The sequence below is a fragment of the Capsicum annuum genome, chromosome 11 (assembly GCF_002878395.1).
Source record: "Capsicum annuum cultivar UCD-10X-F1 chromosome 11, UCD10Xv1.1, whole genome shotgun sequence".
Lineage (NCBI taxonomy): Eukaryota > Viridiplantae > Streptophyta > Magnoliopsida > Solanales > Solanaceae > Capsicum > Capsicum annuum.
The window spans coordinates 228,726,813-228,798,901 of NC_061121.1; the positions used below are offsets into that span (position 1 = coordinate 228,726,813).

Sequence of the window (72,089 nt, forward strand, 5' to 3'; positions counted from 1 at the left end):
GAGAGTCGTACCCCTAGGCGTGGCTTGTTTTAATTATTAAGTCAAGGGTAGTTTGGAAATTTCTTACTCCTAAAACCTTATGTCCTCACATCATATAAACCTATATGGCATTCCATAACACTTATTAAAATATTGAAACACATCAAATACTCTCTCAAACACTCTCTTGAAGATTAGAGGCTAGGGTTTTTTCATTTGTTCTTCAAAGGGATCAAAGGTCAAGATTTCTTCCGTGAATCATCTTATATAATGCATGTAAAATTTCCCTAATTGTTATTTCAAATTAAAGGCATGTGTATTGTGTTTTAAACATTGGTTTATAAATCATGAATGGTGGATTTCAAAATATTGTTGAGGGTCTTGATGCATATGATTTGGTCTTGGTTTAAACTATGTTTTTACTTATTTTTTTGGTAATGGTTTGCACATGTGGTTATTGGTTGTCTATAGTTTAACAAATGGGTCTTGATTAACCTTAATTATGGTGGTTTATGCATTAGTTTTGGTCTTGGTAAAGGTATTCCCTCCACATGTTTGATAAAATGCCTCAAAGAAAGTTTTTACTCTATAGTTGAACTTTCATTGGAACTCCTGCCTGGTTTGGTTTGGTAATGAAACACTAAATTGTTTCGGATGGTTTTAAATAGTTTAAATGGTTTGAAAAGGCTAAAGGCTAAATGGTTATGCGTGTGGGGAACATGAAAGTCTCCCAAGTAGTTTAATATAGTATATAGAAGAGCACTTAAAAGTCCCCTTAACCTAAATAGTTTGGCTATACATATTACTTATAAGTAAGGGGTGGTATAATGATACAACTAATATTGGCCCTGGTTAATAAAATGGTAAATGGATTGGTTGGTCATTTGGAAATAGTTTTAATTAGGCATTAATGGCGTGGAGTGTAGCAAAGTCATGGAAGGTGGCTGTACCGGGGGGACCAAAACTGGAAACTCGTATTTGCTGATATGAGGATTGGTCTTATTGAACCATGTGCATGATGTCACACTATTGGGGAAAGTACTAGTCGTCCTATGGGATACTAGCCTGGTCGTGCGGCTACACACATTACGACCCTTTCAACAGGGAGAGCTGAACCAATATAGCCCATGGGTGGCTTAGGACGGTAAAGCTACACACCCTAGGGAAATGTTTTAAAGGCATGCTAAACCCGGTCCCCTTTCCCGACATGGTTATATATATATATGTATGGTTGTGTGTATTGGTTGGTTTTACTTGGTTTTCACTGGTTGACATTGTTTTATCCTTATCTTGAGTACATGCTAGCATTCACCCACTAACCCATTTACTGGCGGTTGTATACCCACACTGTGCAGGAATCGACCATTCTACTCCTCTTGCTTAGTAATCAAATTCGGGTACAATCGATGTTGGATTGAAGTGGTGGGATTCCATAGTTTGGAAGGAATCTATTTTATGTCATGGCTTATTTTCCATATGCCTTGTCTTTCATAGACTTTATTTCTTTTTCACTATGGTCGGGGGCATGTCCCGACTAGGTACTCTTTGGTTGATCTAGAGGATTTGTATGGACAACCGTGGATTGGGTATATATTGTCTTGTTTATGTCATATACCTTTACATACATTGGATTACTATTAATATAAATAGTTTTGGTTTATGTCTTTCACATTGGTTTGGTTGGTTAATGTTTGGTTAGACTTGGTTGGATTGGTCTCGGTATAGACTTATTCCAAAGTCACCACATGGTTAAACATGCTATTTTGTTATATGTTCAGACTTCAGTTGACTCAAGCTATGCGTTTTGTGGAAGTGTTGGGCGATAAGGGATAGTCCTCGATCTCGGTTGGACTTAGGATGCCTATTACGACAACTCCCTGGTTTGGCTTGTGTCAAGTTGGTATTAGAGTTTTAGGTTTTAGTGTCATGGGGCTTCCATAAAGCCGTATCGAGTAGAGTCTTGCTTATAGGTGTGTCGTGCACCACACTTATAATCGGAAGGCTACGAGGCATTTAGGAATGTTTCACTTTCTTAGTTATTCTACTTTCGGGGTATGGAATCTAAGGTCTTAAACTCTTCTCTGAATCTTATTTGGTCACTTTTTGGATCATGTCTTCTCAATGATCTATTGTTTGTGGAAACTCACTAGTCCCACTAGAGGACAATATGGATGGATCTAGTCCAACTCATGGGGCACGGAACTGGTCAAGGGTCGCAACTTCTGGTTTTCTCCATGGAGTCCCATGATTCCCCAATAACCCTATCTCGAAAGGTGGCATTCATCTCAGTTACCTCAAGGGGAGGTTATTTATGTCGAGTTTCGACATTATATTAATCTATTGACCTAAATAGTGATAACTCTGTCACGCCAGTCCAGTCTTATTGGTACGGGAAGAAATGAGGTGAGGTTGGAAATAGGCAAGGTAAGGAGTCATGGTTTCCTGGTTAAACGGGAGTGTCCCATAAGGATTGCTGCTTAGGAAAATAGGCTATTGGTTATTATTTCTCTATCTCTTGCACTAGGCGTGCTACTTCTGTCTCCGATACTAATATATTGGAAACTTCTTTCATTATGGTGTGTGTGATTTATTTGGTTCAGGGTCCTCTATCTTGTGAGACCTAATTCGTAGTTGTGTAGTTTGTTTTTGGTCCCAAGGTTGTTTTGAACTCTTTTCTTCTTCTAATTCTGCCCCGGTAGGTGACTCTACGATTGTCAAAAGTATCTATGTGAGTGTGAAACATCTTTTGGTAATAAAGGTGATACGGAACAAACAAGGGAACACCAAAATTAGTCCAAAAAATAGTCCATAAAATAGAAGAAATCCGTTAACCCTTTTGGAGACCAAGTCTCAGCTTCCTAAGAACACAATAACAAGAAGATAACAAGGTGTTTATTACACCAAATCAGAGAACAACAAACCTGATTAACAACATAAGATGATAAACTAGAATACACAAGATTCGGATTTAACAATAACAACAAGAACACAAGATTACAACACAAACACTAAACAAGATTACAAGAAGGTAAAATGATAGATAGATAGACCACATGAAGGTATAATATTAAGAACCCAATAATGGACACTCTTGGACCCTTAACACTACATACAACAATAAATCTATCTCTTACATGACACGATATTGAATTCCACCTCTCTAGCATCAACGTTTCCAAGCAAGCAACAACAAAAGAGAATCCACTCTATTATTGTATCCTAGTTTCGGTAGTCACTCTTCTCACTAGAGAGAGAGATTGTTATAAGTCTTACAAGACTCCCAAATATCATCAAAAACTAAACTAAAAACCCTACAATGTTCTTTTTATAGCTATAACAAAATATAAGTTAAAATGACCAAAAGGCCCTTCAAAGAGTGGGCACCTATCTAGTATAATTTATGGTCTAATTTGGGTGCATTTTGGGCCTCTTTTACACTTCAATTGGACGTGCCAAGGCTCGGGTCCAACACGCACTCTCCTAAGTCCATATCCATGATTATTCCCGTACCAAAAGGGGTTTTGATAGAAATTATTTGACTCGTATATGGTGGATTTCAATGTTATTCAAGGGATGGATTTGGTTGCACTTGTTATTTTCACTATTAGATTATCGAAATTGTTAGGCTCCATGATGAGATGGTCATGGAATGAGAGGAGGGCTTTGTTCCATAATTATTAAGGAAAAGGTTATATTATGTCCTAAAACTTGGAGATTGGTATCTAAAAAGGGGTGTCTTTACTAGTTGGCTTGGGTTAAAGATTCTAACTGATAAGGTCTTTCTTTGAGTTTGGTTTCAGTGGTGAACGAATCCCTTAAAGCTATCTTGACGAACCTGATGGTGTCTTTATAATGGGAAGGTTGGTTTGGGATTGGTCTTGTTTCAGACACTTGTCCAATTTCTATTCTTTCTTTATAAAATAGTTCTGGTAAGATCTTAAGGAGAAATTAAGGGATCTCTTATATAAAGGATTCGTCAGTCTTGATGATTCTCTGTGAAATGTTTTATTCTTGTATGCATAGGGGGAATATTTCCCTGGATATGCATAGGTTGTCGTTGGGTGACTAAGGAATTTAGGGTGTCCTTCTATTGGGAGAGATTTTAGAGGTGTATTCCATTTTATATGTGGTACTTTGATAATAGTACATGGTGTTTGGAAGATACTAGGCTTGAACCTTGATGTTTAATTTGGATAAAGAAAACATGTTAGCTCAGGGATAGCAATGCAGGAATTGTGAAGGTAAAATAGTGGGTTAGGGGTTAAGTCATGGGATGGGATAGAACATAGAACTTGCATGTGTCTTTGTTCCTATACTTGTACCTTATTGGTGGCATGGAACTAATTTCTAAATTCATGGTTTTGAATATGGATTTTGGCATAATTGAGGATTTTGACATGATTACTCATTTAATTGATTTTCCATGGGTTATGATGCATTATTCATGCTTTATTAATGTTTATGAACAATGTGGGAATGCATGGGAATGGTAAATAAATTTTGGGGTACTATGGATCTCCCAATTACTTGGTTTTAGTCTTAAAAATTGTATGTCCTCAAATTATATGTGAAAATTGCCACTAAATATAATTTTGTCACATGGTTTGGCTATTCTTAAATATTTGCACTGAATAAATGGTTAAAGGAACATGAGTTGGTTTTGGTTAGATTCAAATGATTTTAAAAAGGCCTTGGTGGCCATGGTTTGATTTTGAAATAGTTTTGGCTTAATTGGAAACCTTGGAGTCAGTTTGGTCTAATGGGTTTTGCATGTCTATATTGGGCTCTAGGTTGTACTTGGTTTAATAATATTTTAGGTGTGGGAGAACCAAGCGTCCCTTGAGTATGTCTTCGGTGATACCCACTAGAATAGAGTGTTGTGCTTATAGGTGAAATGGGATGAAGGCCTGTGGTTAATCTAAAAATTTTCTTCTAGTGATGGGCTTCAAGGGAAGGTCAGGTTGCATATTCTAGATCCTTTTCTATCTCGGTTAAGAGAGTACCCTACTAGTGAGGCATGCATTCTTATAGCGCTTATGCTTAAGGTTCTCATTTCGTATTTGCCTTGTTCTCCGGATATGAGTTTTGACTCTACATTGTATTATTTATGGTATAAGTTGTTGTGTTTCTTTCAGTGTCCATTTCCAAGGACTCCTTTTTGCTGTATGTTTTTTTGGGATGTTTCTTTATTATGGTCTAGGCGGTTGTTATGAAGTACTTCATGCCTTTAGTGTCGTGTCTTGTTCCGGGGTCTTGCCTTGGGAGGCATGGATAATTCTTGTACTTCGGTTGCTTCATGACTCTCCTTATGTTAGGATGGTAGTGGCTTGGAGAGAATGGTGATATTTTGTAAAGGGGAATATAGATGTCCCTAAGTGGGGGAGAGCCTAGAGTGGTTATTAGAGTTAAAGTATTAAAGAGAGGTAAGGTTGTTGTCACGATAAATGGTTAGGAAAGGAATAGGTGGTGAAAATTCGTTATGAAATATTAAATGGTGTTAGATATTTTGATGGATAGATCATACCGCGGGTATGTAAGCGGTATTCTTGAATGTGATGATTGGTAGATATACCCATAGTTATGTTGGGTACTTGAGATGTTTGGTAAGATATGGTTTTTGTAAATTGTCTTCATGGATTAGTAGTTGTATTGGTTTGGTTTTCAATTATAATCGTTGGGGATGGTTTGACCATGTATTTTACCCAGGGCTTCCATATAATGGCGATGGAAGTGGAGTAGCGCTTCGGGATAGATATGAGGAGTATAGCCTGGTGGCTTAAGTTAGCTCCTCGTAGCTTCGAATAGGCTTGAACATAGAAGTGGTGGTGGATAGTTAGACTAAAACTCTCATAGTGATGTGTCTCAATAAATTCTAAATCGATTCAAACTTGCTCTCTAGCATGAGTCCATTCATCCAGTAATCTATATTTTGTGAGGGTGTGGATGGTCCTTGGTTGGTTAGGTTCCTTTAGGTGATTTTAGTATCTCGAATTCCTTATTCTTTAAGAGGGTCCTGACGAGGATCATGTATTGGTAAAGTTTGTCGGTTACGAACGAAAGGTATGGCTTCGGTGAAGGTTCCATGGGGGAACTAAAAATTTGAGAAAGTTATTTGGGATGCGGAGGTGGACATGGAGTCCAGGATCTGCGTTGGTTTCTTGTTTTGGAAAATTCATGTTTAAGGTGTGTGTTCTTCAACATATCCTTGTTTTCTAGCTTGGATAAAGGTGAGGAATGTTTCCTCTTGCATCTTTGTTTCCTAACTTAGTTAGAGGTCGTCATGAAAGTGTTGGGGTGTAAATCGTGCTTGGGATATATGATGATCTTCTCATCTTGATTTGTGTTCTTGTCTTCTATTTTAGTTGGGGAAATGTTTGATGTATGTTAATGTGTTACCTCGTTCCCATTCTTACCCTTACCCTTCATTCGAGGATGAATGATCCTAGTGGGGAGACTGAAACACCCTAAGAATAGGACCCTTGCAAAATTTCTTAGGCTTTGGTCCTTTTTGGCTCGGTACGACTCAAGGGAGTCACTCGGTACCTCTTGGATATGAGTTGTGGGATATTATGAGTGTTCAATCATACCTTAGGCAGTATGGGAGGCTTGGATACTGCCCAAGATATGACTCATAAGGGTAAGAGTCATATAGGAGCATACGAGTGGTGCAAGGCAAGTCATAAGGTACATGTTTGAGTTGTCTTATGGAATCTGTCCATTATACGGATGGTGGGTATGATTGTGGGTGTCACTCTTATCCATTAGTTATGAGTGGGGAGGTGTGAGTCGTATATAAACTAGTAGGTAAGGTCTTTGAATGTCTTGGGTACAAGTTGGGGTACCACTTGTACCCTAGGATACGGATGGTAAGGGAAAGTCGTACCCTTGGGCGTGGCTTATTTAATTATTAAGTCAAGGGTAGTTTGGACATATCCTACTCCTAAAACCTTATTTCATCATGTCATATAACCCTATATGGCCTTTCATAACACTTATTAAAGGATTAAAATACATCACATACTCCCTCAAACACTCTTTTGAAGATTGGAGGCTAGGGTTTCTTCATGTATAATTGGTTTGGTTATTTGGAAACTGTTTTTAATTGGGGATTAATGGTAGAGTGGGTAGCAAAGTAGTGGAAGGTTGCGGTCCCTAGGGGACCAACTGGAAACTCGTATGTGTTGATATAAGGATTAGTCTTAGCGGACCGTGTGCATGATATCATACTATTGGGGGACATACTATTCATCCCATGGGATACTTACCTGGTCGTGTGGCTACACACACTAGGGACCTTTCAGCAGGGGGAGATAAACCCATATAGCCCGTAGGTGGTTTAGGCGGCAAAGCTACACAGCCCAGGTAAAGGTTTTAAAGACATGCTAAACCCGGTCCCCTTTCCTGACATGGTTATATATATATATATATGTATGGTTATGTGCATTGTTTGATTTTAATTGGTTTTCACTGGTTGGCATTATTTTATCCTTATCCTAAGTACATGCTTGCGTTCACCACTAACCTGTCTACTAGCCGTTGTATACCCACGCAATGCAGGAATCGACTATTCTATTCCTCTTGCTTACTGATCAGCTTATGGTACAGTCGATGTTGGATTCAAGTGGTGGGCTTCCATAGTTTGGAAGACATCTATTTCATGTCATGGTTTACTTTTCATATTTCTTGTCTTTCATAGACTTTGTTTTTTTTAGCTATGGTCGGGGACATATCCCAACTATGTACTCTTTGGTTGAACTAGAGGCTTTATATGGACAACTGTGGATTGGGTATGGTATGGATTGTTGATGTCATATACATTTACATACGTTGGATTACTATTAATATAAATAGTTTTGGTTTATGGCTTCCACATCGGTTTGGTTGGTTAACGGGTGGTTAGACGTGGTTGGGTTAGTCTCGGTATAAACTTATCCCAAATTCACCATATGGTTAAACATGCTATCTTATCATATGTTCGGACTTCAGCCGACTCAAGGTATGCATTTGGTGGAAGTGTTGGGTAATAGAGGATGGTCCCCGATCCCAGTTGGACTTGGGATGCTCATTACGACAAGGCCCTGGTTCGGTTCGTGTCAGAAAAAGACCTAATTACCTCTTGATATCAATGAACAATGAGCTGGACACACAACACGTAACGCACCGTGACCCCACATCAAAGTGGGAATAGCCTCGCGCCGCAACCCCCAGTCCCGGGAAACAGGCCTCATGCCGCAACTTCCAGTAAATTGGGAATGGCCCTCATGCTGCGGCCCTATTACAAGGGCTTGTTGTTTCAGCTACCCAAACACGCCTAAACCTTGTCCGAAAGTCTCAAAACTCTCCCGAGACATACTTTTAACCTCCCTAAACATGAACCAACTCGAAAACCAGTATTTCGAGGTTGAGAAGACCAAAATAAAAATCCGTAAAATTTAGGAGTCTTGATAATGGCTAAGTCCTCAACACTTAGTGAAATTTTCAAGTCTCGGATCCCTTAATCATGCAACTAAGAGATGAATTGATCTTGGAATATCTCGAGGTATTACAAGTTCATAGGTTCAGCTATAATTTCAATTGAGTCATTGTATTTTAAAATTAACTAAGATCAATTCGGACCAAATTAATATTTTCAAAACTTGTCATTCTTTTCTAAAATACAAATTAACCCTTGCAAATCATCTATTTGCAGTAGAAACATTTCATCATTTAAAATTTTGAGTTCTCACTCTTTCCTTTCTCTCTCGATAATACAAACAATAAATTCTCAACATATTGCTTAACCCTTCACAACAGATCGATTTTCTTCCCATTTTCGACCACATAGTTGTTATTTTCAACTTCTTTCTTGCTTGTATCCATCTTTTCTCCCTTGTCACATGTAATAAAGTTTGAGAAGAGTTCTGCATTTTTTTAAAAAAATTAGAGTTTTTTAGTTTATGATAAAAAAAAAACTTTTAGTTGTATTATCTTCGAGAATGGGTTAACAGTTTTGAGTTTTGATGCTAAAAAATGTAGGAAGAACTTGAGAAAATCCTAATTTTTGTCACAGTTTTCTGTTGAATGTCGTATTATTGTTGGATGGTGTTTTTGGTGTTGGTGGTGGCTGTTGGTGGTGTTTAGATTATTGGTGTTGGTGGTGTTGATGTTGGTCTTAGTGGTGTTGGTATTAGTGGTGGTGGTGGTGGAGTTGGTGGTATTGGTATTGATGGTGTTAGTGGTAGTGTTGGTATTGGTGGTGTTGGTGGCATTGGTATTGGTGTTGGTGGTGTCGCGACCCATTTTTCTCACAAAAAGCGGGATTTGACATGACCATTCTTTTTGAGATTGTTTGGAGGGTAAATTTGAAGAGTCGCCACCTAACGAATTAAGGTGCGTTAGGGCACCGATCTAGGTTAACTACAAACCTATTTTGTTATTTTGTCTTAGTTCACCAGAGATTCGGGTAACGGTTCAAATTACCTCAAAAGGAAGGTCTAACCTTTTGAGGTTCACAAAGGTGGTTCCCGGCTGAATTCGTAATTTACGTGGGGATTCTATGTGATCAAATAAAGGTCTCTTATTTCTAACTTAATTGTTTACTAAGTGATAAAGTAATTAATAAACAAACACATGTTATTTTATCAATTCTATGTGATCAAATAAAAGTCTCTTATTTCTAACTTAATTGTTTACTAAGTGATAAAGTAATTAATAAACAAACACATGTTATTTTATCATTTCTAATTATTAATCATCTAAGTGATAAAAAATAGTAAAAACATGTAAATAAGACAAGCCAGGAGAGAAGTGACATAATTTACAACCAAAGGGACTGCTTATGTAATAACTAACTACCCCAAATAAATAAGCATGTAAATTAAATAACAGAATAAAAAGAACTCGTCAAATCAAACAAAGAAATGTTTTTGGTCTCATTCCGATCAGAACTCCAACTTGTTTAATCATTATCTGACCCAATGGCCAAATTCTTAGACAAGTGACAATGTCTTTAGTCTTATCGTTAATATCTGTTAGAGATCATCACTTTCGAATGACTACCCGTCCCACCCCACCTAGGCTGGTGGTCAAATCTAGAGGCGTTCTAGGACAAGGAAAAAACTAACGTTTTAGAATACCTATCGTCCCACCTATCATTCAAGAGGCATTGAACTTTGCTATTTTGGACTTGTGGTCTAGACAAACTAAAACTATATTGCCTAGAACTCGAAACACGTAACAAGTAGGACATCACGTAGCACATAATTATCCCAAGTTAGCCTCTTGGTTAATTAAAGTTGATTAACGTGCTTTACATGCCAGACAAATAATAGCTTATTTTAGTGTCATTAACCTATAGGCATGATATCTAAGTGTTCAACAATTGTTTACTGAAAGTAACTGTCACAACATTTAAACAATGTGGTAAGAATTCATAAAAAGGCATGTAAAAGCAAATATGATAGAATAATAATGTTAATTTATCGTGTAAAAGATAGTTAAGCATGACGTCTAAGCGAGGTGCAATTATTATTGATGAGAAATAATTGTGCAATTATTTCAAACAATGTTAGCAAACAAACACGCCAAAATAAAATGCGTTGGGAAGTAATACCCATTAATTTGTTGCGAGACCAATGAACTAGTGTAGGAAATAAAAATATTGAGCATATAACATCATGCTGAAATTTATGTTAACATGCTAAGGAATGCAATGACGTACTTAATCTAGCATTTAACATGGTAACAATGCTTAAACTTAGTTTTAACATGCTGGAAAATATGCTAATGCGCAGAAATTTCATGCTAACATGCTGAAATTGCGTTAATATGTTGAAAAACACAATAACATACTTGATCTACAATTTAACATGCTGAAAATGCTTAAATTAATATTTAAATATGCTGATCATTAATTGTTTTATACAGAAATGAAGTTTTAACACGCTAGAATTTAGTTGCTTTATGCAGAAACACAATTTTAACATGCTGAAATTTGATTTTATCATGCTGCCAGTTATTAACATACTGAAATTCCAATATTATCATGTTGAAATGCTTTAACCTGTTTGAAAATACAATAACATACTTAATCTACTATTTAACATGCTGAAAAGGCTTAAACCTTACTATTTTGGCATGATGAAATATATTAATACGCTCGAGGATATTAACATTCTTAATAGTGATAATATGCTAAACCAAACATACACTGCAGAACTTTAACGTGGTAGGTTAACATACGAAAATGTGTTACCATGAAACATCAATGTTGGCATATCGAAAGTGCATTAATATGGTTAAACTCAAAGTAATACGTCAGGTATAAATTAGACCCTAAAAGAAAATTTTCTAATTTGATTAATAACCGTGGTTTAAGCATGCCCAATGATTCATATATTGATGAGTCCTAGGTTTTTTTGCCTAGGTGGTTTCACATAGCACGTATTGCATATAAAAACCTAAGTTGAGTTACCTATACTATTCACAGAGCACATAAATCCCCGTCCCCAAGCAGTCCCCAAATTATATTAATATAATAATCGTTCGTACAATAAATTACAGTCTAATAAGTAAATGAGACAAAGCGAAACTAAGCTATGAAAGGAATAAGTTGTCTTCCCAAGATCCTCGGCGACTCTCCATACCCTCAATATCACTTTACTGGTACCTGTAAATATAATCAGCATACCAAAGCGCACACGAAGAAAGCTAGATACCAATATATAATCTCAACCAATGAAACACATACAAGCATAGCAAACGAACACCGAATAATATCTTAATTGGCCCTTGTTGTCATGCTTTCTAATGTTTTTTGCTACACAAGCAGTTCTCACAGAAAGAGAGGAAATATTTATATCCAGCGGAGACTTACCGGTTGGTGACAATAAATAATAATAAAAGACAAAAAACCAAGCAATGCGAAATTCAAAAAATAAATTGCCACCAAAAGATTAAGATTGATGTTTCAAAGATAAATGCAGAAAATAAAAATAAAATTGTTTTCTCTGTTTAAAGATTTTGTAGAAGAAAGTATATGCTTTTCTCAAATAAGAGAATGGGGGGTTGTTTATATAGTAGAGGGGGCTATAACGTTAAAAGGAAAAAGGATATTCAATTTCAGGAATTAAGGGGGAAAATGAGTATATCAGGAATCAATTAGGGATGTAAAAGGACAAATTTACCATAAATGTAAAATATACCCAATTATTTACTAGTAAAATATAGAGCTATCAGATTATTTAGATTAGGCAGAATCACATCCCACCTTACCAAAAATATGTTACACAGCAAGTTAAGGCAAATTAGATATTCGAATATGCCAAAATAATTTAACAATTTCAATACTAAAATCACATTAATCAATGAATGAGGAAAAAATCAATCAAAATGTAGTTCACTATTAAGTCTTCATATCACACCGTTCAAAATTGAGGTGGCGAAAAGGTTGTAATTTTGTGCTGATGGGTGAGGTTAACTTCAACGTCGTCGATCATAAAACAGTCAAAAAAGGTTAAAAGTAATTCTTAATCATACAGACACGCACAGTAAAGATGGACCAAAATCTAAGGATTTAAAGCTTTTCGCAGCTATGCATTTGCAATAAAACATATCAAAACAGAGTTTCACAGATTGTTAGTTTCAAAATCTGATTTATTTAACAGAGAAAACAAACATGCCACTCAAAGTATTGAGAAAACAAACCATACAGAAGTTGTTGGTGGTCATCAGAAGCCTCCTCAGCTATTAAACTCCGGCGAGAGAATAGTGGAATGAAGAAAAAAAAATTCTGCTAGTCAGAGAGAGAGGGGTAAAGCAGCGTCGGCAACTGTGGCCGCTCCGCAGGCTGCTGTTTTTGAGGAGATGATGATGGCTATCTTTTTCGGATCTGGGCGGCAGTAAGAGATGGTTGTGATACTAAAAATTAACAAGATAATTTGTGCATTTTTTAAATCATGAACGTGACATGTCAATATTTGTTTGATGCGAGAAAAAAAATGTATAAAAATACTAACATTTAAAATTAATAATTTTAATAAAATGACAACCTAAAGGAGTATCGGGAGGTCAAAATTAGGTGTCAACAGGTGGTGACGGTATTGGTGTTGTTGGTGTTGGTATTGGTGTTGGAGGTGTTGGTATTAGTAGTGTTGGTGTTGGTATTGGTATTGGTGGTCCATCTGTTGCAACAGGTGGAACATCTGTTCTGAGATATTAAAATAGGTCTTCAAACAAATTTTCCATCTGTTGCAACAAATGCTTCAGTTGCTGGCATAAAATAAACCAGTAGCAAGACTGTTTTGATCTCTTCCAATAGGTTGTTCATCTATTGCAACAGGTTATGCATTTGTTGTAACAGATAATTCATCTGTTCTAATAAATGGGTTATCTGTTGGAATATTTTTTATAATGTGTTGTATAAATTGAATTTTGTCTTACCTTTTTTTTTTTAAAATTATGCAGACATCAATTGTAACGTATTTTTATTTTTCTCTTGTTTGTAGGTAAAAGATGTCGCCTAAAATAAAAGAAATTGAAAGTGGATCAACTTCTGACCACCTAATAAAAATGGCTAGAGTATAGATGGATTCGGAGGAGCTTCCTGAACAATCTGAGTCAGAGAAAAGTAAAGCAGAGGAAAGTTATGAAAATGATATTGAGGGAGGTAGAGAAGGGTCTGTAGACGGTGGTTAGGATAATAAAAGTGAGGAGGAAGAAGAAGAAGAAGTAAATAAGAAGAGGAGGAATTAGAAAGTGAAAAAAATAATGATGATCAACATGATAATAATGCATCACCAATGGGACGTGAATTAAGATCAAAATCCCAGCATGATCCTGTCAAAACTATTAGTATTGACAGGTGTCAAGTTGAGATGCCGATAGATAACCCTGTTGAATTAACTGGTGCTTTTGTATTTAAATTTCTGTTGGGGAAACCTTTTGATGATTTTAGGAATACTATGAAGAAGGAAAAACTAGAGAAATTTTTTAAGAAGAGCTACTTTAGACTCGTTCTTAAGCTGCCTGAAGACAACAATGTCCGTTTTTAAATGAGCATGGTACATGGTCTTCTCAAGCACAGGATAAATTACTTGGGGGATGATAAAGATTTGAAGGAGGGGGGCAAAAAGATTAATGAAATCTGGATCAACTACTGTGGCAAGCCGATTTGTTTTGGCATGAATGAGTTTGTCATTTTGACAAGCTTGAGATGTGATCGTCCCAAAGAACCTCTAATCAAGAAAACACCCATCAAAAATTCCAAGGTAAGCAGGACAACAAAACCACCACCATCAAATAAAGGCAAGACATTGTCCAAGCAACCACCCACCAAAACTAACAAACGCAAGAAAAAAATAGATGGGTTGTTAGACATTGCTGGACATGTCTACAAAGCCACGATATTGTTAGAAGATATCAAGGATAAAACCGTACCAAATAAGTACATGGAGAAATTGTGCTTAGTTTGGTTTGCCCATTCTATTATATTGGCAAGAGATGTCTACGAGGATTTTAAGAAATTCAACAATTATCCCTGGGATATGACAGCTACAAGTTGAATGTCAAATATTTATTGACAAATCTATCCCCAAAGACGATCTCCTTATATGGATTTCCTTGGGCTTTCATGATAAATCTAATCACTATTCATTTACGCCTGCATTAGTTTATTCTGAATAATTATTATGAATTTTTTGTTTACTTCTTCTTTATATTTTTAGGCTTGGGCATTTGAAGTCATTCCTCCCATCTAAAAATAGGTCAAGGATTACCCAGATGAGGTTTCCCATCCAAGGATCCTTAGGTGGTTGGCTGCAAAGAGCAACACAGGAATTAAGGAGGTTGATCTTTTTAACCCTCCGAATGATGCAGTAAGTCTTCTTTCAAGAAAAATAAATTGACTTAAAGAAAGATATTGAAACAGATGGTCCATCGATTGCAACAGATGGATATTGCAACAGATGAAACATCTATTGCAATTTATCTTAACAAATTACCCATCTGATGCAACAAAATATATGAGTCATTTTTTGCAATAGATTACCCATCTGTTTCTTTGGTTCTCTGAACCAGACTTAATAGATTACCCATCCACTGCAACTTATGCAACAAATGGGTAATCTGATGCAATAAGTGGTTAATTTTTTTCCACATATGAATCATCTGTTGCAACATAAATATCATCTGTTGCATAAGTTATCTGTGTTAACATGTTACCCAACTAACTGTAAATTATTATTTGATTTAAACGTATCTACCCTTTTTTTAGGTTGTGCATCCATGGATCGCAGCTAATGAGCAAGAGTTGGAGATGACTTCTTTTATTACTCTAGGTCTTATTGATATGATAGTAGACCTAACGGTGGAGTTAATAAAGAATGAATTGGCTGGAGCAACAACCATAAGAAGAGCAGTTAGGCAAGGTCAGCCTCATGTTGAGGCTCTTAATGACCAACCTGCTGCAACAGATCTAGGTGATGCTTCTGGGGGTGTTAGTGGTGGAGTTGTTGATGTTGGTGGTATCTACGCTGATGCTGATGCTGTTGCCATTCATGATGATGAGCATGTTGATACTCAAGAAAAAATAAATATGTTTGAAATCACTCCTTATAGTGGTCCCTCTCACCCCTCTTCACTCTCATGTTCTCATTGCAAATGTAAAGGGTGCATGGACAAACAGGATAAACTCTTTCAAAAAATAGACGCTCTCACTAATGTTGTCGAGGAATTGAAATCCAAGAAAGGTGTCATACCATTCAAGAAGGTGAGAGAGCCATACACTCCTAAAGTGGAGGTTGTTTTATCCATTTTTGGACTTCATTTGGCGAGAAAAATCGTTTTGACCTCTTAAAACTATTTCAAAAGATTTGAAATAATTTTAAAAAATTCACAGAGTCGCCACTTGATTTTTATAGAAAAAAATCAAGAAAAAAAAATTTAAGAGTTTCAAAAGTTCAAAAACAGAAATAAACCCTTAAAACTAGAGATAATGGGTAAGGGTTCAATTAACGCCCTAAGAAGGTTTTTAAGGCAATTAGGAGCGCCCGTTTAAAACGGTGTACCTAAAAAAACTAATTTGATTAATTAAAGTGGCTAATTTTGCAGAAGGTTAATCTTTCTAAACACTTGATTTTATACAAAATAATAAGATTTATTTAACATTTAAACATGACATTTATTTATTCAAAGGGGAAAATAAATTTATTTGAATTGGACTAAATTATAAATTATTTTATTCTTATTATTAATCGTTAAAAAAAAAAGTTGATTATATTAGAGATAATACCTTTGAAAAAATGTTAAGAGAGTGTTGACTTAAAAAAAAAAAAAAAAAAACCTTTATTAATTATGACAAGTTGAAATTTATAAGAAAATTTAGTTTCTTGAGTTTAAAAGGAGTTATTTTTAATTCAAATAGAATATTTAGTTATACTAAGTGAGAAAATCAGGAGTCGACTAAATCATGTGATAAAATAAAACGATAACGACTTAGGGGATTTATCTAGATTAACTAATTTAATATGTTAGTTAGCACAAATAAACAATACAAGTTACAAAAAATGGTGCAAGAATTAAAATTGGGCCCTCAATTGGCCCATTAATGAAGCTGCCCACTTTTGGGCTTGAATTATGGACTTCAGTCCATTTTTCTGAAGTGTATATCAGCTGTATACTGTCTATATATCAATTCCATTGCTGCTGCATTTTTGTATATCTGATGTATAAAACTTGTATACTTGCTTTCACTTTTAATATACGCCATTATGAGCTGCTTTCCAGTGTACACCAACCGTATCTAAGTGTATATCCCATGTATATCAGTCCAGTTTTGGACTTTAAGGCTTGATTCGAGACAATGTAAGCGAATGCAACGATATGGGCTTGACAAATACCCAAAAATAGAAATAATTTCTTATTCTAATCCATTAGGCTTTGGTATGTGAGATTTCTTTATGTTCTACCGGCATACCTTTTCAGCATTCAACATTTACGTACTTATATCTTAACTATGATACAACATAGTACATTAATGATTTTGCTGTTTGGGCTGGTTTGGTTGGATTGTGTTGTTATTGTTGGGTTGTTGTTACATGTTAAACAGAAAAGAAAGAAAAAATAGAGTTGGGCTAACAAGTGTAATGGGCTGATGGAGTTGTTACTATTGTTGGATTGGGTTAAAATTAAAAGAGAGGTTGGTTTGGGTTGGTGGGCTGATGATTTTAAAGAGAATAAACTCCAATAAAAATTCTAGCCACATTATGTTAATAACATAGCTAAAATTAAATTAATTTAACAAGCTTCTCAATTTAAATAATTTTGAAATAAATAATGAATAAAACACGATTTTATTTTATTTCTCTTTTTTTTTTTCAAAAAAATAATAATAGTAATAATAATAATAAAAATTAAGAAACTAATTATGTCGTCAATTTCTTACTTTCAATCAATCTTGAGAAAAGTAGAATATTTGCAAGTTAATCAAACTTTTATTTTGAATAAATTCTAAAGCATTTTCTTTAACTGGTAATTATATAATCGTGTATAATTAAACACTAAATATATTATTTCACATAAATTCAAAAGGTAAGGTCGAAATTTATTTTAAAACAACTAAAAATAAATATTTTAAAACTATTTAAAATTGAGAAATTCAAAAAACTAGTTTGGAATGTGGAGGGCAAAATTTAGGTGTCAACAAAGGTTAGAAAGAAGAAAAAAATAATTAGACAAATACTCTCAAATATGAAACCAAAAAAATTGTAACTCCTCCTCCTCCAATAGTTGATGAAGTTCAGGGACCATTGAAGAAGGTGAAAATATATGCGGAACTTGATGCCAAATAGAACGCTGTTTTAAGAAAGTACATAAATTCCAAGCAACGAGCAAAAATCTTTACTATGAATGTCCCCCCTCCCCCTAAGAATTCAAGAAGATGACAGATATGAAAATGTGGTATATGGACTCGATAAGTTTATTTTTCCTAACCTAGCCTTCTAATCTACGCAATGAAGAAGAATCTACGCAACAGATGTGTCATCTGTTGCAACAACTAGATATTCTAGTGCAACTGGTGGTTCATCTATTGCAACAGATTATCTATCTGTTACATAAGTTGCATTAGATGGGCAATCCGTTAACAGATTCAGAGAACCCCATGCAACAGATGGACCATCCATTGCATCTTTCCACTTTATTTTTCTTTTTTAAAATTACTAACCTCTTTAAAAACTATCTTCTTATATAACAGTATGTTGATGAAATTCTCTGCCGCATGAGGGACGGGAAATTAGCATACTCGGATGCTTATGATAGTGTGATAGGATAATGAAACTCAACTTCTACAACTATTTCAAGAATAGATATGATGATCTCATTCAGCTAGCGTCAAATCCCGGTGGCTCGAGATTTGATTCGTTAGTTTCCAGGTTCGAATGGGATGAAGATATGATTGAGTATGTTAGAGGAAAGAGGCCATATCCACACAATAAGGACTGGATAAACGCAAAGAGAATTTTCGCAATCATGAATGTGAACGTAAAGTATTTTTTGGCTCTTGAGATACTACCCGAGAACAGAATGATGAAGGTTTATCACTGCAACTTACCTGTCTTCAAAGAGGTTGATTTTCTTAACAAGATGCAGCCACTATTGGACTTGTTCCCTAGCTTGTTGAAGCAAAGTAAACTGATGAATCATTTGCCACTGAAAGTGTTGAATGAAAAATGATATTTTGAAGGTCGAAACAAGGATAAGGACCTTCCAAAAAATCAAACTGGTGTTGAATGCGGGTCATATGCGTTTGCACACATTGAATGTTTGCTAATCGACACAGAAATGACCAACCCAACGACCTTTTTATGCAACAACACTGTGGAAAGGATGCAAGAGGTTTGGGATTATGGGGTAATAAAAGGTTGGAGCCCGTGTATGTAAAATAAAAGGATGTAGAAACACAAACACCATGACAATTTTTATTTCAAGTAACTTTACATGTAGTGATAATTTTTTATGTTTGATGAAAATTGAATTGATTTATTAAATTTGGGAACTTATGAATTAGTACAAAAAATAATTACTAAGTTCAAATATTACAACAAGTGCATTATATAGATATATAGACATCAGCATAATACAACAGATGACCAACCTATTGCAATCGGTAGCCTATCTATTATAATAGATAGTCTATCTATTCTAACTGATAGTTTATCTGTTGCAATAGGTTGGTCATCTATTGCATTATGCAGATATTTATATCTAAGTCTATCAATTGCAACAGATAGTCTGTCTGTTGCAATATATAATCTATCTGTTGCAACAGATAGGTCATCTATTGGAATAAATAAAAACAATAGGAAGACTTTCTTGATAATTTCATACAGATGACTTACATGTTGCAATATATGTCTAAATCGGTTTGATAATTTCCAACAGATATGTTGTCTGTTGCAATAGATCCATTATCTGTTGCAATATTTGAATTTAGTATTCCATTTCAATTAATGAGTTCGAATCTAAGAATAAAATAAAATTTACAGACAAAATAAAATAAATCGAAGCCTTCAAAAATTACATGAAACAAATGAACAAATAAATGATACGTAAAAAATTATAATGGGTACAAATAATCTACTCAACAAATAAATCAACAATTTAAATTTTGATGCCAACAATTCCTAAGGAGAGGTTATTACTTTGAAAAACTCAAGCTATAAAGATCTACTCAATATGGACAAGTTGTTCTTCATCTGGTGCTATGGAATTCGGCTTTGATCATCATGAATCTTTAAAGTCACTTGCGTATGATTTCTGAGCTTTTGCTTCTCCATATTTCCATAAAAAAGTAGCATATATTTTATAAAGTAATCCAACATCAAGTCTATCATTTGGTACTTCTAATCGATCGCTGAAATACTCGGTATAGGTGATAATAAAAAGACCACAATCCTTGCGTCTGTAAAAATTAGATAATCCATATCTTGCAATTAATGTAGGCGTTGTGAAATTTATGAAATGAAACTAAATCATGATACTCACAGGCTATCATTGGATTGTTGATCAATTCCTTCACATATTCTACATCAAATGGATTACCCAATTTATTTCGGTATGCTTCAATCGTCAACCAATCAGTACGAACCTTTTGGTCCAAAAAGCCACTTCTATTAAAGTAAGTAGACAATAGTTTGGCTAGATTTTATATCTCAAATGATGGCCCAGAACTTCTCCTTCCCAACATCGAATCATAAACTTGGATGCGCCTCTCTTTTAAAATCACGGCAGCCAACACCCAATGAAATTCATCACCACAATTGATTGGGATGTACACTTCATTGACCAAATGCCAAGGTAAGCCAGCTGGAATTCTAAAACCTTTGATGATGTTGATTAAGCATTCCTCATTTTAGAAAATTTTCCGCTGTTGTTGACAATACCTATTGTAGGCATTATTGATGTAAACTTTGTACAAATAATTGTCTGTCGTGTATTTGTATTGTTCTTGTGTTTGTAACTTGACCTTTTTTTAGAGGTAGTAAAAAATGACATCGATGTGCTGCACATATTATCAAACATTTCATATTACGTGAAAATAAAATTAATGCACAAATATAATTAAATAAAGTACTAATAGTGAGATATATGACATTTAAACCTCATTATTCCAGCAAGTTTGGGGTTGTAACATCAAATAGAACCAATTATTCGTTGTGGAATGTGCAAAAACAAAGTCGAATATATCAAAACCAAGACACGATTGGTTCACTTTGTAGTATTCATCATTTTATTTTCTGCATGATTTATATGTGTTAATGTCATGTTTTTACAATAAAAATTGTATAAATCAATATGTTTTAAAATGATTTATGTACCTGCTGGTATAAAGTTTTAACAACCCATCAACAATCCATTCTGAATAATCGTTTATCAACTTTGTTAGTTTTTTTTGGAGCCCCGTCTGAGATGTTGAACCCTTCAAATGGGTACTTCTTTCATTCTTCCGGACTGACAGGATTCACTTTTTCTTCGTCTTTGGAAGCAGTTGATGGATTATCAACTGTGATATTATGTTGTTCAGCAATAGGTTCTGCTGTGAAATCCACCTGAAAAGCTAGAATTGTTAATTCTAATAACAGAGATACAAAAAAATGGAAAAAGATAACTCATCTATTGGAGGAAATCAAACAAGTATTCTTCCTATTTTAATTTGTCCCAACAGATTACCTATCTGTTGCAATAGATGGGTCATCTATTGAGACAAATTAAAATAGAAGGAAGACCTATATGATAATTTTCAACAGGTGACCATTTATTGCAACATATGACTCTTCTATTTAGACAAATTAAAATAGTAGGAAATCTTGATTTAATTTGTCCCAACAGATTCTCCATTTGTTGCAGTAGATAGGTCATCTGTTGGTACAAATTAAAACAGTAGAAAAAACTGTTTGATTTGCTAAAACAAACGAGACATATGTTGCAACAGATAATGCATCTGATGTAACAGGTTATTCGTATTCTCGATAAGTTGAAAATTGCATCTGTTCTATCTAATTACTTTTTTCATATACTTTTTCGATCTATCTCTGCTTATGCTCATTTTTAAAATATTCAACCTCTCGTATTCACATGTCCAAATTACCTTAGGCTCATTTTCCACATTTGTCCTTCACAAAAGTTACTCTCACTTTATTCCAAATATCTTGCATTGAATATCCTCATCCATGATCTCATCTCTCCTAGTATGCTGACACGTCTATATTAATATCCTCGTTGCATAGCTTGCCTCTTCTAAATATAAGAATTTTTGATTGACCAACACGTCATTGCATAGAATATAGTTGTCTAACTGTCGCTCTATAAAACTTACCTTCAAATTCAATTTTAATAAATATTTAAAAATCAGCCATATAAATGAAATTGAAAGGAATAAAGGATTTTGTTCTGGTAGAGTATGTTGAGAATTAGAATGCATATTACAAATAAAGTAATGAAACGCTAGTTAAATAAATAAAAAAAGCTTAGATTTACAAGCTAAAAGACAAGTTACTATATGGATTACTAGTATACACAGACGAATTCAGAACCCATAAAAATTTTAGCACCATCTCCCCACATAAAACAAAGGAAAAATTACATAAATCTCATATTTAAGAAACCATATTACCTAATATCCCTTACTATTTTAAAAATTACATAAAATCCCTATTTGAATATTTACTGGTGATACATATGCTATAACTTGCACACCCTATTTTTCTCTTCTTTTTTCACGCAATCTCTCTCATTCTTTTACGCATCATCTTTTTTTTTCACAAATTACTCCCCTAAAATCTCTCCCATTTTAGTAGATTTTGAGTCAACTTCATTCTCCAATACTTCAATTGATTTCAACCGTAATCGTTCATCCTTTAATTTCAAAAATTGACAACTTCTTCAAAGAGGTTAGCTTTTGATTTATGCTTTAAAATTCGTTGTTTTAATTTGTTTTATCTTCAATGGCTAATGAAAATTCACCCTCATTCAGCTTGGGGATTTCACAATTTGAAACACAAAAAGGTGTTCATGGTAGTAATCAAGTCTTGGATTTTACTCCGGGCGAATTTGATTACACCAAATTAGGTTTTAGTGAAAATTGATTAAAGTAGCGGAACAACCCTGAAAAATTGAAGATTTTTAGAGAAGTTTTTGCTGCTAAAAATCAAGTTTCCGACATGCAAATGGTAAATAAGGATAAAATTGAACATATTCTCAAATCTCCGTCGGGGTAGGTATTATTATCGCAACTAGTTCATTAATGTTGATTCATATACTTGGTTATTTTAACTGGTGATTCATATGGGTGATTCATATAATTGCAGAGTAACAGGTTAACTGGTTACTTGGTGATTCATATTTTGTTGGTGATTTATACGGATGATTCATATGGGTGAAATACTAAAATAATATTTTAATTGGTGATACATATATTGTGCTGGTGATTCATAGATAGTGATTCATATAACTAATTCTTTTAACTGGTGATTCATATAATTGCAGATTAACAGATTAACTGGTTACTTGGTGATTCATATTTTTTTGGTGATTCATACAGGTGATTCATATAGGTGAAACACTAAAGTGATATTCTAATTGGTGATACATATATGGGGCTGGTGATTCATAAATGGTTATTCATATAATTGATTCTTTTAACAGGTGATTCATATGGGTGATTCATTTAATTGCAGATTAACTGATTAATTGGTGATTCATATTTTTTTGGTGATTCATATAGGTAATTCATATGGGTGTTACATTAAAATAATATTTTAATTGATGATACATATATTGTGTTATGGTGATTCATATGCTTGTTATTGTTATTCTCTGTGGATCATTTTTGTTGTTTATACATATGTGATAGCACTTTATGTACTCATTTTTTTGAAAGGTCATAGAGGCCATGCTGATGAGATAAAGGAGCTTGCTGAAATATTGTCAACTTATTTGACAATATCTGATTTTTTTTGAGAAACAAAGCGCACAGACTGATTATTTCTAGACGCATACAAGGAAAAGACGGATTAGCATGCATTCGATGTTCACATTGTTGACGGAATTTTGCAACAATCAAGCGACACGTCGTTAGTATCATTTATTCTTTTGAATATATTATTTTAAATAAAAGGTCACAACAATATATAAAATATCTACTTTTCCATTTTGTAGGGATTGTAGCTTATTTGTTGCAGCGTATGCTGAATTTTTAAGTGATCGACATCAAATACCATCTTCAGAGTTTGATCTGAAAAATCATCGTACAAGATACGCATCCTTGTTATGGGACTATGGTGTGAACAAGGCATGCACTGGATATGATAGTGATAATCAGGATCCGCCTAGGCCTAAACGCATCTTCATTCAATCTGAGGATACAGAGATGATTGATGTTGAACCGTAGTTGTCTAGTATTTATTGTGTGACAAAAGGATATTGGTTTATTATGTTTGTGGATTTCTGTTTTTTTTTTTTTTTGATTTTTTATGTTAGGGGATTTCTGGATATATCATGACAACGTATTTTTTTGTTTTTAATGTCATGAAATTTTACTTTAGAAACGGTTCTGGTATTCGTACTTTTGTGGGCAGTTTAACTTACATAATCTATCATTAATTTTCAGTTTTATCTATTGATATGTAGCATTATTATTTTGTTGATAATCACAAGTGATCTAATATGTATCACCAATATGAAGTTACATTAATCTGTTTTTATATGAATCACCAAATACCATAGAATCACCATTTATATTATTAACCAGTTTTTATATGATTCACCAATTACCACTTAATCTGCTAATCTGTTATCATATGATCTCTTGTTTCATGAATAACCAATTATATGAATCACCATTTATCAAATGATTAAAATGAATTACCAGTTAAAAATTATTAAAACTGAATAAACTGTAACCAATATGTTGAAAATGTATCACTATTAACATGTTAAGTTTAATTACCAATATGAATCAAATAATTTTTCACGAACGATTTATATGAATCATATAACAATATTAATTTTTTTAATATGTATCAATTGAAAATAATATGTTTAAAATGTATCACCAATTAACATGTTGAGATTAAATGGTGATATGATTCGCATATCTTTAACAAACGGTTAATATGAATCACATAAAAGTATTAAAAATTTTAATATGTATCACTTTATAATTTCATATAGAAATGTTTCACTAACATTCCTCATGAACTCTAACATATCTGCACAAGAGAATAGTACTATTGAATTATAAACAATGATCTTAAAAAAACATTTCTCTTTTAATTGTAAACAGAATATATCAAACAGTGAATTTTTGAGTAATTAACTCAAATTATTGAATTCAAAACTTTGAACTAAGTAAACATGTCTGATTAAACTTTAAAGAAACATGTCACATCTCTATTGGAAAGTAGTTGCAAGTGTGTCTGTTATAGCCTTCATACCCATACTTGCCACAGCGATTTGATGTTGATGAAAACTTTTCACTACTTTTCTTTTGTCTACCTTTCTTAGGTCTTCCTGGTGGGCGTTTATATTTTGAAGGTAAGACCACATCTGCTAACACCTCTGGTGGTATATGACAGTCTCATTTATCGGGCATTGAATACAACGATATTTCATAAGTCTTCACTAGTGCCTCCTTCTTGTACTAAACTGAACAGTATGGCTTCATTTTCTTTACGTGTTTGCTTTTCAAAACAGCAATAGCGTGCGTGCATGGTATCTCATTAAGCTGAAATCTACCACGACTGCATGCTCTATTATCCAACTGAACAATGTATTTTCTTCCTTCTTCATACACACCATATATGTAGTTAGTTGATTCCCTAATCTGAAAATATTATTTCATAAAATTTTATGTAAGTCAACATAATATATGAATCATAAAAGACCCAGATTAATTAAATATAAAGAAAAAACATTCAACTGGATGCATATTTCAACAGATTTATCAAAATGATACATATGACTCCTAGATATATCACTTTGATACATCGACTATCAGATAGTTAAAAGAAGTCTGCAAATCAACTTACATAAGTATAATAAATATTACTCCCTCCGTCCCAAATTATGTGTCGCCATTTGACCGGACACGATATTTAAGAAATAAGTATTGACTTTGATAAAGTTGCAAAATTACCCTTCTTAAAGAAAGGAGTAATAATATTTAAAATCAAGTAGGATCATTTTTAATTGAAAAGACAAATAAAAAAAGGAGTAATAGTATTTAAAATCAAGTGAGACCAATAAGGATAAAATTATAATTGTATCTTTAAAAACTTACCAAATAAGGAAAGACGACATTTTTTTTGGGACGGACCAAAAAGAAAATGACGACACATAATTTGAGACGAAGGGAGTAAATAATTTACCATCAAACGCGATGACTTTGCTTCGTTCAATTGTAGAATTTGTTGAAATCTATGTCCAAACTAAGTTCCCTTTTAATATCTTCAATAATATCACTTGGGGTGATTATTCTTTTGTGGTTCACCAACTTTGGAGTTGTTATCCCTGCTACAAAAGCAATTGTTGCATACTGTTGCTCAAAAACTCTGTCCATTATTGAACAGGTGTGTTTATCGTTGAACGTACGTACTATGAATGTATCAATACCAAGCTTACAGGACGCCTTGAATAACCAACTACATTCTGGAGATTTGCACAGCAAGACATAATTGAAATAAACGCCAAAAAATATATCACCAATATGAAGTTACGTTAATCAATTTTTATATGAATCACCAAATATCATATGAATCACTAGTTAAATCAGAATTTGAGTCATTTAACATATGAATAACTAGTTAAAATATTTCACAAATATGAAGTTAATCTGTTAATCTGCAATTATATAAATCACTAATATGAATCACCAGTTATATGAACCAGTAATATGAATCACCATTTATATGAAACACTAGGTATATACATCACAATATGAATCACCAGTTATATGCATCACCAATATGAATCACCAGTTATACGAATCTGTTATATGAATCACCAGTTATTTGAAACACCATTTATATGCATCACCAATATGAATCACCAGTTATATGAAACGCCGGTTATATGCATTACTAATATGAATCACCACTTAATCATACTTACATAAATCCCTGAATTTTTGTGCATTGTATGCAGAACTAGATTTCAAGTGGAGGCATATTTGTGCAGATGTATCAAAGTGATACATATAAGTTCCAGATGTATCACTATGATACATCTGTTATCAGATAGTTTAAAAAGTCTGCAAATCAACTTATCACATACGCATAACTTTGCCTCGTTCAAAATCTGAAGAAAAAGTTTCACAGCCATATCATTATGAATCTCCAACGCTAATCAATTGCCTTAAACAACGTATTTGGCATGAATTCTTTTCAGAGAAACATCAATTTTCAATTGGATTGATATGGCATCCACTAAATCGCGGTACAACGTTTTTTCTTGAATTACAATACCGTCGACGCGATAGTTATCGTACCTTGTTTCTGAAACCCATTCCCCAAAATGACGCAACAACACCGTCACGAGTTCCATTGAAGATAATCAGAAATTTTAGAAGGAAGATCGATTTTTCCCCAAAATTTGAAAAATTTGATCTTGTAATCTGGTATGGTTCAAAAATATTGATTTGCTTCAATTTTGAGCTCTTGTTGAATGGAATTACGTTTTTAACGCTTGTAACTGTTTTGTCGTGAATTGCATTGTTGAAATCAGAGAAAATCCATTACTTCCTTAAATAAAGAACTGATCTGTTTCATATGTATCACCTTTTTCTATGTATCACTGCTTAACATATGTATCATCATTTCAAAAATTCGGGATAAGATGTAATTAGTAAAATAATCGGGATTTTATGTAATATCACTTAGGGGTCGTTTGGTAGAGGGTATGAGAGTAATGCAAAATATGGTGTATTAGTAGTGTTTGTATTAGCAATGCTTGTGTTAGCTATACTTGCATTAGTATTGTTTATATTTTTCTTATGCAGTATTTGGTTCGATGTATCAAAAATAACATGAATTACATAATTTCTAAAAAAAAAATTTTTTTTTATATAATACCCTCAATATATATGTTGAAAAGGATGCAGAAATTTTTTTGAGGGATAATAGTGTCTTTAAGCATGTTAATGCATGCATTAGATCCATTGCATTACTAATTCCATGAATTTTGAGGTATTAATAATACACACTTCAATACACAATAGAGTGTATAACTAATGCAAACATTAGTTATACATAGGGTAAAAAGATATACCAAATAAAGTACTACTAATACACATTAAACTAATACATGCATTAACTATTTAATACTCTACCAAACGACCCCTTAAAGAATCAGGGATTTATGTAAGTTACTCTAAAATAAAACAATGCATAGAACAATTGTCTTCATCTTCACTTTTAATAACGCACCCATTTTTCTATAGGCGAATCCTACACCCACACGCTGATATTTTTGAAGAATCCAAGCAACATAGTTCTTCATGCCATTTCAAATTCAGCTTATAATCTTTCATAAGATTATTGGCTGCTGAAGTGTAAACCCCTTTTCGATCATCAAAATTCCATTTCGGAAAAAAAAAAAAAAAAAAAAGGCTTGTCCACATAACAACTACGCTTCAACCACAAACAAGATGGATGCGTTATAGGTATGGTATCCTCATTTACCAGTTCAAAGATGGTGAAGAAATACACAATAAAGATAATTCGCTTTGTAAAAAAAGGTTGATGGTAAACACCCTCCAGTTTCAAATTTAAAGTTGTGAGTTCGAGTCACCAACAACAACAACAACAACAAACCCAGTGTATTCCCACCTGGTGGGATCTGGGGGGTAGGATGTACGCAGTTCATACCTCTACCTCTGAAGAAGTAGAAAGGCTGTTTCCGATAGACCCCCGGCTCGAGACACGCGGTACCACACAAACACATAGTAAAGCACAGCACAAGGTTACAAGGTTACAAGATTACATAACATAAATACGGCACCCATAAGTAATATAAAACAGAGGAAAGCACACAGCTTCATAATAAAACATGGGACACGGACTCCTAACAGGAATAAACCCCCACCAAGTAGTTCCCTATACTAGCGACTCAGACTGGCCCTAGTCCACTGCCCTGATTCGCGTCCTCCAGACCTTCCTATCTAGGGTCATGTCCTCAGTGAGCTGTAACTGCTCTATGTCTCGCCTAATCACCTCCCCCCAGTACTTCTTCGGCCTACCCCTACCCCGCTTAAAACCATCCAACGCTAGCCTCTCACACCTACGGACCGGGGCATCCACGCCCCTCCTCTTCACGTGTCCGAACCATCTCAATCGGGCTTCCCGCATCTTGCACTCCACTGGTGTCACACCAACCTTCTCCCGAATGTTCTCATTCCGAACTCTATCCCCTCTAGTCAGCCCACACATCTAGCGCAACATCCACATTTCTGCCACCCTCATCTTTTGAATGTGGGAGTCACCACGGGAACAAAACAGTAGGAGGAGAGGGAACCAAGATTATTCGAGTCGCCACGAAACAAAACAGTGGGAGGAGAGGGAAACAAGATTATTTGAGTCATCGGTGGGAGGGGAGGGAGCCACGATTATCCGAGTCACCTCGGGAATAAACGGGGGGAGGGGAGGGAACCAAGATTATTTGAGTAACCATTGAAACAAAACGGTGCAAGGGGAGGGAGCCAAGATTATCCGAGTCACCACGGGATTAAACGGGGGGAGGGGAGGGAACCAAGATTATTCGAGTCACCATTGGAACAAAACGCTGCGAGGGGAGGGAACCAAGATTATTCGAGTCACCACGGGAACAAGACGGTAGGAGGGGAGGGAACCAAGATTATTCGAGTCACCATTGAAACAAAACGGTGGGAGGAGAGGGAACCAAGATTATTCAAATCACCACGGGAACAAAACAGTGGGAGGGGAGGGAACCAAGATTATATTAACACTTGCAAGAGTCACATGAAGTAGGTTAGAACTCAAAACACAAGTTTTTTCAACATGAGCCCTCACAAAGATGCTTGAGAGGAAATGGAGAACTTGTCAAATATACTTTGTAAACAGTACTCTATATATCCTATACATCACTCCACTTGAGTTGTCTCTACAAAAGGTTCTGCAGACGCCTATCGTCACTCTTTACTGTTGAAGTGCAGCAGCAGCGTTATATTCATCCCTTCGATCATGCTTTCTTACCAGCCAAGGCGTCGTAAAGCTTGTCCAATTCTGAAAAATTCAGCTTGCTGTTTGTTGGTTATTCTCTATTACACTGCAGAAGAAGTGAAGATAAAAAAGCAAAAGACTACACACTAATGCCAAATTTCTACAGATTATAGACACAACAACGACAACCTTTAACAGCAAGATCAAAATAGAATGTAAAAGGGATAATATATAAACGTGCCCTTTAACTTGGCCTCAATTGACATTTATGCCCTCCAACTTCACATGTGCACAAGTAGGCACCTTGCATTCATTGGAAAATTCAAGGTGTTCAGTTCTCTAGAACGTCCTATGAATCATAAATTGGAAGGAGAGGAGTCCTCAACCAAAGGTTTTTGGTATCCACAAAACTTCTGAGATGAATAAAAGCTTAAAGAAGAGGCATTACCCAGAAGCTGCAGTCAGATAGGCATCCTGCATTGACATGGCATCAACAAGTAATATTTATTAGTAACATATTCCAGATACTCAGTCATCGGACCCTTCTTCATTCCCGGGAAAAAGAAATTGAAGGTCTTCATTGTCTCTATACACTTGCACCAGGCAAGCTGCTTTATATACAAACAACCCAACCATGGCAGGAACCAGCTGTTAAGATCCCAAACATATGTCACATTTACTGAGGAACGACCACAATCAGAGGATCGGATAAACAAGTCAAGATTCTAAAAGGTTTAAATAGATTAATTTAAATGTCAAAATTGTACACAGTATTACCTGAAAATCAAATAGATCATGGGCAAAATGCTGAGACAGTTCCCACAATCCATATATCGCAGCAGGAATCACAAGCCTGGGAGATGAAAGGGCAATGCTGCTGCCTTTAACAGACCTCTCAAAAAAATCCTGCAGATCTTCACTTCGTATTCCAATTCTGAGGGGAAGAAACATCAGATAATCCAATCAATGAAGTTCACCATTATTATGTGGAGAATAACGAAACAGAAACATAGTTATGGCATTACTTCTTCAGTTTCTTTTTCTTGAAAATCTCAGGAATTGCCTCTTGTGAGAGGTTGTCTGCATGTTGGCAAAGGAGTTGATAGTACAGGCAACTGCATAATAAATTACACAAAACATTAACAAGAGAAATAAACCGAATCAAAGATGATGCAGCCGGTTTTATCGAAACATTTCCAAAATAAAAAAGAAAATTCAAATGTAAGAGTCTACCATAACCAAGTACTTTGTAAGATCTAGATGATGTAAAAGCATATTTATAAATATTCTATGACATCCATTTTTAACTGCCTAAATGTGCCAAACTGTACTGTTTACAAGTACTATAATTATTGGTACACAGGATAGATGGAGTTAAAAGTAGTTCTAAATCAAACCTGAAAACAACTCCTGTTGCATAGCTCAGAGCAGCCTACAGATTGAACAAGTAAATCTGTCAGTCCACACTGGGTGAAAAATATTTCTAACCTGAGACCTATTTCAGAAGGTACAACAACACAAATAACCCAGTGAAAAAGGACTAACAAAACAAAACCAGTTTTTTGTAGTCAAGAAAGCAGTTGGAATGGGAAGAACTTTCTAACTGGAACAGAAGTTGAGGATCCATTGTGGCTGCAGCTGTAGTGAGATGTTCTACTAAGTTGGTTGGGTGGTTTATTTTAAGAACAGTAACTGTAAAAAAGATTATGAAATCGGCGGCTCCCTCTCCATTGTAAACTTTCCCAATTGCAGTAGATCAACCACTAATCGTGATTTACATGCATGTGGTATCACTGCTTTCCTAGCTCAAGTGGAGATTTAGACCAATATAGCGCAACTAAGCATAGCCACCAATGGTTCTAAGGAAAAACTATATTACTTCTATTATATAATGTCTCATGGCCTCACTCCTCAAAGCCGGTAAAAAGATCCACTAAGTACCTGGACTGATAAAACTACCAGACAATATCCACTGCAAGCAGTCCCAATGCCTACCGTTAAGAAAAGTAGCTCCCTCTTAAGCTGCAAGAGAAACAGAAAAACGAATTAAACCTTGTAAATTTAGAACATAGTTTTAATTCATTTGCAAGAGATCTGTGCAGTGCATTTCAACAAAGATCTTTCTCTTTGTCGGATACAACTTCATTATACCATGCTTCTATAGTGGCAGAATAACATTTGAAATCCTTGTCACTTTAACATACTCTTAGGAACAGCAGGAATGTTATCCAGGTATAGCCAATGGTACCTTCTACTTAAGAACTAGCATCTGTCACGCTTAATGACAAAAAAAGGTATTATGCGACACCTGAAAAAGTCCAGCCAGTAAGCATATGCAAGCAACAGCCCTTAATTACTCATTTTACTCTTAAAAGTCGGTAAATATCTTATAACCATTGAACAACTCATACTAAGAATGCAGAGAGTAGGGTGCTCAAAGCAGCATTCAAATTCTACCTTTCATCAAAAAAAGAATTCTACAATAATATTCCCCTTTCTCCACTAACCATAAAAGATATTTGAAAGTAGGAGATAATATGAATACAGAAGAAACATTACAGAGTAATTTCAATGTACTCCATCTAAGACATCAGAAATCGGTAAAGACAGCATTAAGAAGCCCCCTTTCCTTTGGACAAACTTTTTCCAAAAGTAAATAAAACAACATGAACGCGATAAGGTCATCAGGATGATGGCCAGCTTAAAAGATTATGACTAGAGTCTCCACTTTCTAAATCATTGATATTTGACTTCCAATGCTATGCAATTATAAACGTTTACGAATATAAATAGCACGAATATAGATGCTAGACCGGGGCGTACAGCTTCATATCTGAGTAAGTTTAGCCTTTTCCTTCTTTCCCTGTCATCTTGTATTTCCTGTGCATATCATTAGAAGTATTAATAGTAAAAATTAACTACTCATTCCCTTGATCATGAATCACAATATTCAAAACTCCATTAAAATGAGCAAAACCAAAAACTTGTTAATGCACCTTAAGGGTCCTCTTTTTATTAACTGGGGCCGTGGCATCACCTGAAAGCCACTCTTTGGTACTTTTTAATTTCAAAAACCCACCTTCATTGTCATCCCCTGATACCTGCATTTGCATCCTTTTGTCTCAACATTCACATATGCAAGCAAACAAGCACCAAAAACCCAGAAAACAAAAAAGGGTAATCAAGAAAATACCTTTTCTAATTGAGTAGTCTCACTAATCCCACTTCCAGCTTCTGCAGAATCAAAATTGACCACATTCCTCAGCCAAATTCTATCAGAAATTCTCGAGATAACATCCCCATTTAACTCCCTTTCCCTCAGGAAATCTTGGAAAACATCATCCACTGCTACTTCATTCACTGGGTCAAGAACAAAACAAAAACACAGATTACTCAAATGGGTAGTCAAAAATTTCACAATGCTTTCAAAAAGCGTTATTCTTGGCCTCCCAGCTGCCAGGTTACTGGGGTAAGAAGAAACAATAAAAAGGGATCTCTACTCAATAGCCAGTCAGATTCACTGTTTGCTTTTTCTAGTTGGTATACATAGATTATACATTATTTATACATGGTTATACAAATAATGCATCGAATATACATATATTATACATCTGAAAAATGCAAATTGCTCAAATGGTTAGTTAAAAATTTCACACTGCTTTCAGAAAGCGTAACTCTTGAGTTTCCAGCTACCAGTTTAGTGGATCAAGAAAAAGGAAAAAAGGCAAATTAATCAAATGGTAGTTAAAGATTTCACAATGCTTCAAGAAGAAATGCGAAATACTCAAATGGGTAGTGATAAAACTCACAATTCAATCAGAAAAACCCACAAATCGCTCAAATGGGTAGTCATAAAACTCACAATTCATTAAGAAAAAAACGCAAATTGCTCAAATGGGTAATGATAAAATTCACAATTCATTCAGAAAAAACTGCAAATTGCTCAAATAGGTAGTTATAAAACTCACAATTCATTCCGAAAAACTGCAAAATACTCAAATGGGTAGTTATAAAACTCACAATTCATTCAGAAAAAACTGCAAAACACTCAAATGGGTAGTCATAAAACTCACAATCCATTCAGAAAAAAAACTGAAAATTGCTCGAAAATTCACAATTCATTCAGAAAAAAAAGCAACTTGCTCAAATGGGTAGTCGTAAAACTCACATTTCATTCAGAGAAAAACTGCAAATTGCTCTAAAATACGCAATTCATTCAGAAAAAACTGCAAATTGCTCAAATGGTTAGTCATAAAACTCACAATCCATTCAGAAAAAAAAAACTGAAAATTGCTCTAAAATTCACAATTCATTCAGAAAAAAACGCAACTTGCCCAAATGGGTAGTCGTAAAACTCAGATTTCATTCAGGAAAAAACTACAAATTGCTCTAAAATTCACAATTCATTCAGGAAAAACCGCAAATTGCTCAAATGGGCAGTAGTTATAAAATTGACAATTAATTATTCAGCAAAAAACTCTAATTTTGAAGATTACCGGGTCGGGAGGTTTTGAGGACGGAGAGCGCCGTCGTGAATGTAGGCCGTGTACGGCGGCGTTGCAGTGGCGGAGAAGGAGGAGAGAAGAGGTGGGAGTGATTGGGTAGCAGCAGCATTTCACTGCCAAAATGGTATATGCAATTCATATTCTCAAAACTTCTTTTGTGAAGATTACACACAAGAAAAATATCTCCTTTTCCTTGGGTGGGTGGGTTGAGGGGGTGAGGGGTAGGGTAGGGGGTGGGGTGTGCGACATTTTGGTCTTTTATTATATATTTTTGAAAAAAAAGACAACATGTTCAGTATATTCTCACCAAGTGGGATCAACTCAAAATAAAATAATAAAATAATCACTTTTCGAAAATTACCTCTTTACTTTTACGAGGCGGTATTTCGAAAATAGTCTCCCTACTTTCACGAAGCACTCATATGGCCCAATATAACTGTACAAAGTAAAGTTTTAAAGAAAATATCGAAAACCTTACTTTGAGGGCATTTTCAATAAACCATCATTTTAAGGTAATAACAATATAGAAAAATTAGTACTGAAAGTACAAGAAGGAACGGACAATAACAAAAATTAATGAATAGTAGTATGACGTTATTACATTAAGATAAAATCATAATCGAACTACATAAAATTAACAGAAATAAAAGAATAAAAAATTATAAGAGTAATATTATGATTACTAGTATGTATAATAAGTCAATACACTCAACTAACACTTTTCTATCTATTACTTTCTTACCCTAATTTATGTCGTTCATATGTTTTTATTTAACGTGCTATGCTCATATCTAATATTCGATCTATTTTTCCAGAATCCATCTATAACCAATCTGTGCGTCAACTTATCATAAGACCGATCCATCTCAAATCATTAAATGGATAAGTCATCATCAACAAATCTATATTTTTTTCCGATCCGAATTATTGAATTTGGTTCGATTTTGAACAACCTTAAAACACTGTTGCCATAAGTTACAAATTTTTAGAGAAATTACCTCAAGCCCCCCTAAAGTTATCATAATATTGTAGGAACCCCTAAATTACCTTTTAATCCTCTTTAACCCCCTAAATTTTATACTATTTCAAAAATCTTGTCCCTTCATTGATTGAAATTATCAAACTTTCAAATATTACTGTGAAGGGTTTTAGCTTAAACCCTAATCCCACCTCACCCCCAACCCCAAGAATCCACCATGGCTGAATTGAACTCAAAGCAAGTGTTGCAAGACAACAAAACCACTGACCCAAACTCCATTACATCACTTACCCTCACTCACAAAGCTCTTTCTCATGTACAAATTTACAATCTTTTTCAATTTTGTTGTTATTATAACTTATATTGTAATTTCAATGTTTCATTTTTTTTTTGTTATGCAGGTTTCTTGTTTGAGTAAGTTTGAAAATTTGCAGAAGCTTGATCTTGGCTTTAACAATTTAACTTCACTTGAGGTAAATTAGTAGTAAAAAAGTTATACCTTTATTTGTGAGTTGCTTAAGGCCTTGTTTGGACATAAGATTTTAAAAGTTCTAGCATTAGACTGATTTTTTTTCTGAGTTTTTTTGTGTGTGTGTGTGAGGATGAGTGTCAAGTTTGAAAAAGTTGGGTTGTTAAGGGGTGTTTGGCCATGAAAATTGTGAGTATTTTTTTAAAAAGTAGTCTTTGTTTTCAAAGTGAAAAATGATATTTGAAAAATGGAGTCATTTTTTGAATTTTTGCGAGCAATTTGGAGTGAAAAAAGTGAATAAGGTTTTGGTGTTTTTCAAATTTCTGAAAATTGTGGAAAGTTGAATTCTTGAATTTTATGAAATTTTATGGCCGAACATGTTTTCCAGGGTTCAACTCCGAGAAAAAGTAAAAGAAAGTCATGGCCAAATCCCCCCCCCCCCCCCAAACCCCCAACCCCACACCCAAGTCAACTCACAAAATTTTTGCTTTTGTTCAAGTTAAATGTATCTCTCTACATCCGTGAGGTAGGGGTAAGGTCTTCATGCACGTTACCCTTCCCGGACACCACCTTGTTGAAGGTGCGTTGTTTTTCAAGTTAAATGCATATCGAATCACAACTTCAACAACTTTTTTTTTCAATATCACATTTTTACGTCGAATTCGTCTACTTAGAGGACTGAATTTTCAACTAAAGAGCATCTCTCTACCTCCTTGAGGTAGGAGTAAGGTCTGCATACACTTCACCCTTCCCAGACATCACCTTGTGGAAGGGTATGTTGTTGTTCAAGTTAAATGCATCCAATCACAACTTCAACAATACTTTTTTGTTTCAAATATCACATTTTTATGTCGAATTCGTCTACTTAGATTGGAGGACTGAGTTTTCAACTGAAGATCTGATTTTTGTTTTGGATTTTAGGAGTTGAAGTTATGTGTGAATTTGAAGTGGCTCTCTGTTGTGCAAAACAAACTTGAGAGCTTGAAAGGGATTGAAGGGCTTATTAAACTCACTGTGAGTGGTGCATTTCGTTCATGTTTTGCTATCTTTTTATCCTTCTAGTTATGCATACTTTGTAAACTGATTTTCTGCTTTTGAGCATTTCTTCAAATTTGAGTTTGTAGCTCGCAACCATTATCGTGTTGAGTGTGCTAATTCTTAAGTGCGTTCAGTTCCATTTTTCAATATTTCGCATAGATGCACCGTTTATTTTCTGCACTATTATTTTCATTTGATTTTTTCTGTGTGTTTAGAGGATAAGAGTAGCATTTTTCTTTCCTTGCTTATATATAACATCATTTTCCACATTTTTACTTATCACAAAAGTGAAGATTGACACACTCCACTTGTATGTTGTTGTGATATATATATATCAAGAGACACTTTCTTGGTTTTAGCTCTTCTTGACATTTGGAAATTGATTGATTGATTAACGAAACATATTGAAGTGAAGATTGGCAGGCATGGAGCAACTATAATTTCACTTAATGTTGCTCGGACTCTTCAAAAATGTCGACGGGTGCATGTCGGATACTCCAAAAATAGTGTACTTTTGAAGGATCCGACACGGGTGCGGCAACATTTTTGGAGAGTCCGAGCAATGCAAGAGGGTGTTTGGATTGACTTTTTAAAAATAGCTTTATAAGCTAAAATCTAAAAGCCATAAGTTGGGAATAAAGTAAGTGCTTAAAAGCACCTTTTATCTTTCCCAGACACCACAATAAAAAGAGCTTAAAAGCCAAAAACACTTAATATAAGCCTATCAAAACACCCTCTAAAAATGAGCAACTATAATTTTTCTATGCTTGAGGGGGGTGATGAAACTTTTAGTCAAGATTGTTGATGTCCATCCATATTGTTTGGACCTATTACCTAGGACTTGTATGTTCTTTATCTTTTTCTTTGTTTTAAAAACAAATGAGCAAACAAGATTTTACATACTCCTTACATTATTTTCACTATTATGGAATTATCTCATATTTTTCGCATTCCAATTTCCAAATAAGTCAGAAGAGGCATAACAGTGTTATTCTTCAACCTAGAAAGTGCTTAATTCATTGTATTTCATAATACATGTTAAACGTTAAAACAGATTAAAAAGAGACAAGTTCCATATCATTGATGTGATGCTACACTGCAAAGGGGTAATTACACAGAAAACTCACGATGAGCCTCTTCGAACTTTCGATAGTTAAGATTGAATTTCACACTGCACAACTTTGATATATCGTTTTACACCTCTCTGTTCTCCCACCCTGCTGATAACCCCATCTAAAAATGTTTCACTTGAATTATTTTGCTCTCAACACATTCCACATCTTTTTTGTCACCCCAACTCCTTTATTATGCATTGGTAAATTCTATAAGCACTCCTTGCCCCTCGGCCTCATCCCATTCCCAATCCTATATGGTCCTCCTAAAGTTTAATCTCCCATATTTTTCTAGTTATCCCCTCTTAAATAATTTTAAATAGTTGGAATACTAAAGGACGTGATCTAGTGAGCTATGAAGTGAATTGAGAATCATAAAGTCTTCGATTCAAAACCCAGTGGAGGCTTAAAAACTAGATGATTTTTTCTATATGTGTGTACTGGTAGAAGATAGCAGGTTCCAATAGGTACCCTGGGAATTAGTCGAGGAGCGCCACAAATTATCCTAGACACCACAATTATCAATTATTGGTCCGCTCCATACCAGTCAGCACTCTGATCACTGTGGTTATGCATCCTTCAGGATTGACACATCGTACCACACTTTCGCTTACGACTTTATCGCCAAAGTACTATTGCATCTCTCCCTTCCCTTCAAGATCCACTTCCATTCCCATTGTGATTGTCTCAAATATTCCTTCATTTCTGTTTCTTATTTGGAGTCTTTACAGCATCGGTTGATGGTTTTGTACTTATTTGCATTTAATTTTTGGATCTAAAAGAGGTGGAAAGGGTTTTGGCTTTTAATACACACTTCCTTGTTTATCAGGTACTGAATGCCGGGAAAAACAAGCTCAAATCTATGGAAGGGGTCAGTGGTCTTGTGAACTTGCGTGCACTGATTTTGAATGGTGAACTTCTGTATATGTACCGCCTCTTTATCAATCAGAGCTCAGTATCTGCTGGATCATTGTTTTTAATACTGACCTACTTTTTCCTTTCTGTCATAGACAACGACATTGTTTCAATTTGCAAGCTTGATAACATGAAAGAGTTGAATACATTAGGTATGGATTCCTATTTCTCTAATTTTATATTTTCATAAGAATGGTTAATGTGTGATTGAGCATGATGTATCAGTGGAACAGATGCCAGTACTTGTAATTAAGACTCAGTATACTCTCTTATTAGGAAATATAGTAAATTGTAATATCTGCAGTATAAATCTGAATAAGCTATTACTGTGACCGATTGTGGTGTTACTTTTGGGTTTCTGGAGATTAAACCTATGAGGATATCACTAAGATCCACTCAAGAGAGCAAGAATATATCTTGAGAAAGCTCAACTCCTCCTACTGGGTTGCTATTATTTGATATGCTTAGTCATTCGGTTTTAAAGTTAAGACTCAGACATGTTTCAGCCATAGAGATACTAATCTGTTTATCTAAAAGAATTAGAAGAAATTGGCTGGCTTCCTGATCATTCGTTTACCGAACATGGTTTGGTATCAAGAAGATAGCAAGATTTTTGGTAGTTAGCTACATCAAGATAGTTGTATATGCTTAGGTGAAAGAGAGAAACGGAATAACAATGCCAATTTTCTTCTAGTTTTCCTTGTCATATCCTTTTTACCTATTTCATGATTCGGGCTATTAATAAAATTTAGAAGTTAGGACGCCATTCCCATCTTATATTAACCTAACTAATCAGAGTTTTTGCTGATCTTGACTAGTGTCAACTTCTTGCAAGTTCGACCAGCTCTTTATGACTTCTATACTAAATACTGAAACTTCATGAATGAGTGATGCAAGAGAAGACTTGGCGGGATCAAGAAACTGTTACTAGCCGCCATTGGCTTGTCTGAAGTCGTTTGCTTTTGTTGTGTAAGCAGTTGTGGACTTGTATTTACTCGACCGAGGTGATTATTAGGTAAATTGCTAGTGCTTAAACTGTAAAAACCTGATCTTTTGGTCCTCTTTGACTGCAATGGCTGATTGATACTTGTTGACTTTCTGTACCACTACCACTTATTGAATCAAAATGAATAGTGATTAACCTTGTGCTGTTTTTGGCCTTTCTGAATTTCAATGTCAAATTCAATTAATTTAATTTGTTATTTCATTTTTGCCAATTAATCAGTTACGTTGAAAGTGTCTCTCTGCCTTTGGTATCTGTTGCAGTGCTCTCTAGAAATCCAATATCTGGAATCGGGCAGAGCCTAGCGAAAATCAACTCAATCACAAAAGTAAGCGAGACTTCATATTTCCTGTTTATCTTCTACTGCATATTATTTCATTGTAGTGTTTACTGTTTAACATGTCCTAACCCCATACGTGCACTGGCTTTCTAGTTGTCTCTCTCTAATTGCCAACTACAAGGTATCGACTCCTCACTTAAATCCTGCACTGAGTTGAAGGAGCTACGACTTGCTCATAATGATATTAAGGTAAGGTTCCACAGTTAATGATCTATTGTGCTGGATCCGCAGATGCTTCCTAAGTTACCACTTACCAGGAAGCTGTTTATTTTTCTAATTTTACTTCCTCTCCATTGGTTTGCAGACGCTTCCTAGTGAGTTGGCTTTTAATATAAAACTACAAAATTTAGACATCGGAAACAATGTGATCATGAAGAGGACAGATCTGAAGGTAGCCATTTTTGTTAATTTCGTATATCCTATCTCCTTATTTTGACAGTTAACTTACTTCGAACTTTTCCTTACCGAATATGTGGTTGCATGGCTTTATGGCAGGTGCTGTCTTCATTAGTTAACTTGAAAAACTTAAACCTACAAGGGAACCCCATTGCTGAAAAGGAAGATTTGGTCAAAAAGGTCAGTGGATACTTTGTCTTTTTCTGGATATCAAGATGTAATATCATGTGCTGATCTAATTGAGACTCTATTTTTACCAGATCAAGAAACAAGTGCCGAATTTGCAGATTCTCAATGCTAAACCTATTGAAAAGGCCATGAAAAAGGAACAGGTTGGCAGAGACGATGATGAAAATGAAAGTGGTGATGATTACCATGAAGAGGGTACTTTCCCAGGGAGTGACAAACCGAAAAAGTCTATAAAGCTCTCAAAGAATGGCAAGAATGCTGGCGATATATCAGAAACTGTACCCAAAGATCCTGATGTGCAGAAGGAATCAAAGCTCAAAAAGGAAAAGATTAACGAATTTGATAAAGCTTCTGTCCGTAAGAGGAAGGAGTTGGTACAAGCAGAAAAAAGAACCGACGTGGGGGGTCCACCCATTGAACTTGACAGAGGAGAGGAACGACGAAAGCACAAAAAACATAAGAAGAGCGAAGTCTTGATGGAGAACGCTTCAAATGTCGATGATAAGGAACCAACTAAAAAGTCTAGTAAGAAGGCTAAACAAAATAAATTAAGTGTCATTGATGATGGAGAAACTCCTTTTTCGGATCTTTTTCTCTCTAGCGGGAAAGTCGATGAACACAACACACTCCAACAAAATGTTGATGCAGCTGCAGGCTTGGTTACATTCCCGAAAAATAAAAAGAAGAAGAAGAATCTTGTAACTGGTGCTGCTGCTCTTCAATTGTCATCAGTAAATGATGTCATTGGATTGGGTGGTGCATCGACATGGGATGACTAGAAGTAGTATCCTGCTGAGAAAATTGAGTAGCACCAAATTTCGACTGTGAAGTAGGCAACTGTTGTTTGAGCCTTGGCCTCCCATTTGGTTTGATTTATCATCAATAACATGTTTGCGAGGATTTACATGAACAAATTGGTTACCCTTCCCCGATAGAGGCTGTAATATATGGCGCTGTGACTGCAGAACAACGATATCCAACTTGCTTTTACCAGGAGTATATGCTGGGAAGATTTTGCGCCTGTCAAGCTACGGTAAATGAGCCTATTTTTCTTCTTGTTTTGAGAACGCGTTGTCTTTAGATAAGTAACGATTCGTGTTTCCATAGAAACACACTGAAATTATTGTCTGCTTGGATTTTCTTTGGGCTGGTATGGTAGGTGGTTGAGACAATCGTAGACTCTTCATGATCATAGATCAAAGGCACTTGTTGAATTGCTTTATGCATTTACAAATATTTTCCCAGTTTAATTATATGATGAAAATGATTGGCAATTCTTGTGTAGTTGCAAGTTTTTTTGCACTAGCACTTGCCTCTATATTCAGCCTTGGAAAACAACCTCTGGCAAAAATGGAAGGTAAGGTTGTGTAGAATACATCCTTGTGGTGGGGTTCTTTCTCGAAATCCGTGCATAGCGGAAGTTTTAATGCACCGGGCTGCTCTTTTACTTGCCTCTATATTCAAATGTCCAATAAAAAGGCAGCTCGGTGTATAAGCATCATTCTAGCAGATGTGATGCAATGCAGACAATCTACCTAATGCAAACATTAGCGGCTACTTTCACCGCTCGAACTTGTGATCTATAGGTCACATGGAGATACTTTACTCAAGTATAGTCGATCAACTTTGCGACTTTTAGGCGCCTCGAAGGAGGGGTTCCACAAACTTCTTCTTCGAAGGTTAGGTCTTTGGTTATTAAATGATTGAACAACTGAGAGCAATTTAATTATGATACTTGTTGACATTCATAAAAAACATCTAATGAATTATGAGTCCAATCCATCTGTAGGCGAACCCAACCAATCTTGCTTGTACAATGAAAAAAGGGCCACTGATTTATCTCTCCAGCAAATCAAATTGGTCAAAGGTGTGCATTTATAGTTTTGCGCAACTTATCTACACCTTAATTAATTTCATGTGATATTCACTACCTACGAGTTCAATAAAATCGAGCTAATATGTGATCATAAGCATCAATTTCAACACTAAATAGTACTTTATCAACCTTTAAGGATTCGTTTGGTCATAAATAAAAAAAGGATAATACTCACGAAAATACCTGAACTTTGATTAGATTTTCAGTTGAGCATATTGAACTTTGTAGGGGTCTTATTACCCCCTAGAATTTTTTTTTCGTATTTTAATGGCATATATCAGTCCACTTGGACCATTGCGTGTAATTCACGCGCATTGGATGCGTGAAAGTGTTAAAAAATCGTTAAAAACCCTTTTTTTTGGGTCAAACAGCTCTCAATTTTCTAATTTTTATAAATTGATTGATTTTTTATTTATTTTTTCATTTCTATCTTCTTTCTCTTCTCTTTTCTTTCTTCTCTTCAATGGTGCTCCATTGTTGACTTGGAATTGAATTGAACACAATTTCATCACACACACACCAAATAAGTTATCTTCAACACACCCAATTCAATTACATTAATTTGATCCAATTTCAATACACACACCAAATGAGTCTTCTTCAATTCTATCAAAATAACAAAATTAACCCAACATTATCATAATATACCAACCCACTATTGGCGCCACAAGGGAATTTGTCAGCACAATCTTGATAGTAATTGAAATTTTGAATTCTTAAGAAATCAGTGAAGATGATTTTCTCAAATTATGATTTTTTTTTTTTTTAAAATGATGCATTTTGAAATTTCTTTCAAAATTGGTTATTTGGATTTTCTGGAGTAAATTTTTGCTATTTTTTCTATTAAATTGAACTTGGGAAGTGTAAAGATTGAAACTTTCTGAGTTTTTTTTTTTGTTTTGGGATGTTGGATGCCAATGTTTTAGCCCGAATAGATATTGACTTTGTGCTGCTACTGGATTTAGTATCAAGATTTGGGATTTGGAGAGCAAGAGTATTGTGGTTGAAACAAGAGAGTAAAATGTCTGCTGGTACTTTTAATTTTTTTTGGATTTTGATGAATAAAAAAGGAGAAGAAGATAAGAATGGAAAAGAAATTAAATAAAAATTAATTTTTTTAAAAAAAAATACACGTGTCTATATGTCATTGGCGCGTGTATTACACTTTCTACTTTAAATTTTGGTATAGCGTTTTGGGAGGAATTAATTTCAGTTTGAAAAAGTTTAAGGGGTAATAAGACTCCCGCAAAGCTCAGTATACTCAACTGAAAATTCGGTCAAAGTTCAGATATTTTCATGAGTATTATTCCAATAAAAAACATATTCACTTTATTTGGTATTTTTAAAGTTGAAAATAGAGTTAAAGTTGTATTTGGCCATATTATTTTGGTAATGGGACATTTTTGAAGTTAAAAAAAAAAAAAAGTAAAAATAAATTCAAAAAATTTAGAGTTTTATGAAAATTGGATTATTTTATGAAAATAAAAAATTTAGAGTTTTCTTGAAAAAAAAAAAAGTAAAGTGCAAATGTGGTTCAAAAATGGTGAAAACACTTCACTTTTTTTTTTTTTTTTAATATTGTGAAAACATATTGCAGAGTATTTATGATCAAATAAGTATTTTGAAAAGAAAAGTGAAAACATAATCTGAAATATTGTGAATAATATTTATGACCAAAACACCTACTTAATACTTCCTTCATTTCAAAATAATTGAATTGTTGGGATATCACAAAACGCCTACTTAATACTTCCTTCATTTCAAAATAATTGAATTGTCGAGATATCACACACTCCTTAATAATAATTTTTAAGGACATAAATTGTAGGTTACTTTTCTACTATTACTCTTTTAATTATTTTTAAATTACTCTACTAAAAAATGTGAAGTATATAAGAATCTCATTAAATGAAAGGATAAAATTGAAAGAAATTTTTAACATGTCTGTTGAAGAATGAATAATTTATTTATTTATTTTAGATATTAAAAATAGCTCAACAATTTATTTATTTTAAAATAAAGGGAGTCATGTGATTTTCTTGATTTCATACACTAAATTGAAATAAATATTTTTCAATTGAAATAAATATTTTTCAATTAGTGAAAGGATCAATTATTTTGTCTGTTGCCACGTGTCTTATCCAACAAATTGCAGTTATTTTGGGACTTGTTATATTTATTGAGCAAACATTTTTCAATCATAGAGCATGATTTTGAGAAATTAAAGATCAAATTCACTCCATCATGACACGTGTCATCCGTAATAAGCTTCCACGTTTTTTGCAAATTTAATTTTATTTTGCCTTTTTGAGGAGTGATAACTCATTCTTTAATTCCATATATGAACAACTAGCAAGAAAATCAAGAAATTTAATCTACAACAACATATTTTAAGTAGATAGATATTCAACTTAAATAAAATAAATCAAAAATCAAATATGTTTAGAAAATATTGTATTGAAGAAGTCATATTGAAAATTATAGAAATAAAAAATAGTAAAAATAAATAATATAATAATTGAAATAAATAAAATAACAAATCATAATGATATGATAAAGAATAAGATAGTAGGAGACAGGGGCGGAGCTATCCTTCAGGTAGGGTTCATCCGAACTCCCTTCATCGGAAAATTATGCTATAAATTATTTTTTATGTATGTATAGTAAATGTTGAACCCCTCGGTTAATTTATATGTTCACTAATAAACCCCTTAGTGAAAATTCTGATTTCGTCACTGACTAAGAGATATGACTTCTTCAATATTTTATTGATTGACTAGCTGTTAGTACATTTAAAAACTAATAATTTACAAATCGAATCAATAAGCATAATTATTCGCCCAATTCATTTGATAAGTTACCTATATAGTCAGGATGAATTGACAAATTTATGTTCTTTTAAATGATCAAACGTGTAAATTATGACATATGGTAGCAGCTAGGGGTGTTTATGAGGTTTGGGTCGGTTATTGGTCAATATCATAACCAAATCAACTTAGTCGGTTTTTAAATTTCTAAAATCAAACCAAACCAACACAAAAAATAACCGTAAGTTTGGTTCTTGTCGGTTTAGTTCGGTTTGGTTCGATTTTTCGGTTTATAACTTTAGTTAATGATAAAAGTTGAAATTTTTCTTAAAAAAATTCAATCCAACATATGAGATGTCAACCGAGTGTTGTTCCTCAACCTTGAAACTAATATGTCAATTTAGTGTTATACTTAGGCAACGCCATATGAACGCTTTTACAAATGTATTTAGAAACTTAGGCAATGCCATGAACAACACCATATGAATGCTTCCACAAATGTATTTAGAAACTACATATAAGAGAATGATATGATAAACCCTCCAAAAGGTAAACACATAAATTTTTTGTTCAATAGAGATCAAAAAGAAAGTTCAAAACTAGTGATTATCTATAGTCTAATAAAACTCACCTATAAAATCTCATAGGCAACAAGATAATTTTCACAATTAGTATCATTTGTCATTCAAAGTGTGAAAATCATATAGAATCTCCTAACGTACCACCAATTAGATGGAGACATATGACTAAAAGTGCTATGACTAAAGTTAAATTCATGATTAAAATTTAAAATATAAAATATATTTATATTTCATTTATGAATAATATCTAAATAATTTATATATGCATATATATATATATAAGAAAAAATTTATCGGTTCGGTTTGGTTATTTTTTCGGTTATTTTAGAGTAAAACCAAAAACAAACCACATAAGTATTGATTTTAAGAATTTATAATTTATAACCAAACCTAACCAAATGTCGATTTTTTTAATCGGTTTGATTTAGTTCGCGGTTCGATTTGGTTTTTAACCAAATCATGAACACCCCTAGTAGAAGCAGGGGCGGAGCTACCTTTCAGGTGGGGTTCATCCAAACTTTTTTTGTCGAAAAATTATGTTATATATACATGATTATAATTATTTTTATGTATATATAGTAGATATTTAACTCCTTTTTATTAGTTCGTATATTTACTTATGAACACTTTTAGTGAAAATCCTGATTTCGCCACTGAATAGATAGGTAGACTTTCTATAGTACCATATAACCTATTACTAGATTTCTATACCATCAAAATCATGAAATAAAACAAAATAATGCTTGTTTATATTGTATTTTATATAATTTTGAAATGCACCAGGCCTCTATATTCAAGAAGTCTTGAAACTGCCTTTGGCAGAAATATAAGGTAAGGTTGCGTACAATATCCTTTTGTGGTGGAGTTCTTTCTCGGATTCTGCACATATCGAGAGTTTTAATGTATCAAATTGTTCTTGTATTTGCCTCTCGATGTATAAGCATCACTCTAGCAGGTGTGATGTAGACAACGTACCTAATACAAACATTAGTGACTACTTTTACTGCTCGGACTTGTGACCTATAGGTCACATAGAGATAGTTTACTCGAGTATAGTCGATCTACTTTGTGACTTTTGGGCGCCTCGAAGGAGGGGCTCCACAAATCAAACACCCACAACCAAATGACCGCCCAATATTGGTCCCAATGTCAATACCAAAATCAATGCTAATACCAATATTGACACCATCCATGTCCATAGTAGTCCAACAAAGCCTCTAACTAAAATTAAAGTATATCCAGTCAGGATATGCGCCTCGAAGGAGGGGCTCCACAAACTTCTTCAATTCCTCGAAGGTCAAGTCTTTGGTTATCAAATAATTAAACAACTGCAGCAATTTACACTGAATTATGAGTTCAATCCATTTGTGAGCTAATCCAGTCAAATCTTACTTGTACAATGAAAAGAGCCACTAGTTTATCTCTCCAGCGAACAAATTGATCAAAGGTGTGCGTTCGTAGTTTCGCCCAACTTATCTACACCTTAATTAATTTCATGTGATATTTACTACGTGCAAGTTCAATAAAATCGAGCTAATATGTGATCCTGAGCATCGATTTCAACACTAAATAGTACTTTATCAATTATTAAGGATCCGTTTAGCCATAAAAATAAAAAATATATTCATTCATTTGATATTTTTGAAGTTGAAAATGACGTTGGAGTTGTGTTTGGCCTTATTATTTTAGTAATGAAGTATTTTTGAAGTTAAAAAATATAAAATGTGAAAATAATTTTTAAATAATTTAGAGTTTTATGAAAATTGAGTTATTTTATGAAAATAAAAAAATTTAGAATTTTCTTGAAAAAAAAAGTAAATTAAAAAGTGCAAAATGTAAGTCCAAAAATAGTGAAAACACTTCAAATTTCAAAATTTAAATATTGTGCAAATATATTTTGAAATATTCATGATGAAACAAATATTTCAAAATAAAATAAAAATATATTTCAAAATATTATAAACAATATTCATGACCAAACGCGTACTTACTATTTATCAATGGCTTTCACTTAACTAATCTTAACGGACTCTAAATTTGCATTATTTCCAAAAGCTTTTCATTATTTTTATTTTTTTTGACATATTTCTAAATTTATTTTCAAATTTATTTTATTTCTTTCTTAATTTTTTTTTCTCACCTGGTGTTCAGTATTTTTTATTGAAACTCAATTAATTTTAATTCATACTAGAAGTTCCATATTGAAGGTAAATCGTTCTTTAACATATCCAACAAGGTTCGAATATATGACATGTGAATATGAGATTAAAGATGAACGAGTATTTACATCAATTTCAGTTGTTGCCGTATGTCATATTCTCTCCATTTCAAAATAGTTGATCCTTATTGATTTGATACTCCCTTTAAGAAAAAATTTATTAAGAATTTATTTTATCAAATTAGTCTTATTAATTATGCTTTAAAAATATAAATTTAAGTATAGTCATTTAATGATAGGATACAATTGAAAGAACATAATATAATTCTCTTGATTTTATAAAAAAATTAATTAAATTGAAATAAATATTTTTAGTAAGATAGGTTAATTATTTTATTAATTGCTACGTATCTTATCCAACAATTACAGTTATTTTGAAACTTTAAATTTTTGGACTTGCTATATTTACTGAGTAAATACTCCCTCTGTCTCATTTTTACTTATCTCAAATTTTTTAATTTGATTTCTCATTTTACTTATCATTTTTCATTAATCAAGATAAGATAATTTTTTTTTCTTTTTTACCCTGAATATTAATTATTTTATTTCTAAATTAAAATATAGATATTTTTTAATAGGATATTATGGTAAAGTAGTCCTGTTATTAATTATTATTTTTAATTGATGTATAATATCAAATTGAGACAAGTAAAATGGGACGGAGTGAATAACTTTCAATCGGAGTGATTTTGAGAAATTAATGATCAAGCTCAGTCCATCATGACACGTTTCAATCATAATAAGCTGCCACGTGTTTTGCAAATTTAATTTTGCTTGGCCTTTTTGAGGAGTGGCAATTCATTATATTCTTTAATTAATTCCTTATGAACAACTAGCAAGAGCATCATGAAATTTAATCAAACTACTATTCAACTTAAATAAAACAAATCAGAAGTAAAATATGTATAGAAAATATTGTATTGGTAATGTCATATATTAAAATAATAAAAAATAAAAAATAGTGAAAATAAATAATACAATAACTGAAATAAAAAATACTATAAATCCTAATAATATGATTAAAGAATAAAATAGAAGGAGATCGAGTAATAATAACAACTAATAAGAAAAATTAGAATAACGTTTGACTACCTATTAATCCTTTACCGTAATATTGTTTTATCTAGGGGTATTATAATAAATAAATCGTAGGTGAATCATGTTTTATCCAATTATTTCTCCTAACAGTTTTTCGTGTTAGCTCTATTTTTTTCATATCCATCATAGTCAATCTCTTTTTCAATCTTTCCTTCCTCATCTTGTCCACTATAGAGGCTGCTCCACACTTATTTCGGATATCTTTGTTCTTAATCCTATCTTTCTTAATATATTCATACATCAATCTCAACATCCTTATTTCTGCTGATTTCTTCTCCTGATTATTTAATTTTTTTTTCGCTCATCACTTCAATTCACGCATACAAAATAGCTTATCTAATCATCACTTTATAAACTTATCTTTACGTCTTGAAAACACATTTTTATCATATGAGATATTGAAAATGAGCCTCCATTTTATTTATCCCACTTCAATACGACGTATATTACCATCACTATTTTTCTCATTTCTTTAAATTATTGATCCAAGACATTTTGAATTTTCTCTTTTGGAGATAATCTTTGTATCAATCTGCACTTTCACATACTTCAAATCAGTCATCTGTTATTAAATTAACATTCTAAATATTTTATCTTGACCTTGATCACTTAAAAAAAAAAATCAGTTTCAATTTATATGACATTATTTTATGTGAAATGAAACATTGTTGGAAGATATTTATGACCAAATGTTAGCTTTCCTTGAAAAAAATCATACAAAATAATTAATTCTTGGAAGGGTACAAGAATAAATGCCAATTTTGAATTGTGTTTAAATACCACAATTTTTTTATTTTTTTATTTTCGTAAATTTGTCCACAACGTTTCTAACCAAAATTTAATGTACGGAAAAAAAATCAAAAATATCCTTAATCTATCAAAAAAGGTTCATAAATACCCTCCATCCATTTATGGGTTCAAAAATACCCTTAAAATTTGTTTTTGGGGCCAAATATATGCCTCAAACTTACTGATGAACTCAGGTCAATTTTAACACTTTTAACATCCTATGTGGTAATTTATTATTGATGACACATCTTAAAATTTCAGGTGACATGCATATTTTTTCTAATAATTTACGAAGAGAACATAATGAGTGAGAAAACGTCTAGTTGGTGCAAGATTTCCTATAATTGAAAGTTTTGTTGAAGATGCTGATAACTTTTTTTTATTATTTGTAGTAAAGAACCGTTGTTGAAGGAAGAAAATTAACGAAAACACAAAAATTAGGAAGTATACCAGGGACGATCCATTCTTTCTAAGTATACCAGGGACGATCCATTCCTTCTTCTTTTTGGCAAGAAGTATTGTGGAAGTAATCTAGAATTAAATATATATTTGAAAATAATTATTACTATGAAACATCACTGATTTTTAATTCAGAGAAGCTTCACCGCACTAATTAAAGGAGATAAGCTATGTGTTCTGCAAATTTAAAGTTATGGATCGAAGCCCATTCAGCAAAATCAATTCCCAATTTGCTAGAAAACTTGATCTGCGTGCGTTCATCCCTTAGCAAACTTAACCTGTATTCATCCCTCACCTTGCCAGAAAATTTGATCTACGTTCATCCATTTTAAGATGTGTTTTTTTTTTTTTACTTAAACAAGCATGTTTAACTTTTCATAGCAGAAGAATTCATTTCAGCATACAAGAGAAGATACCATAGTGAAATAGAAAAGTGGCAGTAGATGTATCATAAATGCAGCAATTGAAAAACATCCAAAGGAAAATACAATCCAACAAATAAAAGCCATTTGTTTAGTATTCCTCGTGATCATCATCTTCGCCTTCGTCCAATTCAGCATCAACCTCCTCGTAATCTTTTTTCAGAGCAGCCAGATCTTCACGTGCTTCACTGAACTCACCTTCATCCATACCCTCACCAACATATACAGCCCGTTGCACCTTGGCAAGATCACCTCCAGGAACAACAGTTGGTGGCTGATAGTTGATACCACACTTGAATCCAGTAGGACACCAGTAAACAAATTGGATGGTGCGCTCAGTCTTGATAGTAGTCACAACAACATTCACACTGTTTTAAAATGTGTGACCCATAATAAAATGCCACATGGAATGTTAAAAGTGTTAAAGTTGATCTGAGTTCATTTGTTAGTTTGAGGGGTATGTTTGGCCCTAAAAATAAATATTAAAGATATTTTTGGACCCATAGATGGATGGAGGGTATTTATGAACCTTTTTTGATAGATTAAGGATATTTTTGTCCCTTTTCCGTTTAATGTGTAACTTTTGCAAGATACCTAATATCAATAATAAATCAAAAATTTTAGAGTCTGATTTTTATTATTTTTTGGTTGAGATTTTTTTATTTGGTGTATGGTTAATTTTAATTTTGAAACTATTTAAAGGTAAAATGTTTTTTATAAAAAAATAACTTTTTAATTGACAAAATGAATCCGTTGCTATTAGAAAAACTCTTGAATGAACTATGTAGCTCGTTGATGCAGTAATACTAACTGTTAAGTTTAGAAGAAAATAAATTTCAGGAAATATTTGATTTTATAATGTGATTTTTTTTAGGTATATAATTAGCATTTTTATAACAATAATATATTCAGTGTAATTTTATAAGTGGAGTTCAAAGAGGATAATGTATATATAGATCTTACCCTATAAAATTAAAAATTATTTTCGATAAACTCTCGATTTAAACAAAAATCAATAATATCTTTAATGTATATATTTTCGACAATTTTTTTTTTTCATTTATCAATCAAATATATAATATCATTAGTGATGAAAAGAATGTCCAAACTACTCCGAAGTGTTTTATATAAAAAATATCCCATCATTTAAGTTTCTTAACCTTTGTATCAAGTCAACAACGTCGAGTAAAATGAAATGATGAAAATACAATGATCACACATATTGCCACGTGTTTATATATTTTCTCCGTCTCAAATTATCCATCCCAAATTTTCTAATTTGATTTTTCATTTTATTTATTTTTTTCATTAATAAAAAAGAGACAATTTTTTTTTCATGTTTTACCCTTTGCATTAATTACTTTTTCTTCAAATTAAAATGTAAATATCATTTAATAGGGGTACTATGGTAAACTAGATATGTTATTAATTATTTTTCTTAATTACTGTGTCGTCTTAATTTGAGATGGATAATTTGAGACGAAGAAAATAGCTAATTTTTTTATTTTTTATTTTGAAATCCCAAAATTTTGGAACTTGGAGTAATAATTGATGGAGTAATATGAATTTGAGGCATGATCAATTATCTCCTTTAGAGGTATACGTGTCATGCATTCATGAGCGTTTCCATGCATATAATATTTTCTCTTTAAAAAAAAAAAAAATCCTGAAGCAATAGCAATTTAGCTTCTTTTTGTAAATGTAAAAAAATATATGAAATATATAGGTTACTATAAATTACTTCTAGTATATATATATATTAATTGTTGAATATGCATGGTGAAATTTCTGACTTTGTCACTGATAATAATAAAAGCTAAATTGTTTGATTTTGATAGACAATATAATTTATATACTTTTATTAATTTTCCTTTTTTTTTCATAGAAAGATCATATAATTAAATACCAACACATATATAATTGACTAAAACCAAATCTACACATTCTATTTTAGACCATATGATTGAGTTAATCCACCTATAACCAAGTGTACCATATAATAGGAGTACTAATACTAATTAATTACAACGAATTGACTTTTTCCTACCAATTAATTACAAAATCCATTTGTCAAATAAACCTACCATAGTACTAAACACTAGTTTTATTGTTAGTATTATTTTTTAGTTTGGAGAAATGATGATTCTACACTTTGGAGAAATGATGATTCTACACAAGTTATAAGAAAAAATAAAAAATTTCATATTTAAAAATTGTAAAAATAGTAGTATCATAAGCAACAATTTTAATTTGTGGCCACACAAATGGGAAGAGATGTTTTGCACCAAAAGTTATTTTTTTTTTTGCCAAATTTTAGTTAATTAGGTGATTAATCATATAATAATAATTGTTCTACTAATCTTTCAAAGTGGATATGTGTTAATATCACAACTCTAATAATTGATCAATGTGTTGTTACATGTACAATTCAGGGTTGCATATCGGTCGGTTCGGTTTGGTTTTGAAAAGTATCGGTTTTACTTATTCATTATCGGTTTGTATATATGCTAAACCGTTAAAGAACCATTAAGATATTGGTTAATAGGTTATCGGTTTATCGGTTTTTAATTGTTATCGGTTCGGTTATCGGGTTAACCGTTAACATTAAACATATATAATTTAAAATCCAAAACTAGTAAGCTACTGCAAACTGCCTAGTGCTCTTTTTATACACAAAGCCACAAATATAAATTAGAATATAAAACATTCAAACTAATTAACTAAAGTCATAATTTAAAAACAGTCTACAGGTATAGTACAAACAGAATAGGAAAATCCAAAGCAACAGTCACTCAATTTGAAAATTAAGTTCAAATTACAAACATAGTAATAATACTAATTATTACTCAAGTCTTAGTAAGAATTTTTGCAATTATGATTATTAAAGACGGTCCTTAGCATACTACATCAAAGATTGGATAGAAATTAAGATAAAGCAAAACAATTTTGAACTTTAACATAAGATTGAGGCATTGAGCAGTAAGAATGACATGGTGTGAATCGTCTTTACCTGTTGAGCGTAGCAAATCGTCTTTGCCTATTTGGTGTGAGCTTGAGCACCTCTTCTTCATGTGAATACTGAGACTTGAGAGTGAGAGACGACTGAGTACTGACGAGGAGAGGCGCCACTAAGAGAGCAACTGAGCAAGAGAATCCGCAATTGTACATATTATAAATCCAAAAAGCTTATTCGTAATTTATTTTATTATGAAAATAATAGTATTTTAATTTTAAAACATAGAGAAATATTTATATCTGCACATGTAATAACAATTTGGGGTGACTGTTAAAAAGTTGACAGATAAGTCATATCCTTATTGCCACTCTACAGAACCGTACATAAGATTTTCATCTGGTTTCGAAATACATCGTCTGTATATCAAAATGCATTATTTTACGTGCATAATAATTGTGAAATACATTGTCTATCCACTCATAATAAGTGTATTTTCGTGGTATCTCTCCCTAACTATATATACCTATATACATATAATAAATATATGTAACGTATCTGGAGAAAATTGAAGGAAAGGTGTCTTTTAAGTCTTGAATGAAGGATTGGTGACATTAACCAACTTAAAGGGACAAACGTCATTAGAAAACTTGATTAAGTTAATTGTGGACTTGATTAATATTTTTAAAACTTTCTAATCTTTCCAAAAATACAAATCAACCCAACCCACACACACCACACCCCTCTTCAATCCAAATCAACCACTCTCTCTCTCTCTCTCCAGCTTCTCTCAACTCTCTCCCAACCAACAGTTCTGCAAAATTTCTCCCTTCAATCTCCGGCGATAAATAGTCGGGCGAGTTCCTTTTCAACTTGAGCCAACTACTCTTCTAGTATTGAAATGTGGACTGAATAAAACCCTAATTTCTGGCATTTCTTCTTCTTTTTGTCGTACTGTTGATTCAAATTTATTGGTAATTTTTTATCACAGTTGAGTTCTTAGTGTGTGTGTGTGTGTGATGTGTTGGTGATGCTGGGTTGATTTGTTGTTTGTCTTCATAAAAATAGTATTGCAACAGATGAAACATCTGATGTAACAGATGAAAATACGATGCAACAGATAAAAATCTGATGCGACTATGAAAATCTGATGCAACAAGTGAACAATCTAATAAATCATTCATCTGTTGCGACAGACGACTCTTCTATTTGGAAGAAATCTAAACAATATTGATCCAACAGATAACTGATTAGTGATCTGTTTTTATTCTTTCCAACGGTTTACTCTTTATTTTGCAACATATTAGTGATTGTTTTTATTATTTCGAACGGTTTACTCATCTGTTGCAACAGGTCAGTTATATGTTGCAACAGATAACATACCTGGTGTAATAGATTAGTGATCTGTTTTTATGATTTTCAACGGATTACTCATCCGTTGCAACGGGTCGGTTATATGTTGCATCAGATAAAATACCAGGTGCAACGGATTAGTGTTGTTTTTATGGTTCTCACAGATTACTCATCCGTTGCAACATGTCGGTTATATGTTGCAACAGATTAGTTGTCTGTTGGAACTGTTATATTACTGTTATGCATTAATCAATTATAATCTATGTTATGTTTCTGTTAATTTAAGATAACATGGCTCCCAAAAGAAAAGAAATCGAAGCAAGTCCAAGTAAAGGAACAAGTGCAGTAGCTCAGCTACATCCACCACTCTATGAGATTGCTTTAAAAGCGTTATCTTAATTAGGAGCAGAAGATAATGAACACGGGGAGGAGGAATCTTTCAAAAGAGATGATCCAAATGCTACTAGCCCTTTCACCAAAGAGTTGGTCAAAACCTTCAGCATTGATCGTTATTCTGTGAGAATGCAGTGTGATGGTGCCACAGATTTAACGGGTGATCTCATGGTTAAGTCAGTCATGAAAAAATCTTTCGACGCCTTCAGAAAAATACTTCAAGAACAAAAATTGGACTCTTATTTCAGGGAAAGCTGCTTTGGGCAATTTCTTAATTTGCCGGAGAAAAACAATGCTCGTTTCTAGATGAAAATGGTATATGATTTTCTCAAGCGCAGGTTTATGCATGAAAACAAAGATAAGATAGATGAGGTGTGGATAAATTACTGTGGCATGCCTTCTTGTTTTGATTGGAAGGAGTTTGCCATAGTTACTTGACTAAAATGTTATCCTCCTTCCCCTTCTCAAAAAAGGAAAAGGCAAGTCGAGTGATCGTGATGACCTGGTGTCCATTGTTGGTCCAAGCTTCAAAAATAAAAATCTGATAGAAGCGTTGAAAGGTAAAGGACTTTCAAAGAAGCACAAGCAATCATTGTGCTTGGTTTAGTTTGTACATAATGTTCTTTGAGCGAAAGACGTTAACAACAACATAAGCCTCGGTTTAATAAATCTCTCCGAGGATCTTAAGGCATTTAACAGCTATCCTTGGGGTTATGAAAGCTTCAAAATGACTGCCGAATATTTGTTGACTCCGTTAATGCCAAAAACAGTCAACTTATATGGCTTTTCATGGGCCTTCATGGTAAATATTTCTTTTATCATGATATGATTCATCATTTTTTTATTCAATAATGCTTTTGATTTATTGACATTATATTATAGGCTTGGGTATTTGAAGTCATTCCTTATTTGAGACAACAAGTGAACTACCAGGAAGAAGTTTCCTGTCCAAGAATTCTGAGATGGTTGTCAGCCAAAACAGATAAAAATGCAAAATTTCTTGATCTTTTCAATCCCCCCAAGGAAGTAGTAAGTCCAATTCTAATCAAGTTTTCGTTTTAATTAATGATTAAATGATTTCATCATCATTCTAAAAATATATGTACCGATTTATTTTAGATTCCATCCATGGATTGTTCCGACTAACCGAGTTTGAAGATGTCATTTTTTCTTACTTTACGATTTGTGGAAACTTTATCGGACCCTAAGGTCGTTGATGGAATAAAAATAAAATTTTTGGGAGCAACAACCATCACAAGAAAAATAATTTTGGGGAGTGGGGCTAATGATGCTCCTCTTATAGTTTTTAAAACAACAAGCCATTATGATTATGATCATAATGGTTGTATAGATTTTTCTCCAGATTTTACTGCATCTAGCGAATATTCTTCATACAAATGTCAAGACTGCAAGGCAAAAAACGATGGAGTGATTAATGCTATTAATGCACTAACTACTTCTATAAAAAAATGACATCTAAGAGGGGTTTCACTCCATCAAAGAGGATTTCAGACGCAGACACTCCACTAGAGATTAAGGCGGCTAAGAGGAGAAGGAAAGACACCTTGAAGGCATCATCAATCATAAAAAAAAAAAAAGCAAGATTGCAATATCTCTATCTTTGTCTTGCACCGATGTTCAATTTGTAAGGGCCACAGGAGAGCAGCATGAGCTGAAGAAGGTGAATGTACATCATCTGTTCCAAAAAATAAACAGGCACATATCTATTTCAACAGATGATACATCTCCTGAAAATTATCAAATAGATATATATATCTGTTGCAACTGTCATCTAACCTGTTGCATCAGATTCTCTATCTGTTTCAACAGATGGAAAATCTGTTGTATATCTCTACTTAGCATTGACAATTCTGGCTTTCCAGGTGGATGTCACAACTATTGCCGAAGAGCATAATATCACGGTTGATAATCCATTAACTGCTTCCAAAGATGAAGAAAAAGTAGAGTTGTCAGTTTGGGAGAACGGAAGAATTACCCATTTGAAGGGTTCAACATTTCGGACGAGACTCCAATAAAACTAACACAGTTGATCAATGACTATTCAGAATGGATTGCCGATGGGCTGTTAAAGCATCATGCCGGCAGGTACATAAATCAATTTTATAGATATTGGTTTATACAATTCTTGTTGTAAGAACCTAACATTAACACATATAAATTATCACGTAGAAAATAAAATGACGAGCGCTACAAAGTGAACGAATCAAATCTTGATTTTGATATGTTCGACTTTGTTGTTGCACATCCCGGAACGAAGAATTGGTTCTATTTAATGTCACAACCCCAAACTTGTTGGAATGATGAGGTTTAAATGTCATGCATATTACTATTAATTAATACTTTATTTAATTGCATCTGTATATTGATTTTTTCGTCACGTAATCCAAAATATTTGATAACTTGTGCAGCACATAGATGCCATTTTTTACTACTTTCGAAAGAAGGCCAAGTTGCAAACACAAGAATCATACAGATACACAACAGGCAATTGTTTGTACAAAGTTTACATCAATAATGTTTACGATAGGTATGTTCAACAACATCTGAAAGTTTTTTGAAATGAGAAATTCTTAATCAACATCATCAAAGATTTTAGCATTCCGGTTGGCTTACCTTGGAATTTGGTCGACGAAGTGTACATCTCAATCAATTGTGGTGATGAATTTCATTGGGTGTTGGCTTTCTTTATTCTAAAAGAGAGGCGCATCCGAGTTTATGACTTGATGTCGCGAAGGAGACGTTTTGAGCGGTCGTCTGAGCTACAAAAGCTGGCCAAAAAATTGCCTACTTACCTTGATATGAGTGGCTTTTTGGACCAAAAGGTTCGTACTGATTGTTCGACGATTAAAGCATACCGGGATAAAATGGCTAATCCATTTGATGTACAATATGTTGACGGAATTGCTCAACAAACCATTGGTAGCCTATAAGTTTAAGTGTCATGATTTAGTTTCATTTCACAAATTTCACAATGCTTGCATGAACTTCAAGATATAGATTATCTATTTTTTTATAACGCAGGGATTGCGGTCCTTTTGTTGCCGCCTATGCCGAGTATTTGAGCGATGGATTACAAGTAACAAATGATGGACTTGATGTCGGATTACTCCGCAAAAGATATGCTGCTCTTTTATGGAAATACGGAGAAGCAAATGCTCAGAAGCCGTACGCAACTGACGTTACAGATCCACGACGACCAAAGCCAAATTTCATAGCACTAAATGAAGAACAACTTGTCCATATTGATTAGATGTTTATAGATTGAGTCCGTCAATGTAATAACCTATCCTCCTTGGTTTAACTTGTTGATTTATTTGTAGAGTAGATTGTTTGTACCCATAATTTTTTTTTTTTACATTTCATTTATTTGTTGAGTTATTTCATGTAATGTAATTTTCGAAGGGTTCGATTTATTTTATTTAGTATGTGAATATAATTAATCCCTAGTTTTAAACATGTTAATTGAAATGAAGTACTAGATTCAAATATCGCAACAGATAATACATCTGCTGCAACAGACGACGTATCTTATCAAACAGATTTAGACATATGTTGCAACATGAGATGCAACACGTAGGTCATCTGCTAGAATTTATATAGCAGGTCTTCCTATTTTTTTTATTTGCTCCAACAGATTACCGATCAGTTGCAACAGATAGATTATATGTTGCAACAGATCGTATATCTGTTGCAACAGACAGACTGGGAACATCTGCGTAACGCAATAGGTGACCAACCTATTCTAATAGATAATCAATTTGTCACAATAGGTACTATATCTGTTACGACAGATATAAAATCTGTTGCATTATAAAAATTTAACTTGGCCAGACATAAAAATTATTGCCACTACATATAAAGTGAATTTGCTTAAAATGAAAATTTTTTACCGTGTTCGTCACTGTCTTTGTACATGTTCTTTTTTATACACGGGCTCCAAGCATTTATTTAGTACCCCATATGCCTAAATCTATTTCATCTTTCCCACAAAAGTATCACACACACCAATTATTTGTGTGCCGGTCAGTAAACACTCAATGTATGCAAGCGAGTACAGCTCGCACGCTGCACCGGTTGTATTTTTTGGGAGCTAGTTGTTCTTATTTCAATCTTCAAAATATCATGATTTCTTCGCCAAGACTTTAGCCAACAAATGATCCATCAGCTTACTCTGCATCAACAACTTCAAGAGTGGTTGCATGTGGGTTAAAAACGTCTTCTCGCTGAAGACAGGTAAGTTGCAGTTATAAACCTTAATCTTTCTCTCATATAGTAGTATCTCAACAGTGAGAAAATGTGTGACATCCACGTTCATGACTGCAAGAATTCTCTTTGCCTTGGTCCAGCTCTTGTCGTGTGGATATGGCCTCTTCCCTCTAACAGATTTAATTGCTTCTTTATCCCATTGGAACGTAGAAACTAAATGATCAAATCTCGAGCCACTGGAATCAGCTATCTTATAGAGTTTAACGTATCTATCCTTGAAATTGTTGTAAAAGTTGAGGTCCATTATCCTATCAGTAGCATCATAAGCATCTGAGTACGTTAATTGCCTGCCCCTCATGAGGCAGAGAATTTCATCAACACACTGTGGTATATGAAGATAATTTTTAAATAGGTTAGTAATTGTAAAGAATAAAAATACAGTAGAAAGAATCTGATGCAAAGGGTTCTCTGAATCAGTTCACATATTACCCAGCCAATGCAACTTATACAACAGATGTGTATTATGTTGCAACAGAATACCAAGTTTTTGCAATAGATTACACACCTGCTGCATAGATTTTTCTTCATGGAGTAGATTGGAAGTCTAGGTTAGAAAAAGTAAACTTACCTTGTCCTCGTACCATACACACATATTTGTCATATTCAAAAAATTTTTGGCGACAAATGAATGCATAGTGTATTCTTTCTGAACCTTCATCTTGATGAATTCTTCCAGTTCTTTCTTCTTCTCCTTGCCAAGCGCCGCGAACATGTCCACCTTCTTCGGCGGCCCATGAACTTCAACAACTATTGGAGCGGGGGGAGTTGCAATTTTTATTGATTTCAGAACAGAGAGAATTTATCTAATTTTTCTTCTCTTCCTCCTAACCTCCACTGTAGGAGTGCATGGCTCCCTTACCTCGTTGGATGGTATGACACCCCTCCTGGATTTTAACTCCTCGATAGCTTCAGCAATAACCTTTAGCTTTTCAAGGAGTTTATCCTCTCTGTTCTTGCATACTTTGCATTTACAATGAGAACGTGAGGGTGAGGAGGGGTGAGAAGGACCACTGTAAGGGTGGGAGGGATCGGTGTAGGGGTGAGAGGGAGGACCTGTACAAGGGGTATTTTCAAACATATTTATTTTTTGCTGAGCACCAACATGCTCATAATCACGACTGGGAGCAGAAGTAGCAACAAGATGGCTGCCACCATCACAAATAACTCCACCAGTAATACCCCCAGAGAAAGCACCCGGATCTATTGCAGTTTGAGGTTGGTCGTGAAGAGCTTCAACATTAGGCTAACCTTGCCTAACTGCTCTCTTATGGATATTGCTCCATCCAATTCCTTCTTTATTAACTCCACCGTTGGGTCTTCTTTTGTATCAACAAGACCCAGAGTAAGAAAAGAAGTCATCCCCAGCTCATCAATGGTAGGCACGATCCAAGGATGCACAACCTATAAAAAAAGACAGGGGGAATTTAAATCATATAATAATAATTTACAGTCAGTTGGGTTACATAGGGCTTGGGTTACATGGATGTTAACATAACAAACTTATGCAACAGACGATCTAGCTGCCGCAACAGCTAATATGTATGTTGAAACTGATTGATAATATGTTGCATTAGATTACCCATCTATTGCATAATTTACAGTAGATGGGTAATCTGTTGAGTAGGGTTCAGAGAACCAGAGAAACATATGGTTAATCTGTTGCAAAATATGGATCGTCTATCGCAATAGATTACTCATCTATTGCACCAGTTACAATTGACGGGTAATCTGTTGCAACAGATGGAATATCTGCTTCAATATCTTTCTTTGAAGCAAATTATTTTCGTTGAAAGAAGACGTACTGCATCATTCAAAGATTTAAAGAGATCAGCCTCGTTAATATTTTTTTTGCTGCTCTCTGCTGCAGCCAACCACCTAAGGATCCTTGGATGAGAAATCTTATCTGAGTAATCCTTGAAATGCTTTCGGAGGGGAGGAATGACTTCACATGTCCAAGCCTAAAAATTGTAAACAGTAAGCAAGCAAAAAAAAAGTCATAAGTATATTCAATATAAATTACTGAATGAGTAAAAATAGTGATTAATTTTACCACGAAAGCCCAAGAAAAACCGCATAATGTGGTCATCTTTGGCATTAGCTTTTTCAGTAAATATTTGACAGTCAAGTAGTAGCTGTCGTATCCCCAGGGATAATCGTTGAACTTTTCAAAATCATCAGCAAGCGCCAACAAATCATGTTCTATGACTTTCCTGACGTCGCTTGCCAATAAAACAGAATGGACAAACCAAACTAAGCACAATTTCTCCCTGTAGTGCTTTGGTATGTCTTTATTCTTGAGATCTGCCATCAAATCCTCCACTCTGTAGCTAGGTCTAACAATACCCAACAACCCATCTTTTTTTACCTTACATTTGTTTGACCCTTTGTGGGGTGTTTTCTTGATGGGAGGTTCTTCTGGACGATCGCATCTCAAGCCCGTCACTATGGCAAACTCTTTCAATCCAAAACAAGCCGGCATGCCACAGTAGTTAATCCAGACTTCATCTATCTTTTTTTGCCCTCTTTCGGACCTCCATCATCCTCCGCATACTTGATCCTGCGCTTGAGAAGGCCATATACCATGATCATCGGGAAATAGAGAGGGCAGGCCCCAGACAGCTCAAGAAAGTATGCAAAACAGCTCTTCTTAAAAAGTCCATCTATGTTTTCCTTCTTCATAATACTCCTAAGTTTGTCAAAAGATTTTCCCAACTGAAATTTAAGTACAAGATCACCAAATACTACTTTAGGGATATTCATCGGCATCGCAACTCGAAACTTATCAATACTAATGGTTTTGATAGAATCAAGCTGGAATTTTGATATTATTTCACGCTCCATTGGTGAGAAGGAGTTATCACTTTCCTCGACTTTATTTTGCCCTGACTGAGATTGTTCTGGAAGTTTCTCTGAATCTATCTGTACACTAGCCTTTTTTGTTTGGTGATCAGAAGTTGATCCACTTTCTCCACTTTCAATTTTTTTCTTTTGGAAGACATCTTTTAACTACAGGCAATAGAAAAATTAAAAATACATTGTATTTGATGTCTGCATAAGTTTTTTTTAAAAGGTGAGACAAATTTCAATAAATTATTCTACGCACATAACTAAAAAAAATACTCTAACGGATAACCCATCAGTTGGAACAGATGGGGAATCCGAATCTATTTGAAGACCTACTAATATCTCCCAACAGATATTCCACTTGTTGCAACAGATGGAAAAATTTTAATAAATTATTCTATGCCACATTAGAAGAAAATACTCCAACGGATAACCCATCAGTTGGAACAGATGGAGAATCTGTTTGAAGACCTATTTAATATCTCCCAACAGATCTTCCACCAGTTGTAACAGATGGACCACCACCACAACCAATGTCACCACCAATGCCACCAAGATCACCACCAATGCCACCAATAACAACACCAAGACCACCAACACCACTGCCAAAAAACACAAATACCAATACCACCAACAAAGCCACCAACAACATCACAAACACCATCCAACAATACCACGACAGTCAACAAAACACTGAGAGAAAAATTAGGGTTTTCTTGAGTGTTTCCTACTTTTTTAGCATCAAAACTCAAAATTGTTAATCCATTCTCAAAGATAATACAACTAAAAGTCTTTTTTTCATCATTAACTAAAAAACTCTATTTTTTAAAATAAAGAACAAATGTAGAACTCTTCTCAAACTCTGTTACATGCGAAAATAGAGAAAATAATGGATACAAGCAGGAATGAAGTCAAAAAAACAACTATATGTAGTCATAAATGGGAAGAAAATCGACATGTTTTGAAGGGTTGAGCAATATATTGAATAGTTGTTATTTGTATTATTGGGAGGGAGAGGAGACCCCAAGAGAGAGAGAGAGAGAGAAGAGCGAGAACTTAAGATTTGAAATGAAAAGTTTTTCGCGCAAATGGATGATTTGTATGGGTTGATTTGTAATTTTAGAAAAGAATGACAAGTTTTGAAATTGCTAATTTGGTTCGAATTGATCTTAATTAATTTTAAAAAATGTAAAAGATATAGTTTCTAAAACATTGAGTTGATGAGAACTCATTTTAACTCAGAGTGATCGATCGACGACTTGGGTCAGGATGAACGCAATACCAACGCCATGCAATTGCAAAGACTCAATTGGATTTGTAGTTGACCCTGCGAGCTTATTCATTCATCCCTAGTTCCACATAAATCAACTTAGGTACTATCACTATCCTAACATTGAGTTGATGAGAACTCATTTCAATTCAGAGTGATCGATCGATGACTCGAATCGAGATGAACGCAATACCAATGCCATGTAATTGCAAAGACTCAATTGGATTTGTAGTTGACCCTGTGAGCTCATTCATTCATCCCTAGTTCTGCCTAAATCAACTTAGGTACTATTACTATCCTAACATTGAGTTGATGAGAATTTATTTCAACTCAGAGTGATTGATTGATGACTCAGGTCGGGATGAACGCAATACCAATGTCATGCAATTGCAAAGACTCGATTGGATTTATAGTTGACCCTGCGAGCTCATTCATTCATTCCTAGTTCTGCCTAAATCAACTTAGGTACTGTCACTATCCTAATATTGATTTGATGAGAACTCCTTTCAACTCAGAGTGATCGATCGATGACTTGGGTTAGGATGAACACAATACCAATGCCATGCAATTGCAAAGATTCGATTGGATTTGTAGTTGACCCTGTGAGCTCATTCATTCATCCCTAGTTTTACCTAAATCAACTTAGGTACTATCACTATCCTAACATTGAGTTGATGAGAACTAATTTCAACTCAGAGTAATCAATCGACGACTCAGGTCAGGATGGATGCAATACCAACGCTATGCAATTGTAAGACTCAATTGGATTTGTAGTTGACACTGAGAGCTTATTCATTCATCACTAGTTTCGCCTAAATCAATTGCAATAAAATCTGTTGCAACAAACGACTGAGTTGTTGAAAATTTTCAAAGAGATATTCATATCTGTTGCAACAAATGACATATCTGATTTAATTATCTAATAGACATTTGCATCTATTGTGACAGATGACTAAGCTGTTGGAATTTTTTAAACAGATGACATATCTGATTTAATTAATTATCAAATGGACATTTTTATCTATTCTCACAGATGACTGAGCTGTTGGAATTTTTAAATAGATATTGATATCTGTTGTAACAGATGATTGAGCTGTTCGAATTTCTAAACAGATATTTATATATATTGCAACAGATGACATATCTATTTGAAAATATTTTTTTCTTTTTTAATTTTAAAGCAAACTTCTGGTCCGAGTAGATAATATTAAGTAGTAGTACTTACTACTTAAGGCGGTAAAAAATATTTCTTGGATATCTCAAAAGTGAGTTCATTGAGCAGTCTTGTCTTGTCTTTTCAATGTCACAAGCCTTAGTCTTCCTCGTGCCCCTCAAATTATTAATGAAATTAATGAATATTAATTAATAAATATTGAAAACCCCCACGTCTACGTACACAATACATCTATAGAAATTATCTCATCTCTTTCTTCAGCTGCAGTTTATTTTATTCAACTCTCATATTTTTCTTTCTCTCCTCTTTAGTGTCACAGCCTTTTTTCTGTCTTTTCTCTTCTCTTCTCATAAAGATCCTTTCGGATCTAAATCGATCTATATCTTTCCTCAACTGAAATTACTGTTTCGATCCCCTTTTTTATATTAAGGTATGGTTTATTATTGCTCTTTCATTCTCGTCTTCTTCTTTGCAAGTTATTTACATCTATTTTTTATTTAATTATTATTTACCTATATCATATTTATTAAAAATATTGAAGGAACTTTTAAGCGTTGAATAAATAAATTGATAATTTTTATTATAATATACGAAAAAAGTCATTTGTTGGGAGAAGTTTAAAAGCCTTGTTGGCAGCATCATTTTTTTGTATGTATTTTGATTGTTTCTTTATTGTTGATGCAGTTATTGATGTTGTTAGTGGGATTGGCGTTGTTGAAACTTGTGATGTGGTGTTGTTAATGGTTCTGGAATAAAGGATGTTGCTTCTTTATTATTGATGATATTGTTGGAACAAATATTGTTGTTTCTTTATTGTTGATGTTTATGCTGTTGTTGATGTTGCAACAGATGCAGAAACTATTGGAACAAATCAAACCACCAGAAAGGCTGGTTTGATGTATTCCATCAAACTCCACATCTGTTGTAACAGACTCCACATTTGTTGCAACAGACTCCACATCTGTTGCAACAGACTCCACATCTATTGCAACAGACTCCACATCTGATGCAACAGATGGATAATATTCTTTTTGTGACATCAATTTTTTTCCTCTTTTTTGTAGATATAAGGAACTGACAGTTGATCAACTTTTGTCGAACCATCACAAGAGGCTGCAGTAAAGATAGGTTCAGAGGAATAAGTTGCTTGCAGATGGAACCATTTCATATATGGGAGGTATGTATTACTGATAACATTATCGTGGAAACACACATAGAGTGCACTAATTTTGTGAATGTTGTTTTTACTGATTAGTCAGAGATCGTTCAGACAAGATACCTATAATTTTACAGTTAAGTTTGGTAGATCCGAACTGATAAGGCTGAGGGACCATGAATACGGTTCTGATACCCTGTTAATATTTAATATCGGTTGTTGGTCATGTTTATTTGTCAAGCATTGTGAAGAGATCTAGTTTTGGTGTCATTGTAAAGAGATTCAATAGTGATTGGACTAACTTTTAGGGTGCATTGGACCCTTAGAGGGCCTTCGAAGCTTAGCACTGTATCTAACAAGAACGAAAAAATAATATAGTTATTGCCGTAACCCAAATTTATATGGTTGGGTTGCTCACTCGGGGTGATGATTATACGCCAGAAAGTGCGGTAAGAGATTGTCTTCGAGGGAAAATGGGTGGTTAATGGAAGACTATATCATTCGAGAGCTAATTGAAGAAGAGACATAGGGTAAAAAGTAACTTCTAACGAATCTGGCCGATGGAATTATCTTAAGAGATGCGAAATCTGAATCAAGGGCAAATCTGAAAGTGTATCCGGTAATATAATTTCGTCTGTTGTCTATCTGAAAGAAAAATAATATAGATGGACACTTTGCTAGGGAGCTGCGTGGTTGGGATTATTACCTAGATAGAAAATGAGAGAAGACCAACAAAGAAGCCTCACAGGCATCGAGGGTTGAAATGATGTACAACAAGTCGAGAAAACTTACGCCAACAACAACCGCAGTTAAAATAAGAAATCTAAGCGAAGAATGCAATTTTTGAATTTCAAATTTTATCCCATGCCTTTTTGTTTGTGTTTTCGACCAGGTCCACTGGCGTTGACCTGATCGGAACCACAAACGAGATTGAAAGGCAAATTGAGTATCATTGTTTTCTTAGTAATATGGTTATTATTAATTGTGTTTTCTTGCCTTAGCATGTATTCAACATTCCTTAGAGAAGATCAGATGCTTTCTGTAGTATGTGAATCCCAATAATTTTCAAGCTTGCCTCTAACTTGCTGATTCTGTATTCAAGATAGTCGTTGTTGTCTTCAAAGTTGGTAAGGAGTTCCTCATCTCTTGTGAGCTCGATCAGGAACACTACCTTCAAAGTTGTGGCATTCTAGAAGCCCTTCAGAACACTTTCTTCAGAAACCTTAACGGATACATGGAGGGTCGATGTATTTATTTTAGGTTAAAATATATTGATGCACGTTGAAGATGTGGTTCTAATAGTTGAATAACACACTTTTGTCGAGCGTTGCTCCATGCATCTTGCTCAACCAATTTGATAAATAGTAAGTATAGAGTTATGTAGCGTATGATCTAAACTGTCTCTACCAAGCCTATCAAATATTACGTAACTCCAAGCTCATTACTCTATCAAAAAAATATGACTGAGTTAGTGCACAAATTGAACGAGCTCAATCTCTCAGCCTTTCTGCTGATTGCTCTTCTCCAATATAGATGACAAGATATCTGCTATGCAAAAGTCTACATCATCGCTAGACATGCTTGCCTAGGAGCAATTCTTCTGAAGATATCTGTTGATCTCTTCTGAAGAATTGCTCCCAGGCAAGCATGCCTAGCGATGGTGTAGACTTTTGCATAGCAGATATCTTGTCATCTATATTGGAGGAAAACGATCAGCAGAAAGGCTGACAGATTGAGCTCGTTTGATTTGTGCACTAACTCGGGCATATTTTTTTGATAAGGTAATGAGCTCGGAGTTATATAACGTTTGATAGGCTTGGTAGAGCCAGTTTAGATCACACGCTACGTAACTCCATGCTTACAAATTTATCAAATTAGTTGAGCAAGATGCATGGAGCAATGCTCGATAAAAGTGTGTTGTTCAACTGTTGGGCCCACATCTTCAATGTGCATCAACACATATTGACCTAAAACAAACACAATGACCCTTCATGTATTCTTTAAGGCTTATAAAGAAAGTGTTCTGAAGGGCTTCTAGAAGCTACAACTTTGAAGGTAGTGTTCTTGTCGAGCTCGCAAGAGATGAGGAACTCCTTACCAACTTCAAAGACGACAACGACCAGCTTGAATACAGAATCAGCAAGCTGGAGGCAAGTTTGAAAATTATCGGGATTCACATACCACAGCAAACATCTGATATTCTCTAAGGAATGTTGAAAGCATGCTAAGGCAAGAAAACATAATTAATTAATCCATATTGCTAAGGAAGTAATAATACTCTATGTCTTTCAATCTTGTTTGTAGTTTCGATCAAGTCAACGGCAGTGGACCTGATCAAAAATACAAACAAGAAGGCATGGGATGAAATTTGAAATTCAGACTTACTGAATATCATTTCAACCCTCGATGCTGTTGTTGTTTGCGTAAGTTTTCTAGACTTACTGAATATCATTTCAACCCTCGATGCCCGTGAGGCTGCTTTGTTGGTCTTCACTTATTTTCTACCTAGGTGATAATCCCGACCACGCAGTTCTCTAACAAAGTTTTCATCTGCATTATTTTTCTTTCAGAGAGACAACAGATGAAATTACATTACTGGATACACTTTCATATTTGCACTTGATTCAGATTTTGTATCTGTTAAGATAATTTCATCGGCCAGATTCGCTAGAAGTTACTTTATATCCTATGTCTCTTCTTCAATTAGCTCTCAGATGATATAGTCTTCCATCAACCACCCATTTTCACTCGAAGGCATTCTCCTACCGCACCTTCTGGCATATAATCATCACCTCGAGCGAGCAACCCAACCATATAAATTTTGGCCAGGGGAATTTCTATTGGTTTTCCATTCTTTTTTTATGCAGTGCGAGTCTTAGAGGAGTCTTAGAGGGCCCTTTAAGGGTCCAATACGCACTTAAAGTTAAGTCCAAGCGCTACTGGTTCTCTGCAGTGACGTTAAATATTGATCCCTTCTCAAAACTCGACACGCATAAACACGAGTAGCAACCGTCAGTAATTCGTAATAGGGTATCTGCACCATCTTCGTGAGGTCCTCAGCCTTATCAATTTCCAACCTATCAAACTTAACGGTACAATGCAGTATCTTGTTTGAATGATCAATGCCTAATCGGTTAAAAACTGCATTCACAAAAATATTTTACTTTGTGTGTGTTGTCCCGGTAACCTCATCAGTAATACATACTTAACTCCCACACATATGATAATGGATCCATCTGCACGCACCTTATTCTTCCTAGCCCATCTATGGCTTAAATTGAATAAATAAATGACTAGCTAGTTGCAACAGATGACACATCTATTTATATTATCAAACAATTGGAGACATCTGTTACGACAGTTGATCAACATGTTGTAGAAATCAAACAGATATATACATCTGTTGTAAAAAATTGCCAGTATGTTGTAAGTTATCTAACAGAAAGAATATATTTTGCAACAGATTACCCATCTGTTAGATTTATTTTAAAGCAATTTTCTTTTCTTTCCAAGATACAATAATTTATAAATAGGTCCCTCCTTACAAATATGGATAATCCAAATTCGTACAAGAATATTCATATCGACTCCTTGCATGAACTTCAAAGGCAGTTTGATGAACTCCAGAGAGATTTGGCTGACTTCGGAGCAAGGCTGTCGGATGAAAAATGTCCGATTGACAATAATAATAATAGTAGTAATAATAATTAGATAATATTTTGTATTTTAGCGCATGTATTTTCGTCTTTTTGTATATCGGATCTACCCAAGGGATTCAAAAATCTATGAACTTTTCATTTCATTTTGTTGTTGACTTTGAATTTTTAATTCTTATTTAGTATTTAATAATCATTCTGTTTATTCCTTGTTCTCAACATGTCGATGGTTGGTGGTAGGGATCGAGAAATTTGTGTCAACAGAGGTTAATCTACTACGACAGATCGATCATATGTTGCACCTGCAGTTATTAATAAAAAAGGATTATTGTTGTTATTGAGAGGGTGAAAAGACATGACTTTCCGATTATTCAATATGAAAAATATTTCGTAAAATAAATAATAAGAAAATAAATGATAAACACAATTTATAACCGTAAAAGAACGGTTATTTAATTTTAATAACTGATCGTGACTTTTCACCATTTTTGTTTTTGAATTTATTTTTTAAAATTATTTATTATATAATGAAATGGTTATTATTTTATTAAGGAATTTGAAAAGGTGTTTTTTTTATTTATAAAATAAAAAATTAAGCAAATTTAGATTAATGATATGATGATAGTTTTTTTTAAAAAAAAAAATAGATTATATGTTGCAATAAATATATTATCTGATGCAACAGGTTCACTATTGTTGCAACAGATGATATATCTGTTGTCACAGATGATTTATCTGATGCAACCGATATCAAATATGTCGTCACAACTCAATAAAAATGGTTCTTGGAAAGAACTAATTAATAATAATAATCTGAAAAGTCATGACTTATCACAATATTTCTTAATTTAATTAAGTCATTACTTTTCACATTAATAAAAAATATAATTAATAAATGGAGGTAAACAGTTAGATTATATGTTGCAACAGATAGGTTATCTGTTGTAACATATTTTATATTTGTTACAACAGATAATATATTTGTTGTCACAGATGTGTTATCTGATGCAATAGATATAGAATATGTTGCCACAATCAATAAAAATGGTTTTTCGAAAGAACTAATTAATAATAATAATCTGAAAAGTCATGACTTATATCAGAATATTTATTTTCTTAATTTAATCAAAAATGTAATTAATGAATGGAGGTGAATAGTCACGCCTTTTTGCCTCTCATTCAAATCTAATCCTCTAAATAGGTCCCTCCTTACTCAATCGTTCATTCAACTACACTCTATTTATTTATTGCATCTCGTTTTTCATATTACACTCTAGAAGACTATGGCTGACCCAGTGTGGGACGTTGCTTTTCTGCAAGACGCCGTGAATGAACTTCAAAATCAAGTTCGTGACCTGCAATGGGAACTGGGAGGAGTTAGAGCAAGAATACTCTGCGAGGTACGCAGGCTGAGGAGGTCCTTGCTACTTCCGGTTGAAGATTGGCCGGCTGGCAATGATGATGATGGTAATAATAATAATAACTAGATTATTATTTTTCTTTTAGTCTATTATATGTATTTTTATTTGTTTTTTGTTTAATAAAAAAATTATGTTTAATCTTTGACGTTTTAATCCATATTTAATTTTCATTCTGTCTATTATCTTCTCAACAAACATGTCGACGATTCGACGTAAAAGGAATAATTTAGAATTCAGTAGCAATAGCAAGATTTATCTGTTGGGTTTGTGGCAGGGGCTGATGTGTTGTTCAAAACAGATTACTCATGTTGCAACAGATAAGAAGTCTGATTCAACAGATAAATAGTCTATTTCAATAGATGAGTAGTTTGTTGCTTGGCTCTGACGTTTTAATTCGTACTCCCTCTGTCTCAAATTACCCGTCCCAAATTGAGATGCCATATTGATTAAGAAAAATAATTAATAACATGTCTAGTTTACCATAACCCACTGATCAGTTGGTGGGACAGTAGACGTGTTTGAAATAACCATTGTTTGCTATTCAATCGAAATTTCATAAGAGAAGAAAGCTTTTAACGTCGGTCGGCGTATAGTCCCCCTATTAAATGATATTTCCATTTTAGTTTGAAGAAAAAGTGATTAATGCAAAGGGTAAAACATGAATTTTTTTTAATCTTTTCTTGATTAATGAAAAAAACA

General features: G+C 33.9%; 3 protein-coding genes across 6 annotated transcripts; 1 reads left to right on the forward strand and 2 right to left on the reverse strand.

Annotated features, from left to right (window-relative positions):
- Positions 1-29,447: 29,447 nt before the first annotated feature.
- LOC107848263 lies at positions 29,448-34,414 on the reverse strand. 4 transcript variants are annotated; one of them, XM_047399853.1, is made up of 10 exons: positions 34,184-34,414; positions 32,881-33,047; positions 32,684-32,788; positions 32,511-32,567; positions 31,629-31,709; positions 31,085-31,119; positions 30,713-30,802; positions 30,465-30,621; positions 30,136-30,335; positions 29,448-29,750 (listed from the first exon to the last, which is right to left on the reverse strand). In XM_047399853.1, exons 1-9 carry the CDS (start codon positions 34,329-34,331, stop codon positions 30,216-30,218), a joined length of 960 nt encoding a protein of 319 aa, XP_047255809.1. In that variant the 5' UTR covers positions 34,332-34,414; the 3' UTR covers positions 29,448-29,750; positions 30,136-30,215. The 4 variants fall into 4 exon arrangements, with proteins under 4 accessions (XP_047255809.1, XP_047255811.1, XP_047255808.1 ...); XM_047399855.1 differs by having other exon boundaries at positions 29,448-29,767; positions 30,136-30,366; positions 34,184-34,369; XM_047399852.1 differs by having other exon boundaries at positions 29,448-29,767; positions 34,184-34,368.
- Positions 34,415-35,251: 837 nt separating this feature from the next.
- Positions 35,252-41,907, forward strand: LOC107848354. The gene is made up of 10 exons (XM_016693112.2): positions 35,252-35,487; positions 35,573-35,644; positions 36,562-36,654; positions 38,620-38,701; positions 38,801-38,857; positions 39,972-40,036; positions 40,142-40,237; positions 40,353-40,439; positions 40,544-40,624; positions 40,705-41,907. The coding sequence occupies exons 1-10, from the start codon at positions 35,389-35,391 to the stop codon at positions 41,410-41,412; spliced, it is 1,440 nt and encodes a 479-aa protein (XP_016548598.2). The 5' UTR covers positions 35,252-35,388; the 3' UTR covers positions 41,413-41,907.
- Positions 41,908-50,799: 8,892 nt separating this feature from the next.
- LOC124888996 (tubulin alpha chain-like) lies at positions 50,800-54,051 on the reverse strand. The gene is made up of 2 exons (XM_047400279.1): positions 53,894-54,051; positions 50,800-51,251 (listed from the first exon to the last, which is right to left on the reverse strand). The coding sequence occupies exons 1-2, from the start codon at positions 54,049-54,051 to the stop codon at positions 50,975-50,977; spliced, it is 435 nt and encodes a 144-aa protein (XP_047256235.1). The 3' UTR covers positions 50,800-50,974.
- Between the last annotated feature and the right edge of the window lie 18,038 nt (positions 54,052-72,089).

Bases quoted from the DNA above. Each gene is read 5' to 3' on its own strand.
- LOC107848354 (XM_016693112.2), top strand. From the start codon at position 35,389: ATGGCTGAATTGAACTCAAAGCAAGTGTTGCAAGACAACAAAACCACT. The intron at 35,645-36,561 runs GTAAATTAGTAG...TTTGGATTTTAG, and splicing joins ACAATTTAACTTCACTTGAG to GAGTTGAAGTTATGTGTGAA. The intron at 40,238-40,352 runs GTAAGGTTCCAC...ATTGGTTTGCAG, and splicing joins TTGCTCATAATGATATTAAG to ACGCTTCCTAGTGAGTTGGC.
- LOC124888996 (XM_047400279.1), bottom strand. From the start codon at position 54,051: ATGTACAATTGCGGATTCTCTTGCTCAGTTGCTCTCTTAGTGGCGCCT. The intron at 51,252-53,893 runs GTAAAGACGATT...ATTTTAAAACAG, and splicing joins CGATTTGCTACGCTCAACAG to TGTGAATGTTGTTGTGACTA.
- LOC107848263 (XM_047399853.1), bottom strand. From the start codon at position 34,331: ATGAATTGCATATACCATTTTGGCAGTGAAATGCTGCTGCTACCCAAT. The intron at 32,568-32,683 runs GTGCATTAACAA...TGATATGCACAG, and splicing joins ATAAAAAGAGGACCCTTAAG to GAAATACAAGATGACAGGGA. The intron at 30,336-30,464 runs GTAATACTGTGT...GGATCTTAACAG, and splicing joins ATGATCTATTTGATTTTCAG to CTGGTTCCTGCCATGGTTGG.